General features: G+C 32.7%; 2 protein-coding genes across 2 annotated transcripts; both read left to right on the top strand.

Annotated features, from left to right (window-relative positions):
- Positions 1 to 13,124: 13,124 nt before the first annotated feature.
- Positions 13,125 to 15,073, top strand: LOC126749340 (uncharacterized). The gene is made up of 7 exons (XM_050459011.1): positions 13,125 to 13,594; positions 13,658 to 13,771; positions 13,937 to 14,029; positions 14,109 to 14,350; positions 14,450 to 14,609; positions 14,718 to 14,844; positions 15,040 to 15,073. Exons 1-7 carry the CDS (start codon positions 13,219 to 13,221, stop codon positions 15,071 to 15,073), a joined length of 1,146 nt encoding a protein of 381 aa, XP_050314968.1. The 5' UTR covers positions 13,125 to 13,218.
- A 14,611-nt stretch (positions 15,074 to 29,684) lies between these two features.
- LOC126749339 (uncharacterized) lies at positions 29,685 to 61,593 on the top strand. Its single transcript, XM_050459010.1, has 9 exons — positions 29,685 to 30,758; positions 30,815 to 31,435; positions 54,609 to 54,787; positions 55,967 to 56,200; positions 57,247 to 57,571; positions 58,265 to 58,405; positions 60,585 to 60,659; positions 60,726 to 60,872; positions 61,064 to 61,593. The coding sequence occupies exons 1-9, from the start codon at positions 29,819 to 29,821 to the stop codon at positions 61,591 to 61,593; spliced, it is 3,192 nt and encodes a 1,063-aa protein (XP_050314967.1). The 5' UTR covers positions 29,685 to 29,818.
- Positions 61,594 to 72,089: the final 10,496 nt, after the last annotated feature.

Below are 72,089 nucleotides of genomic sequence, written 5' to 3'. Positions count from 1 at the left end.
GTCGCCATTTTCGTTTTGTTGTTGCTTTGCCGTATGCCGGTGATTTCGTATTAGCGTTTTTTTTTTGGTGTTTTGTGTGTTTCGAGGACTTATTATAAACTTTATTAGTGTTATTTGTGTTCATATTTTGAAATCTGAGGGTAAGTAGTACATGGCACTGTGGAAACACAAGTGGAAAAAAATTTAGCACGCAATACAAATTCTGTTTTCTTACTTAAATGTAAAAAATATTAAAAATGTACATTTTTCATGGCAGTCTAGGTTTTTTGTTGTAAATTTTCAAGCAATGACTACGATTTTTATAACCTATTTAATTTTTAGTAAAATTGGGTGAGTTTCAGTATGATAATTAAAGCACGGATGAGATGAGCCCTCGTTCAATGGAAAATCAATGGTGGGGCGGGATTTTGTGCTGTATGGCGTCTTTGTTGCACTTATTTAAAACTACATAGAAGCAATAAAGATGGTGATGGTACTAATACTAATAATATGATAGGAGGAAAATAATTCCAGATTTTTCTTGGCGGTGTTTTGTTTTTAACCCCTATAAACTGTTTATCTATGGTTTTTATTCATTAACGGTTTGTGGCTTGTTTCTTCCGTTTTTTTCAGCTTTGAACGATTTTTCTGCTGTCGTACGTCGTATGGTTGCTTCTCCATTGAATTTTGAATTTGGTTTATATTAGATAAGTATAAGTATATTAGAATAATAATTGTGCTATTAAAGTTTGTAGAGGTAGTAGAGGTACCTATTAAGGGGTTGTATATTTTTGAGAATATTATAATATAGAGTAGAAAGTAGGTAATTTTTGTAGAAGTAGAGGTGCATACCTAACCTAGTTGTTTGATCCTTTTACTATTTTTTTTTAGAATGGCCAATAATCTCGCCGAAACCCCTGTGCATGATGTAATTTGTTCTTTACAAGAAACCCCATTTTCCCGCCTAAATGAAAATGATCGTAGGGAAATAATTTCTATTGGTCGCCCTACACCCCCCCTTTCAATTTTAAAACCTGACAAAAAGCAAGGCCAAGCATTCTCGCGATCCTTTAAGATCCAGTGGTTCGAAACCCATCAATGGTTATGTGGTAGTTATTTTAAACAAAGTTTGTTTTGTTGGCCTTGTATACTTTTAGGAGGTAATAGAAATAATGTTTGGGTGTCTCAGGGTTTTTGCGATTTAAAAAATCTGTCAGCTAGCACGAAAAAACATGAGTCGTCAAAGGAGCATATAAGTAGCTACCTTAGTCTAAAGCACTTGCAAAAAAATAGTAGCACTATACAGGATACATTAAAAATATAGTCTTCTTTGTTTTTAAAATCCTATAACGAGGATGTAAGAAAAAATAGAAATTTATTGAGCTATTTGATTGATGTCACTTGTCATCTTGCAAAACAAGATAATTCTTGTTTTAGAGGCCACAATGAAAAATCCGATTCTTTTAACACTGGCAATTTTCGTGAAACATTTAACTTGTTATTTTTCTGGTTTGTCTAAGACTATCCAAAACGATATAATAGGTTGTATCTCTGAACACCTTTTGGAGACAATACATAAAGAAATAAAAGAAGCATTATTTTTTTCTGTACAAGCTGATGACACTACTGACATTTTAGAAAATTCACAATGCGCTGTTTCGGTCAGATATGTAAACCAATCTAGTGACATTAAAGAGAGATTTTTGGGATTTTTTGATGTAAGTCAAGATAGAACGGCAGACGCGATGTACGAATTAATTGTTTCTGTTTTAAGTCCTTTCGATTATAAGAAAAAGTTAGTTGGTCAATGTTATGATGGCGCTAGCGTAATGGCTGGTTCGTAACTTCAATTCCCGGCTTCTTCCATCAATGTGCAAAGCGAACATTTATTTTGGACTCTATAGTTGGAAAAAGGATACCGACTGCTGTAGATACCAGATGGGCTTCACGTTCAAACATCGTTCATCTTTTAGATTCAAAATGGAATGACTCAAAAAAAGTTTTTCAAACAATTATTGACGATCAATCTTCATCATCCGAGTCAATTAACGGGGCAAAGGGATATCTTAGATTTATGAAAGGTTTAGAATTTTCTTTTTTAACCGATCCACTATTTAGTATTTTGCAAAAAAAGTCTTTAGATATAGCATATTGTCAAAAACAGGTATTTTTAACAAAAGAAAGTTCCTACAGTCCTTGCGGAATGAATTAACCTTCGAACAATTTTTTGAGGAAGCAAAAATTAGAATTTCAGGCGATATGATAGATAGCGTGGATAATCCTACACCATCAAAAAGAATAAAATTATCAAACACTATCAAAGGGGATGAAAAGTCCTCTTTGCGAATTTTATTTTATGAGATTATTGATAATATTTCGACGCAAATAGATGTTCGGTTTGCAGATCTATCGCAGTTAACTTATTTTGCATTGGTTGATTCTTCTAAGTTCCAAGAGTATAAGAAAAATTTTCTAACTTCTTTAGTTACCAACCTTTATAAAAATATTTTTGACAAACAGCAACTAATTAATGAGTTAAGTGTAATTTTTCACGATGAAGAACTAACAACATTAAATGTAGAGTCGATTTTAAAACATTTTATAGATAATGGTCTTAATATTTCCCCAAGCTTTTACACTTTTTACGCTTATTGCTACAATACCAATCACAAGTACATCAGTTGAAAGACATTTTTCATGCCTTAAACGCATAAAAACATATTCCCGAAATAAAATAGGTAATGAGCGCTTATCATCACTTGCTTTAATTTCTATCGAAAAGGAACTCTTTTGCTCTTTATAGGGATCTGATAATTTTACAGATTTAATAATAAGTAGGTTTGCACTTTTAAAGGACAGAAGAATAAATATATTTATAAATTATTTATAAAAATTAGTTGTTTTACAACTAAAATAAAAAACTAAAAAAAAAAACTAAAAAAATTTAAAAAAAACAAAAAAAAATTTTAAAAATGAAAAATTAAAAACAAAATCTATGGGTAGTGTATATATCTAATGATTTAGTGAAATTAAATGAAATTAAATGAAATTAATTAAATGAAATATGGATATAACACAAAAATTACGATCATAATTTAAATTTATACAACTTTGTAAAGGTGTGTTTCATTTTGTTTTTTTTGTTTCCGCATTTTTTTTTGTTGATTGAAATCTAAATTTTAAAAAAAATATTATTTTTAGGTAATTTTTTTTTAAAGATTTCGAAAACGTTATTTTTTTCTTAATTGTAGTAAATTATTAATGAAAAGTGGCCGTGGCACCACAATTTTTTTTTAAATCCCGAAAAGGCGGGGGGAGGGGGAGCTCGGGCTACTCGGTGTGCGCACTGTTATAATAATACGTCGCCTACCTTAAATTACAGGGCGCGAGCCGCCACTGCAAACACCGGACTAAATTTCTGTATAAAATAGGAAAACAGAACAAAAAAGCAAAAGATCTATATATAATAAAACAAGAACATAAGCAAACAGCACTTATTTTTTTTATATTAAAGTGTAAAAATATGGCAAAAAGGAACAAGTGCTTACTTTTACAACTATGAATAAAGATTATGGAATGATAGGTTTATACAGAGACAACCTTTAAGACAAGGTTGTCTCTGGTATATAGAGCTTCTACCCATCATTTCTTTTTCACAAAGCAACATAAATTTGGTACCTATATAGTTAAAGTAGCCGGTGGCCCTCATAGATATTGTATTTTAGCCACCCATCAAACGACCTGCTTATATGAATTTGTTAAGGGAAATTTACACAGGATGCAATGCATGCAATGATATCATGCCATCTTTGCATGCAGCCAAATAAAAATCAATTGCATGCCATGAATATTTTGTTGGCATTTACGCCAAATGCAAGGATTTAGGGATAAACACTCTTTATTACCAACAGCATTTAAACAGCTGATTTATTTACAACAATCCAAAAAATACACAATATATCCATAGAACATTGTTTGCAATATACCCAACCAGGCTAGCCCACCATGAACAATTGTTTTAACAGGTAAAAAGTACAGGTAAACACCATAAACTATTTTTTTTAGAGGTAAAAAAGGTTTGTAACAGGTGAAAAAACAAGTTTCATATTTATGGCATTTACCAGCAACTCCATAAATGTAAATGGAAATACTTTTGCTGCTGATAGTTAATGTCCATCCTTGCCAGAAAAAAAAATATTGCATGACATGGGATCATCAACATTGCATACTATGTAAACTCCTTTTTAAGAAACTCATTTTGCAAATAATTATATTTCCCAATGTTTTAATTAGTAATGTACATATTATGTGTTTTCCTGTAGATATTTTTTTGTTTACCTGGTTGTGGTCAACATACAAGTTCAGAGACAATAATTATTTACTACTGATCTTATTAATTATTATTAAAATCTTATTTGTGACTTTCTTTTATTTGAACATTTATTTTGTTGCCTTTATAAAAATGTAAGAAGATTGGAAGGATGATTCTGACCTTCCTTTTCTACAACCACTAACGAAATACATACACTTATTTTTACACAGGGCGTTCCACACGGCTCTGTTCTTGGGCTGTTACTTTTCTTATTATATGTGAAAGATCTCCCACAAATTTCAATAAAGAGCCATTTTGCAGAGTATTTTGCTATGTTTGCGAATGATACAATCATTTTATTATGGCATGATGTGAACCTGGCAAGACTAAGCCATATATTTAATAATCTGCTGAAGGTAAAGAATTGGTGTAATGCAAACGTACTTTGTTTTAACACATTGAAAAGTACATTTTATACGTTAAATGTCACATCAATAATCGTCAATAATGTATGTTTAGATTCTTTAACTCTACTTGCATCAGGTTTTAACAAGTTTTTGGGTTTAAACATTGATAGTGCCTTGCATTTGTAAAATGGTTTCTTCTAGCAGATGTTATGCCCTTAAAGTTATGCAACATAATTTAGGATTTGTTATGGCAAGAAATACTTAATACGCTTTTATTGAACCTCATCTTTGATATGGCATTCTATTTTGGGGAAGGTGCCCTCGCAGCACTTATTTAACACAGACTTCCTAATGCAAGAAAGAGCAATTCAATCTTTCTTGGTGCAGGAACTAGATTCTTGTCGGCCATTGTTTGTTATAGCATAGGCTTCCTTTATCCCTCTTTGAACCAGCAAAAAACCTTTTGTTTATGAATGATGGGAGAAACTGTTTAACTATTTGCCAACTCAGGTTAAGAAAATAAACTGCCCAAAAAGTTTTTTGGAGTACGGTGAAGGGAATATTACTTGGAATATTAGCACCTATAAGAATTTATACCTTGCAAGAGTTTTTAACTGAAATCTTTACATACTGTGTCAAGTTTATTTTTGAATATGTAACTTATATGGTTATATTTTATCTTATTCATGCAGTCATCTCATTCATCATTCATAGTGACAGTATTTTCATGAATATTATATTACTATGTGTACTGCATTTGTTCCCATTGGTGTTTATTTAACAAACCTAATTTATAAAGGCAGAAAAACAATCTTAGCAACTCTAAACTGTTTGAGAAAAGTGTTTCAAGTATGGACCGCATATGAACAAGGTTTTTTCAATGTCAAGTTGAAAATGCTAACAAAAAACCGAAGGGTAGAAGGTATACTCTGGAGGACAAAGTGTTGGCATTAGCTTTTTACAAGCACAGTGGTTCTGGATACAAATTTTTATCAAAACTATTTGCCATGCCCTCAAGAAAAACTATTATGAAGCTGCTTAATCGAATTCCAATTTACCCTGGGATGCACAAAGAGGTATTTGCAGTTTTAAAGGCTGAGGCAAAAAATTTCAAAAATCCGCAGGACAAATATTGTGTCTTGATGTTTAACGAAATTAGCATTCAGCCTAATCTTCAACCAGATTACACTGAAGGGCGAGTAATTGGTTTTGAGGACTTGGGTTTTCGACAGACAGAAGAAATAGCAAAGTGGCACCCATTTGCAATTTGAAAGTTAGAACTGTCATGTTTACTTCTCTTTTTTAAAGATTGGCCAAGGCCAAAGTTAATTGGAAAAAAAGCGGTTCAGAAGTTAAATAAACAAATTGTTATGTATTTATCTATTACTAAATCTCAGACACTGAATATATAGTCTTAAAATAAATTTACTGCTTTTAGGTATTTATGCTGCGAGGTATACGACGTAAATGGAAACAACCAGTTTACTATAATTTTGTTAAAAGCGCAACTAAAAAAACTGACTTGGTCAACATAATAAAACAAATTGTTCGCAAATGTCATAGCATTGGACTTGAAATAGTGGCAACAATATGTGACCAAGGAGCCAACAATAGATCTGCGATTAAAACATTGGTGGAAGACACCAAAGCCAAATATTTAAGGCAAGGAGCAGAATTTTTCGATGAACACTTTGAAGTGGATGATCGCAAAATAATTCCAGTTTATGATGTTCCACATCTTTTTAAATGCCTTAGAAATAATTTCTTGAAGTATGATGTAAGCTTTAACGAAGATGGGATAAACAAGTTTGCGAGGTGGGACCATATCTATAAGGCATATCAACTCGACCCTTGCCTGGGAAGCCTCAGGTTAATGCCCAAGATAACGGATGCACATGTCAATCCAAAGAAAATTCAGAAAATGAAAGTATCTAAATGTACCCAAGTCTTTAGCCACTCTGTTGCTGCTGCAATCAATGTTTTTGCCTTCTCAGGTATGCTTTCTGTAATTTTTATATCATCTATAGGTTGTTATATAAACATAGTTTTCATAAAAGATGCTTCAAAAAAGGGTTTTCAAAACTTTTACATTTCTTTTTGTTTGTTTTTCGTTTCTTAGTTACTTATTTACATTTGTTCGGAGTATTTTAGCAGACAACAAACTGTTTTCAGTCTTAATAATATGTTTGACTCTGAAAACCTTTTTACTAATATGATACATGATAAAGTTCTCTACTAAAAAGTAAATTTCATATTTTCAATTCCAGCAAGACTGTTAAAATTTCATAAAATTTAATAAACATAAAACTAAGATGGTGCACATTCATCAGTATCTCATATTGTTACAGGTTAAAATTGGCATTTGGTACTCTTTATTAAAAGCACTGATTACAGTTATATTTTCAAAATAGATATTTTACAAATATTAATGATTGGTACTAGTAATGCCCTCTCTGTAATAGCCTCTCAAGTAACCCATAGTTCTGTTCTCTAGCCATTTCAAATTACAGTGTTCTTTCTTTTTAATGACACATTTAGTCTTGTACATTTCAGCTTCATATTGTACTGGTTGTTAATAAAATTTTATTTATACTCTTATAAAACCCGGTTCTGGACTAAAGAAATATTTTAGAATTTAAATTATATCCCATATTGATTATTCCATACTTTATTTAATTGTTTTATAACGAATAATGATTAATTGGGCATGTACAATTATTGTGTATGTTGTACTGTCCATAGTACAATAACTGATTTTGGCTTGACCATACCAGATATGCTGGTTGATTTTACTCGGACTGACCTATCTAATTTTTGTCTCTTTTTATCATATGTAAATATTAGTATTCTTGCAAGATAGCAACAAGTTACTGGTCTAGGGAAAATCGAAATTGAGTGTCATAGTGACACATATTTTCATTGCCAACTTCCTTGGGCCATAAATTTAGTTATTTATTTTTTTTTATAAAAGGTTTTATGGTACTTATAAAAAAAGAGTTAAGTTATTTTCGATTGGCAATACACTTTGTGCGTGATTGCTTAAATACGGGTTTGACCTCTGCGGTCGTTCCTTTTCCAGACCGCCATCATGAAGTGAAGAGTGCTTTAGTTCTTTTTGAAATTCGTGTGAATTTTACCCATATGGGGATATAATTGACTAAATGTGGTGAGAGTAAATCAACTTTTTGGGCGTAATGCTATAATTTGTTGTTTTGTTGAATTTACTGGCCTTTATGGCGATTTAAAACCTAATAATTTTTCACGTGCCCTCGAACATCGGCAAAATGGCGGTCCTGATTGGCATTGGCAGGGGACAATTTAATTAACAAAGCTACATAACATGGATTTTGGACGGATTTTTTTTGTACGGACTTGATTTCTTTATGCCACATGGTACTTTTATTTTGGGGTTATGTACTCTACTGGCTCTAGTCTAGAGGAGATTTTAAACAACTGTGAGCTAACGTCTAACCTAGACCACTACCAGAGCTTGGCGTATTGTGAAGTGGAAGAGGTGAAGCTTGGAAGCCTGCAGTTTTTCTTTGACTGGGAATTGGATGTCTGGGAGAGTCTCGAATCTGAAGTAGTCTGCTGTGTGTGGAGCTAAGTGACACTACATAACATTTGTTTTTATTCACTTATTTTATTTTATTTTTATTATCACAACTTTTATCTTTTGAGTTGAGATACATACATATATGACTTTACAATCTGAGCGGGGTGAAGCCGAATTGTGGTGGTTAGGGGATGTAATTATTTTTCTCATTCAAAGGCTGGATATATTTATATTATTTCGATAATCCAAAGGCCACCAGGTTCGACTGTACTTTGTCTCAAAAGTTTACTTAAAATTTTATTGACATTATTTAATCTATGCTATTTTATTATTGAATATTACTGATAAGAGTACATATATATGTGACAAGTGACTCCTGTGAGGTAAGACGCAGCCGGCTTCGTAGTACTACGAGTATATATACTTGGGTTATATTATTTATTTTCAGACTACTCCTAAGATGTCAAATTTTCTCAGATTAGCTAGTAAATATTAGAGTAAACTAATAAAAGGGTAATTTTAAGTGGGGAAGCTTCAACAGTTAGGGTTGTCATTTTTTTTTTTGCTTAGGTCAATGTCCGTGGCGGGATATACCGGGCCATGTAAATTGTTAGTTTAATTCGAATTGAAGCTTCATTCTCCAAAAGGTTTGGGTGTAACAAATTTATTTTATTTTGACAACCACACTTAGATTGTGTATTTTTTTTTTAGATATATGTCATAGATATATTTCTTATAAGCATGGTCACGAATGACAGTGCACCATTCTGGAAAATTTAATTTTATGGCACGTTATCTGTTGACAACTTTGTTTTTCTTGTAATTAGAAAGTTAAATGTTGTGGTTCCTTATTACCAACTTAAATAATTATTCCTCTTAAAGATAAATAAAATAACATAACATAATTCTCTGTGATAATCAAGACTTAAATAAATTGTTATTTTCTGTTGTTATTTTGTTTTTCACTTGAGTTGAGTAGGTTAGAATATCATAGATAATTTGGAAACAATAGTGTATACCGACTTGACTTTGATTTTGTTTTCCAAGTTTCGTTTTGAACTTGCCTAAATAAATTTTGATAAATATTGGGCGTCCTTTGGGATTATATAAAATCCAAAACTTGGTGGCGCCATACTGATTTTGACATTTAGTTGGGTAACTCTTGGGTAGTTACTACCTAAGAAATTTTGGTTCATTTGGTTGAGAAAGAAGCTAGAACCCACATCGGCTTGAGCTAGCAGCATTGTGAAGGATTCCTTCTCTGGGCGTTTCAGGTAAGAGGGGTTAAGTTCCTCCGGGCATCAAACAACTTTTGGAGACCCTCTTAAGGCCATAAACCTTTCACTATTTTTAGTACTTCTTTTCTTTTGATTAACTTGGCATTCAATAGGTTCATCATTTCACTTTAGAAAAAAAAAGTTTAACAATATATTATCAGTTATAATAACATCTTTTTATTTTAGAGACAACTGTAAAGACAGAAGAAGGAGAAATTAGAATGGAAAAGTCGGCAAAAGACACGGCAGATCTGCTAAAATTCTTTGACAGTTTAAATGGCAGTTCATTCAATGCTGATCCAGGTAAAACTTTAAGAGTTGCCGTCGAGAAGGATTCACCCCATAATCCCTTTTGGCAAATAGCCTTAAAGAACCCTGATAGCATGAAATATTTGTTAAATATTTTTTTATATTTAACAAATATCATATGATTTTTAAATATTTGTTATCTAAAAAAAATATTCATTATATATTTGTTTTTATATATTTGTTCTGATTATTTTACTAATATTTGTTATACATTGAAAAAGTAATATTTATATGAAAATATAATATAAATATTCGATTATTGATTTATATCAAATATTCGAGAAAATATAAATTTGAAATGTTAAGTAAATATTTTAAAATGTCATTACCACGGAGTGTTTATTTCTATTATTAATTTATCGTTTTTTTAAATTTTTATTAGAAATGAATTATCGGTAGGTATACAAATCTGTTAGGCATACAGTTAATAATATTTCAAAAATAATTGATTGTTAATGATTTCGCCAAAAGCTGATCATATACAAATTGTATATAATCAGCTTGGTATCCTCGCACTTCGACAGATCAACGTTTTAATTTTATTTGCTGCGCCTATTTTTTTTTTTTTTTGTTCGGTCTATATCCATCCATTATGGACTACCCCTGCCAAGCCAAACCAAAATAGTATCAATCCGTATTCATCAATACGTGAAATTGGCTGCTTCGACATACGTTACCTTTGAAATTATACAGAAATACATTTAAGAAGGACAGAGACCACAAACAAAGGTATGTCGCGAATGCGTTCCTACATTCGTAACCAGCCAATGAGATGCGAGCGTGGAGCGTCCCCTGCTTCGTGCTGTTTTAGTTTAGTAGCCGACTAGCCGTGTTATTACATTATATTATATATTATCATATTATTAAAAATTACAATTTGTTTGAAGTGCGTAAGTGATAACTTTGTGATTTATTTGTATGTGGAGTAATTTAATTTGTGATTTTTATGTGAAACATTATTGTGACGGTAATTATTTTGGAATCCATTCAGGTACTTTATCTACTAAACAGTGAATTATTTATGTAACTAGAGGGGAGGGAAACTTTATTTTATTATTTATTATATCTGAGTTATCATCAGTTATGGCAGACAATAAAAAAAAACGTAACTCTTTATATTGTAAAAAATACCGCTATAGAAAAAAGCACTTGAATGATTTGCATCTGAAGTTAAATATTAGTATTAATAATTTCTCCATAAATCCACCTATTTCAGAATGTCAAAGTACTAATAATGATTCTAAATTTGCGACATTTGATGAGCCGATTGTTGAACCTAATATTAATATTGACCAACATATCAATGATCCAGAAAATTTTTGTCAGTTTTATTATGATTGTAGAATTACGGAATTAGGTGAATTAATGGCAGAAAATCAATCAAGAGGCCAATTAGATTCTAATATTGATTTATCTTTAAAAAGTGAAGACAAAGGGCAAATGTTATGAGTTTTCTTAAAAGGTTGGAGTGTCAAAAATAATGTAAATTTGGTGGAGTTAAGTAGTTTACTAAAGGGACTGAGTAATATTTTCCCAGAATTAAGTTTACCATTAGATGGTCGAACATTATTAGGAACCAATAAAAAAACTTTCAAAATTCTCCCTGAAAATGATTCTGAGTTTATTTATTTAGGAATCAAAAATACTTTAGATATGTATTTAAAAAAACCGGAGTTAAAAGAGCAGTTTTTAAAAGAGTCTATGATTCAATTGATTTTTAATATAGATGGTCTGCCAATATTTAAAAGTAGCAATCAGCAGCTCTGGCCTATATTATGTAGAGTCCATTTTAATAGTAATAAGGAAATTTATATATCTCCATTTCCAGTTGCTATATATTGTGGTGTTTCTAAACCAAATAATCTTGATAGATATTTGACAGATTTTATTTCAGAATTAAATGATCTTATTTTAAATGGTCTAGTTATAGACAATTTTAATGTCAAAGTAAAATTGTTTTGTATTTCTTGTGATGCACCAGCACGGTCATATATTAAATGTACTATAGGGCACAATGGACAGTTTGGTTGTGAAAGGTGTCATCAAAAAGGCACCTACTACAAAAATAGAATCATTTATTTGTTTTCTAATTCGAGACAACGCACACATGAAGATTTTGTTAATCGAGAGTGTTCCAAGCATCACTTATCTACAACAACTCCATTGTTAAAAGTGGTAGGAATCAACATGATTAAGAATTTTTCACTTGATTATATGCATTTATGCTGCTTAGGTGTTATGAGAAAAATGTTACTTTATTGGTTTGTAAAATGTGAATCAAGAAAGACAATTAAGTTACCAGTTAGGTTAAGACAAAAAATGTCCAGCAGGCTAAAATATTATGCACACTATATTCCTTCTGAGTTTAGTCGGAAGCCAAAATCCTTTAATGATCTGCATCGATTTAAAGCTACTGAATTCAGACTAATTTTACTATATTTAGGACCAATAATTTTCCAAAAAATATTGCACAAAGACATATATGACCATTTTTTGTTATATCATGTAGCTTTAAGAATATTATTATGTGAACGCTTTGTTGGGACCTCATTGATATTAACAGCCAAGGACCTATTAATTAGTTTTGTTGAAAATTTTTCTCGGATCTATGGGCCAGATGGCTGTATTTATAATGTGCATAATTTGGTACATTTGGCAGATGATGTATTAAATTTTAATTGTTCTTTAAATGAAATTAGTTGTTTCCCTTTTGAAAGTTTTTTGGGCAAACTTAAAAGGCTTTTAAGAAAACCAAATCAGGCTCTTGCTCAACTTTGTAAACGATTGTCAGAAAATGTAGATTTGTTTGTAAAGTATGAAAATATAAACCAAGACTTTGTTGTTAATGAAACATTCCATTATATTCAAACACCACTATTCAAGATAAATTATAATAATTCCAACAAAAATAACTGTTACCTCTTTTTAAAAGACGGACGTTTGTTAAAAGTGTGTAATTATGAAGTTGAAAAAAAAGTTTTAGTTGGTTACTTTTCTAGTTCTCTGAAAAATTTTTATACCTATCCGCTAAATTCTAAAAAAGTTGGTGTGGTTCAATTTAATAATTTTGATATGAATCATGTATGTTATATCAAGCTTACAGATGTTTTAAGTAAAGCTATGGTTTTTAATTGCAAAACTTTTTATGTAGCTTTTCAAATACTCCATTTATCTTTTTAAATAAAAAAATTATTAACTTTTATGTAACCTAATTAATTTTAATACAGTGTAAGTTTTGATTTAAATATTTATTAAACATAATTTTAGTATTAGACGATTTTATATCAGTAATTATCCAGCAAAAAAAAGCATCTGCCTAATCTACCATGGACCATTCTTGGGATATTGTTGTGTGGACACTGGAAAACACAATTGATTATGTCCCTTCATCCTGGGCAAATGATTACCCGAACTAAGTATAAATATCCACTGAGTAAAAATACACTTAAAATTAAAAAACTTATTGATGGTAACGTAACTCTTGAAGATGGTCAGTTTGAATGGCTTGATACTGTCTGCAAAGCACAATCTATTAGAGATTTACAAATGGCAAAAAAACTATGTGAAAGGGGAACCTACACCTCGAACTTTGAAATTACTGATCCAGAGTGCAGCTCTGAAGTAAAAAGGAAACGAAAAAAGGTTAAGCGACTATTTAATAATATAACAGATTCCTCATCTGATGAAAATGTTCTATTAGCTAGGGGGCAGAATTTAATTCGGAAAGTTTTTTCAAGTCATAAAGCTTTAAATTGTAAGTTATAAACGTAATGAAAAATTTATTGACTTTATTAAGTACTGTTTTCAAAACTTTTAGCACAAACTTCTAATATTCAAGATCTCTTGCATAAGAATAAAACACACTTTTCGGAGCCCTTACTAGAAAATGTGTGTGAAGCACAGTTTACCTCGTCAGCTAAACCTGTAAGAGGTGTGTATTAATTTCATAAATGGTTGTATAGAATGTTCCAACAAGAACTGAACAGAACCTTTTTTTGACTTAATAAACTTGTGTTCAGTCCTCATTGAAGCACTCTGTATATTTTTAAATTTTAATCTATGTCCAGGAAATACATTCATACCTCTTGATTTTTAGCTTTTACAAATGCAACATCAGCTCAACAAACACCAGAAACTAGTTCCACTCCAGTCTCAATGCATAGAAATTTATCAACTAAATTTTCCTCAGGTAAATATTATTACATAGTATCAAATTTAGTAAGAAAGTACATTACTTTTAAAGTGAATGTAAACTACTATTTTTCTAGATTTAACCCCACTACTGGAAGAAATTACTGAAATAAAATTTTATATGAGAGAAACTAGGACCATTTTATCAAGAATTGAACATTTTATGAACAATAACTGTAAGAGTAGCAATTCTGGTGATGACTTATATACAATAGGGGACAGTAGAAATAACTTCTTGGAAAAGTTTCCATGCCAGACAAAACAGCAATTGGAAGAAGTAGAGTCCATTATTACGGAACCTAAATTTATGAAGGAACTAGTAAGTACTATAAAGTATTAAAAAGTCATGAAAATTCAACATACTTAAAAATTGTGAGATACTTCTGTAGCAACAAAGATCCTATGATTTAATTTTCAGATAACATTTCTTTACCTGGCAGGAGGAAATAACCCACACAAAAGTGTCTATATGGCAATGCAAAAGGTTTTTGGGAAAGAATTAGCACTACTGTATAGTGGACAGGGAAAAAAGAAAAAGATTCCCTTTTGCAGCATGAAAACTTATCAGGCTGTTTTTGGTTAGTTCCGAAATTATAAATTAGTTAGTTAATTAGTTGTTTGGCAATTAAAAAAAAATATTTATGAAAGAAATACATAATTTAGTAAATGACATTATTTTTTTTCAGCTGCCATTAGAAAACGATACCCTGATGTGTCTGATGATTCAATAAAAAAATCAGTATCTTTGTTCTTAGCCACTGCTAAATCGCGTTTAATTAGCAAATGTAATGCTACGACGCCATCAGCTGAAGGGTAAGTGTAATTTTTATTTGTAGTTTAATAACAGCTTTATAGAGTTTATTTAGATAAAGTTAATAGTATAAAAAAAGTATTGAAAATAAATGGAATTTAAAAAAGCTAGCACTGAAATGTGTTATACAATATGCATTTCGGGTGTATAAGGTATTCAATAAGAGTTCATAATAATAAATTGTCTTTTTTTTTTAGGGAAGTAGATTCGGTAGACGCAGATGAAGCTTAAAAAGACACGATTAAATCCACATTTAAAATGTAAACTTTTTGTACTGACTATTAAATATACCTATAAATTATATCATTATTGGTTTTATTCTTAATGAATTTTCTTTAAAAAGCCAAGTTTTGAAAAGCAATCCTACAGATTTCGCTAAAATTACCAATAAATAGTTTTTTATACAGGGTGTCAATTTGAAAACTTCCCACCCCTATTATCTCGAAACGGGTGAGGTTTTTATAAAATCGCTAGGACACCTCGATTTTATTATCGAGGGGGAATAATTTTTATGCAGAAATCACTTCGCCTCTTTCAACCCCCTACCCCCCAGAACCTCCCTCTCAAAAACCTTAAATGGCAATAGGGGTTGAGTGATACCTCATTTGAAAGAACTTTTTATTCTCTACATTTTGGCACCTTATTTTTTAAATTTGAGTGCTGCGTTGCCAAGTTACGGTTATTTAAACATTGTTAAATTACTTATTATTAAACATTATTCCTGTAAGTGTTTTAATTACGTTAAAGCTATGATTTGCATTGAAACATGTTATTTAGGTTAATATTATTTTTACTAAACATTTGCATAGCCGTTACAATTATGGTCTTTACAAAAGCACGCCTAAAATTTATTTTATTAACACATCTACTTTAAGAGGTGTTCAAAGTGTTCTCCATTGTTCTCCAAACAAAAATAAAGTCTATTCTCAAATTCTTCCCGAACATTCTGAAATACCTCTTCTGGAATAGCCCTACTTGCCTCTGTAATTCTTCTTTTTAAATCTTCGATATCATCAGGCTGAGTTTTGTAAACAACCGATTTTAAGTGCCCTCATAAAAAAAATCTAACGGCGTTAAGTCTGGTGACCTAGCAGGCCATTCTATCGGTCCCCTTCTACCAATCCATTGGTTAGGGAATCTGTTATTCAACCACTCCCGCACTGGCCGAAAATAATGCGGCGTAGCTCCATCTTGCTGAAAATGTGGGGATTGTCCTCACTCCAGTATCGACAATTCTGTCTATTGACATGGCCGTTTAGGAAAAAGGTACATTCATCACTGAAGCAAATGTTGCTTACCAAAATTGCACGAGTGTTTATTAAGTTGGACATAATTTCGCAAAACTCTATTCTCCTATCAAAATCGTCCTCATGAAGTTTCTGTAAAATTTGCATCTTGTACGGATGATATTTATGTAACTGTAATGCTCATCGTACAGTTGCATGTGACATTTCAGTTAGACGTGCTACTGTACGGAGAGAATTGGTGGGTTCTGCAACGAATGTTCCCAAAATCTCTACTTGAGCATCTTCGTTTAAAACACGCCGACTTGCCCTTTTTTTGTTTCCAACTGAACCCGTTTCATTAAATTTAGCTACTACGTCCAAAATGTATCTGTGACTTACATTACAATTAGGATTTCTATTATTAAAAACTTCTGCCGTTCTTCTTGCGCATCTTCCTTGCTCGCCATAAATAAAAATCATTTCAATTCTTTGCCTAAGCGTGTATACCATAGTAACTAACAATAACACACAAATTATCGAAATAAATTTTAACTGATTTAAATACCTAGTGACATTGACTGGTAGGAAAGTTCACTAAATACTATTTTAAATTTCGGATCATATCATCGAACTGTATTGAGACGAATTCCATTGCAAACGAAAATAAACAAAAAAGAAAAAAAATTAAATGTTTATCTTTCATGACCAAAAGAATTTGTCGGATTGATAAACACTTTCAGTGAGAAATGCACCGGTTCGCTTTATGGTCAAACACGTTCCAATAGAAATCATAGCTTCAACGTATTTAAAACACTTACAGGAATAATGTTTAATAATAAGTAATTTAACAATGTTTAAATAACCCTAACTTGGCAACGCAGCACTCAAATTTAAAAAATAAGGTGCCAAAATGTAGAGAATAAAAAGTTCTTTCAAATGAGGTATCACTCAACCCCTATTGCCATTTAAGATTTTTGAGAGGGAGGTTCTGGGGGGTAGGGGGTTGAAAGAGGCGAAGTGATTTCTGCATAAAAATTGTTCCCCCTCGATAATAAAATCGACGTGTCCTAGCGATTTTATAAAAACCTAACCCGTTTCGAGATAATAGGGGTGGGAAGTTTTCAAATTGACAGCCTGTATATAAGGAATAAAAATATCAGTTATAGTAGCCTAAAATCGACTTGTTAATCTTACAAAGAATTTCCCAAATAATATAAATAGTTTATGGGATTAAAAAAATAGATTTTAGGTGGCGATCAGGATACCCAGATTATTGTTTAAAAATCTGTCTTTAAATATATATTTTTAATATTATATATTTTTGTAATAAAAAATATTACAAAAATATATGAATTATTTATAATAGAAATATTTAAAATAAATATTTGATCAATATTTAAAAAATATATTTATATAATATTAAAAAATCTGTCGCTCTAAATATTAAAAAAACATTTTTTAAAAATATTTAATGAATATTTTATGCTATCAGGGATGCATTTTTGGTAAGTAAGTAAAAAAGATCTATGTTAATAAAAATTAATTTATTTGTATTTGTTTATAATATAGAAGAATATTTACTGCATCTTTGCATCTTATAGTAGGTATCTGTCAATAACAGTAGGTAGTGTATATATCTAAGGATTTAGTGAAATTAAATGAAATATGAATATAACACAAAAATTACGATCATAATTTAAATTCATACAACTTCGTAAAGGTGTGTTTCATTTTGTTTTTTTTGTTTCCGCATTTTTTTTTTATTGATTGAAATCTAAATTAAAAAAAAAATATTATTTTTAGGTAACTTTTTTTTAAAGATTTCGAAAAATTTATTTTTTTCTTAATTTTAGTAAATTATTAATGAAAATTGGCCGTGGCACCACAATTTTTTTTAAATCCCGAAAAAGCGGGGGGAGGGGGAGCTCGGGCTACTCGGTGTGCGCACTGTTATAATAATATGCCGCCTACCTTAGATTACAGGGCGCGAGCCGCCACTGGTTTACACTACACTGGTTTACATTATACACTTATTAACATTCTATAGACAGGCTTAAACTGCAGATATACTAAAATAAAATTCAGTCTACACTATACAATTTGATCGACAATTAAAAACCCTTAGTAAACCGCAGACGTATTAGAATATACTGCGTCTGCAGTTTACTAGTCTTTTTATTGGTGGGAATAATCTTAAAAAAGCCGAATCGTTTGGCTATCCCTTATGGAGGGTCCTCATGGGCGCAATCACGGCGGAAAAGCGGAACGGCGCAACGTGAATGCAGTGATGTGATTGGTCGGCAGTCAGCCATATTGAATAAATGACAGTTCCGCTTCTTTTCGTTTCTGTTGCGCAAAAAGTTGGTTCTAGTTCAACTTTTGGCGTATTCCGTTGTTTATGTTTGGGTTGTGCACATGTTTTCTATTAATTTTTTCTATTTTCATAAATACTTTGTTTTTTTCGAGGTTTTTGCTAGTTTCATTTGTTGTTCTTACATTTAATATTAATTATGGAAGAGGTATGTAAAAAGGTTTAGCAATTTTGAGCAATAATTAGTATTATTATTAATTGTTATTTTAGCAATATAAATGTGGCCTTTGTTTTTACCTGATCAATTCTAACTGTGAAAACCTGTGGGAACATCAGTGTTTTCAACATTATGATGAAAGAAAACACCAGTTGGTGAGTGATAATCGTGTTCTTACTATAGGTAAGTAGGTGTTTTGAGCATAACTGCTTGTTTAAAATAATTTGTCATGTTGATTGAAATAAAATTAGTTTTTGATTTTTCTATTTGGAAAGTATCAATTATTAAACTAATACACCACTAATAGTTATATTTATTTTTAGTTGAGAAAGAACATGATGAACCACAGGAAAAAAATAAAGGGCCATGGGAAGAACTACTCATAAAGTACATTCAAGATAGACCTGCTTTATATAATATTAAACTTCCTGTAGCACAAAGAACAGCATTAAAAAAAAATCAATTGTGGTCGGAGATATTTACATTATTTAATGGGACCATAGGAGTTGAAGACCTAAAGTCAAAGTGGAAATACCTTAGGGATTGCTATTTAAAGGCAAAAAAGAAGTTAAGAAATATGTTCCCAGTGGGTCAGCAGCAACTGTTGTGGATGAGTCTGGATTTCGGTTTTAGAAATTGATGACATTTTTAGATGATACAATTGATAGGCAACCGTAAGTGTTATTACCGAGCACTTTATTGACCTTCTCAGAGGGAGTAAAATGATGATGATGAAGTAAAACATCATTCTATTCCCTCACCTTAATTTACTCCCCAAACAATTATTACTTTATTCCCCATATACTTACTTTACTACTTTTATTTTAGACCTGTAGACCCATTTTATTCTAAGGTAAATTATTTCAGTTTTAACTAAAAATAATTACTTAAAATTAACAATACTGAAAGTAATACTATAATTATTGAATACAACACTTTTTTTTAAATTTAAGTCATCTTTGGAAGTGATAAGGTAAAAAATTTTATATGCACCACGGGAAAAATAGGAAGTTATTCCCTCGGGTGAATTACTGCCCTCATTAAAGCTGGTGCAATAAACTTTACCATTGGGAATAAATGCCTATTTTACTCCCTTGGTGCTTAAATAACTATTATTATAATTTTTATTTTGTACCTCCCCTCCTTGCAATTTATTAATTAATGATGACTAAGTTTTAGTTTGTTAAATAGAGTGTAAAAAGCTTAGCAACTGTAGCAATCTTAATTTCAAAATCTTTGCATGTTTCGCAAATATTTACAACAAACCACCATCAACTTTTAACACCCTGTATCTATAAAACTAAGGCTTTTGGACCTTACTTTATATGAAATTTTAACCTTATTTTTGGTTATAAAATATGTCGTTAAAATATTGATATCTAACTTCGGGACAGCCTGTAATTTAAATGTTTTAAAACCAAAGTAATTTAATAATTTATCTATAGTTATATTATATTGCACATATTAATCTATTTAGCATGAATAAATGATTTAATTTTATATTTTATTAATTCTTATTTTTAGAACGGTTAGTTCAGTTCCCCTGTCTTTATTGTCACCACCCACACCAACATCGGCATCTACCTCCGAGCAAGAAGAAGATGTTTCTTCTATAAGTGCTTCAGGAAGCAAATCCCAATCTCAAACTCCCAATTCCAAAAGTAAGCTCAATAATATTATGTTATATCCTTTAAATTTCTGCTTAATTTGCTAAAATGCATCTAAATTTTATTTTTTTAATATTTTTAAGGAAGAAAAGTTGAAGATAAACCGTCAATTCAACAGGCCATTATTAATGCCCTAGAACCTCCAAGGCAATTAGATGGGGTCAATGGTTTTTTGGAGAGGTTGGGCTACAGTCTCCGCCGTTTCCCAGAAAGAGAACGAAGTAGGATAGAGATTGAGATATTACAATTAGTTTATTCAAGAGAAGTTGAATTAAATCTCATTTAAATTTATAAATAAAGTTATGCTTGAAAAAATATCTGTCTCATTTTTGGTTTATAATAAGTAATATAAAAAATCTCTATACTTTTTATAAAATTAATTTTAGGGCTAAAGTTATTAAGAACAAAATAAATAGTAAATAATGGATTGTTTTCTGAAAAATAATAGTTACCAATAAACCAAAACTATTCTCTACTATTCTTCTTGCCCTACTTAACCTATAATTAAAAACTTTTTTTCTTAAATCTAAATTTCCTCGCCGAGGATATGGGCGCATCATATAATTTGTTAATGGGAATGCCTCATCAGCTACTAATACATATGGGAAATTAATTTCATCAGGTGGTGACACATTGAAAACGTTTTGCTCAAATCCTTGACCCACATGGCTATCTTTAAAAACTCCACTATCACTTAATCTACCTGCAGGACCAATATCCACCATCAGAAATTTATAATCGGCATCTGCTATTGCCAGTAAATTAATGGAATGGGATCCTTTGTAATTATAGTACTGGGATCCAGATTTTGGTAAAGCCTGAAATAATCAGTAAAAATACAATATATAAAGTATGTTGATAATAAATGTTTTTATACCTGCATTACTACATGTTTTCCATCTATAGCTCCCAAGCAATTTTTAAAATTCCATTTTTGCTGTTGTTTGGGCCACTTTCTTCCAATTTTCAGCAGTTGGTTTAAGAAATACCTGGTCTTTTAATACATTCCAAATCGCCTCACATGTTTCAGAAATAATAGTAGAAACAGTTTGTTTTCCTGCGGAAACTATATGACATGCTGTCTCCAGAGGCTAAATATCTTAAAGTAATTTCTAAACGAATTTTCGGTTCTATTGGTTCTCGAATTACACATTGCTTTTGTATATCTTTTTGAATATGGGCAAGTAAAATGTCAAAAGTTTTTGGTGACATCCTCAAAAAATTAATGAATTTTTTTGGACCATTTCTTCTCATTTCATCAACTAGGTTATGACTAGTACCTTGAGATAGCCTTTGGTCTTCAGTAAATATATCCCTTACCCAGAATCTTTTATTCTGTTGCCTTAACAGAAGACTTTTATATAAATTAAACATTTTGATTATTTGGTGTCGATAATGATTTTTATAAAAAAAGGAGCAGTCTCTATACTTAATAACTAATACTCCAATAGTTTGCAAAACTAAATCACATTCTTTTTCCATAATAAATAGGTAATAATTCAAAACTAGCAAAAACCGAACTATTTATTTTTTATTTATTTATTGAGGATTGAGGTTAGAATTGGAATCATCTCTTCTTAGACAAGGAAAGAGAGACTCTCTTCTCCTTGTCTAAGATCTGTTATGTCAGTTTGCATTAGGACGATCCGCCGTATTTCGCGGAGATCCGCTTTTACGCTTTTCCGCCGTGATTGCGCCCACGAGGACCCTCCATTAACCTAAGAAATTTAGTTCGGTTAGACGGCATCGAGGGCCAACTTCTGTCATAATTGTCATAAAATTAGATTATCGATTTTCTTTCGTTCCTTGCACACACCTTCGCATCATCGATCGTCGCCATTAGTGATAAGCTTATCAGTGACTTATAGGTCACCGGTATACCGGCGACAGTGACTTATAAATCGCTGCTACTTTTAACAGTGATCTAAGTCGCTGTTCGGGTGTTTTACTTTATTCATTGTTTATAATCTGTTGTCCGCAGGCCGGCGCCGCACCGCGCTTTCGTCAACACTCTGATATCACCGAACAATAACAAGACTTGTTATTGTTCGGTGCTGATATTTTGCTAATATTGCTTATTTATTTTTCATTCTAATCTTAATTGCTTAACTGGAGAGTTTCCGAGAATCAGTAATCAGTAGTTGACTAGTTGAAGGTGAAGGTGAAAGACAATAGTTATTTATATATTAAACCGCGGCTCCTTAAGATTGTTTCATTGTTTGCTTTACGGCTTTTTTCTTTATTCTTTTCTTTTACCAATCTTGAACTTAGACTTGTATTGTGTATAGTAAATATAAATAATAAATAGGTATACATATACATATTAGGTATCATATTATTATTATTATTAGAACTTGAACTGTTTTTTTTATTGGAGATTTATTTAAAGTGTACGTGGTACGTGTGTAATGTATTGTGCGTTATATATTTAGTATCCGTGCTTGTGGTTGTGGTGTGGTAGTCCAAACCCCAGTTCCCAGTTTTTTAACACTTACCATGAAGATCACTTCTTATCAATATTCAACCATTACCATTATTTTCATTACTCTGCTGACAGTGTTGACATCGATTGGCAATGTTGGAACCATGGACAAAATGCCTTGTACAGAAAACGTAGACCAGATAGCCCTTGGACAGGCCAGAAACATATTAGATAATCATATACCGGCAGGGTATAGATTAACAGATCTATACCCTGTCACACAAACTGGCAGAAATCCGCATAGGTGGATTGGATTGTATGAACGTGCTGACCGAGTCTACCGGCAGGATTGTCATTTTTTAGTGGATGTGAGTGGATCATTTCGAGAGGTGTGTCCTGCCGGATGTGAAGTTTCCCAGGTACTTGTTTCAGATAGCCCGAATCGTCAATTTATACAAGTCCAATTTTTGGTAAATTGTCGGTGCGAAAAAAAGATATGCATCATCATGCAACTACACTGAGTACCAGCATGAGGACGGAATATGTTCCGAAGACTAGAATAATTGACTAATAAAATAACATTCCAAAGTGTAGAATATAATATAAGGCTAGATACTAGTAGATACTTAATAATATAAGGATAGGATAGGTGTTTAAGTTTCAAATTTTAAAATAACGCAGCAGGTATAATAAAAGTAATAATGTGTTTATTAAAAAATTCTTTAAATATGTAAAATAATAATATGCGTAGCATTTTCCTTTAGTAAATTTTATTTTTATAATAATAAAATATCAAATATAGATATACTTAGACTTAGATTAGATGTAGATGTAGATTTTTGGTATGTATAAACCTATATATTGTGCTTAAAAGTAGTAACTACCAATAATATTATAAAAATAGTTATTTGAATATATATAGTTATAATAATACCACCCTTTATTAATAACCTAAAACCTAAGCCAAAAACTAAATTTAAATTATAAGAAACACACAGAAATCAGACAAAATTTTTCGAAATTTGAAAAATTGCAAGACCTTCATTTGGATTTATTTTATGTCAATTTTTTTTACACATCTCTCGGTTTAATACTACAGTAAAAAAAAATAATTGAATAAAATCAATAAAACCACAAAAAAAAATTAATAATATATAAAATTCATTTTAAAAAAATTAAAGATCTTCATTGCAATTTAAAAAGATTAGCATGCTTGCCTTATTTGAATTAATGCGGTTTCGGCGTTCTGCAATTATTTGTCCAGCCTTGGAGAAAAGCCTTTCGCAAAGAACTGAAGTAGCGATGGCACAAAATGTATCTTGAAAAATTTCACTTAAGAGTGGATAGTAATATCTATTTTCACTCCACCATTCACACGGATTTTTCGATCGCGGCAGTAAATCACATTCTAAGTACCTTTGCACTTCAACTATTGCTTGAGAATTCGCTGTTGATTTAGGTTGTGCATTAGAGAAAACAGTTTTTTGAAAAGCTCCCCATATGGACAGTTCTTCATCAGATTCACTAATATTTACATTTAGTTCTGTTTCCTTCTCAGCGGTGGTCGCAGTTTTTTTAGCTGATTGCCTTCCTAAAAGTATTGATGTCACCATTCCTATTACTCTTTTTTTCAAATTAACTTTTAGAAACTCTTCAGAAAATGGTATCATTTTAAATCTTGGATCTAAAAATGTACACAATGCAAGTGTATTACTATGCTCAACGTTTTTAAATCTTTCTATGAGACTTGAGTTTAATTTCTCAACAACTACTTTTACATTTTCATTTAATTCTCTATATATTAAATTCTGGCATACTGCTTTTAGACCATTACTTAAAGGTATTACTAAAGAGCAGGTTGCATATTTTTCTCCACTAATAGTTTTTGTGACTTCTTCAAATGGCTTCAATACTTTACATAACTGATGACATATCTTCCACTCTTCTTGTGTTAAGATTGGTAGATTTTTATCTATCACTGCGATAGTACTTCTAATATATTCTTCCAACTCAGCAAAACTCTTTAACATATAAAAAGTGGAATTCCACCTTGTAGCAACATCTTGGATAAGCTTCAATGGTTCTTTTCCGGAATTTTTCTGAAGTGCTCTTAGTTTTTCATTCGAAAAAGCGCTTCTTTTAAAGTGACCCACAATGACTTTTATTTTTGAAATTAATGAAATTATTTCGGAGTTAACATTTAATCCATCTGTCACCACTAAATTTAATGAGTGTGCAAAGCACCCAAAAAATTTCCAGCCAAGTTCCTTTATGATGGCACTTTTAATGTTGGCTGCGTTATCAGAAACTGCTAGAATAATTTTGTTCTGAATATTTCAATCTATGGCGATTTCTCTTAAAGTCTCTGCTAAATTTAGGCTTGTATGTCGATCAGATAATGATTGACATGCAAGTAATATAGACTTAATTTTAAAATGTTCGTCGATAAAATGAGCAGTAACACCTATAAAGCTCTCCGTGTTTATAGATGTCCAACAATCTGTGGTGATACAGCCTTTTCTTGCGTTTGCTAACAAAGATCTACATTTTAAAAGAACTTCTTCGTATCTCGCTGGAATTAATGATTTTGAAATTGTATACCTGTTAGGAATGTCGTAAGAAGGGTTCAGTTCAACTCTTAAGTTCAATTCTTTACAAAATCATTAAACCCTTTATCTTGTACCATGCTAAAAGGTTGATAGTCTTGAGTAAACATTTTTTAATAATTTATCTGTTATTATTTTATTGGCCGAGACTCCCAATTTTCTTGGTATAAATGATAAAATTTTTTGTTGTTTTGGCTTCGAAATTGACGGCTGACGAGCTTGAACTTCTACGTCTACGCAAGTAATAAGGTTATCATTGGAAGTGGAAGTAGAAGGAATTGAAGGCTCATTAATTGCGCTGTTATTTCCATTGGCATCTACAGTTTTGTTGGAGGAGTAATTAGTTTGACTAGTCAGGTTAGCAACAGTGGGATGATTAGTTTTCATGTGCTTCCTCATGTTAGAATTTGTTGTTTTGTAAGAGATTTTTTTCTTACATATATTGCACTTGGCATAGTGATCAACATCAGGTGTAAAAAAGTTCCAAATATCAGTAGTTTTTTGACGTTTAGGAGGCGACATTTTCTTCTTCAATCCACTAACAAATAATAAAATAATGCGCCAACTCCAAACAAAACATATAAACTTAACTAATTAAAAAAACACAAAATTCGCAAAATGGCAAAACGTATACCGGTGACCTGCGAGTCCGGTGACCTGACCGGTGCTTCGGTGCGTGTGAATCTTGTGATTCTAAATTAAATCGAAACTAAACTAAAATCTAAAATCGTATGGTATAGACAGCGACGTATAAGTAAGCGATTTGCAATCATAAAATAAAATAAATAATAAATGAATATTAAATTACGATACCAGATAAAGATTATGCCAAGTCATCATTTGCTTGCTGCCGGGTAACCGGGTTAAATAAAAAGCAAGAATAGCAGCAAGATGCCGCGACGGCGACGATCAAATTTGCTTTTACGCTTTTACGACGATAATATTAAGCGACCAAATTCGCTGCTTTGTCGAGAATTAAGTCGCCGGTAGTAGAATAAAAACCACCCTAGTTTGGTACATCTACGTCACACGCAACAAAGAGAAAATATAGCGCGATGTTTGTTTAGTTGTGCTTAGCTGGATGCCACAGTAAACAGCTTCTCTAGTAGGGACACGCAAACGCAGCCGTCCAAATACATTTGTTGCAACGTAACAGTCGCTAGATGGCGCGGAAGCAACATCGAAACAGTTCGGAAATTACAGATTTCGTCTATGCTCTAAATGTTTGCGGCTTAATGAGGCCGTCACGAGATGGCACACTTGTATTGTGTAGTAAAATATTTTGGAATTCCCCCAATTCCCATTTCCATTGACATAAATGATAAACGTCATAAAAAATATCAAAATTATCAAATATTTCGATTCTCAGAAGTTTTAATAATTGCCTCACAGAGATAAAACTGTTTAATGTGCATAGATATACCTAAGTTTACTTCACATTTGAATTGTTCTTTTTCTTTTCTTTGTCTTGTTTACATAGTATAGTCGGAGTGCGGTGCGGATTGCCGATTGTTTGTGCGTTTTTAAGTTTAGAAGTTACCAGAAACAATTTACTTTTTTTGTTATTTTGACGTTTTTGTTTACTTGTTCTTGTTTTGTGCTTTCTTTTTGCTGAAGAAATGAACGGTACTCCCGAGAATCCTCCCAAGAGGATGAGAATGGAAAAACAGCAGAAACCCTGTTGTGTTCCAGGGTGCAAGGACTTTTTGAGTAAGAGGCATCGTTTCCCCAAAAACAACCTACCGGTTTTCAGAGCTTGGATTCGAGCTGTTAAACCAAAAAATTGGGATATATTGACTTTAGATCAGGTGTATAATAGATATTTAGTATGTGATGTTCATTTTGCCAAAAAAGATTGTATGCCGGGGTTTCAAAGAGGTCTTAAAGCCAATGCAGTTCCTATGCTTAATTTACCAGGTATGTATCTCACCTTTCAATCACTATATAAATAATTTTAGAATTTATTTAAGCCTAACTTATAACTACTTATATAATGATCTAATAATTATTGCTTTATAGTATCAAAATATTTTTTTTCTACTGCTACAAAATATCAGTAGCTTAATTTTTTGCGTTAATAGAGTTTCTTGGAATCAACTGATTTTACAAAATTAAACATGAATATAAAGGTATTAAAAGGGCCTTTTAAAAGAGGTTTTACTGAGGTATTTAAGTGACAACAGAATTTTTATTGTGAAGTATTGTGGTAGCCATCCTCGCTTACCCTACTGCTGGTGCCTTGGCTGACATGCATCAGGCTACATGGTATATACTTCCATAAAGAGTTTACCAAATTATCTGCAGGGAATTTGATGCAAAGTTGAGTTGACCTCATACTGCTTGTACCTCTTGCCTCCGTATCATTAGGCCAATATTTTTTTATGTGTTAAATTTAGGTATAGGGAATGCCATATTAAAAATATTTAAAATTTCCAGAAGAAAGCAAATATTGAGTTTTTGACAGATGGCATCTTTGTCATGTATGTGAAATATGTCAAATAAAGATTATGTATTAAAAAGTTAAGGTGGTTAAGGAAAACCTGTTTTGCTCTATCTTTATTAGAATTAGTTGTAGAGCCCCTTAAAGTCATAAAAAGTGCAATATTCAACGCTAGATTTTTGTGTAATAACAAAAAATGTTATAACATAGAGGGTTTTCTATGAAAGAGATAGGTATACATTTTTGTTTACCACTACTTTTTGAAACACCCCATATAGTTTACATTTTTGTCAGTACATTAGTATACATTTTTTAACTTCATTTTCACACATATCCCCACAAACACTTTTTTTGTGTACAGAGTCATATACAAGTTAGGGGGGAGGGGGGGGATAAATATAAAAATTGTGCCTGTAGGTATATAAAAAAAATGTGTACAGTTAATTTTTTTAATACCTGTAGATCCTGAGAAAATGTACCTAAACTCATTTTTTTTTATCTTCAACATTATCAATTTTATCTCATCAACTGTATAAATAGTTTTTTATATTTTTTTTTAATAATGTATGTATCTTTTTTCAGTGAGTGAAGGTAAAGAAGTAGGAGATGTTTTATATGTGCATGAATCAAACTCAATAGATTATAATTCATCAGATATGGACATAGACATAACTTTGCCAGACCCAATAACAATGATCAGTGTTGTAACTGATCAAGAAAACAATCACCCTATTAATGCTATTGAATTGTTTTCTCCTATTTGCAAACCCTCCACTTCTCAGAATGTTTCTAATCAAGCAGCACCTTGTGGTATGTAATAAGTAATAACCTAATGTATCCTTAATTTGATTGTTTAACATAAATTTCAAGTTTATTAAATATAATTTTTTAGCTGCAACGCAGAGCGCAACACCTGAAACCAAGCCCAAACCACAAATCAGCTACAAACAGATGCTAAACCAGTTAATTGAGACACCATTGTCACCTCCAAAATCACATGTCATTGTCACTTCTAAGATCAATGGAACTAAAAAAGCACGAAAATTAAAGACAGGTAAGTCATATTAAAGTGGGTTTCATCTATGTCAGGGAGGATCCAGACTCCAGGTTCGAATGGAGTTTTCGGAGATGCTCTTTCCATCCAGAATATTTTTTTAGGATGGTATCACTTCTGGTTTTACCGGTATTAAGACCTTTACTGGTTGATATTAAATCAAATATCCTGTATATTCTTATAATTTTATATAAGTCTTACAGAATTTAGCTCTGTAGCTAAATAGTATAGATTAAAAAAATAGCTAATATTATAGATAAAAAAAAATATAGTTGCACCTTTCGATCTTAACTTTCCTATTTTTTGAGATACATGTTAAATTATCCTGTCAAAACTTTTTAATTTTCAATATGTTTCACAAAATATAGGGTTTCAGAAGTTAAGACAGGAAGGTATGAGTAATTTTTTTCTATTTATGATAGAATTAGCTGTAAAGCCTCCCCAAAAGGCATAAAAGCCCAATTTTGAATACCCTGTACCTCAAAAACTATTCATTATGTTAAAATATTTTAGATGGAAGTAGGAGCATCCTCGAAAACCCCATTTGCACATAATTTTAAAAACACAGTGTCCCAAATATGAACCGTGCACACTCATTATGAAACACTTAAAAATAAGTACATGTTTGGGTATCTTGAAAACTAAATATTAATTTTTTTTTAAATTTTAAATATAAAAACTATTTTATGAATAAGTTTATTTATTAATTTATTATTAATTATTGTTTTAATTTTATATTTTTTTAAGCATACTTAAAAAATATATAATATTTAATTAAAAATAATAATAGTGACATTTTTCTGGTTTCAGCAAGAAAATCAATTTTGGGATTTTCAAATGCTACTAGAACCTCCCAACTGACACCACAGGCAAAGAAATTTTATGTAAAATTAAAAGAGTGGAGTGTTGATTTAACCAACAAGACTAGACAAATAGTTATAAGTCACGATTAGCAGAAGCAGAGAAATTAATAAAAAGTAATAGTTTTGATAACCTCCGAAAAGCTGTTAATGAGCCTACTTATCACTTTATAATGAGTCAAGTGCACAACCAAAACGTTAGGACACCGAAATTAAGACGCTTCAATACAGAAGAAAAGGTTTTGGCTTTATCAATTTATAAAAATAGCGGAAAATGTTATAGGCTTTTGAGTAAAATTTTTGCATTGCCTTCATCAAAAACCCTGAACAGGCTATTGCAGTCAATAAATTTAAAACCTGGCCTTAATGAAATTTTATTTCAGAGCCTTCAAAGACAAGTAGAAAAAATGAGTGATAAAGACAAAACCTGCGTACTTGTATTTGATGAAATGGAGATAGACTGCAATTTAACTTACAACCTCCATAAAGATGAAGTCATAGGATTTCAGGATAGTGGTATTCAACCAAAAGAGAAATATATTGCCGATCATGCCAATGTATTCCTACTTAAAGGGGTTTACCGCTTATGGAAGCAACCGGTATGCTTCACATTTTGTCAAGGGGCTACAAAAGCAATAATACTAAAACAATTAATAAAAAACATTATTGAAAAATGTTTTGACGTGGGCCTAAATGTAATTGGAACCATTTGTGATCAGGGATCAAATAATTCAAGAGCCATAAAACTGCTTTTGGAGGAAACAGAAGAGCAGTGTAAGAGAAAAAACATAAAAAACCACTTTTTCGGATTCAATGTCTGTGACAGGGAAGTGATTCCATTATATGATGTGCCCCATCTCTTCAAAGGGCTAAGAAACAACCTATTGGACAAGGATCTTCACTTTGAAAAAAATGGCATAAGAGGGTGTGGGAAATGGATCCATATCCAACAACTTTTTGCACTAGACAATACACAACCTTTAAAAAGGTTTTGTCCAAAATTAACCGAGCAGCATGTAGAGCCCCAAAAAATTAAAAAAATGAAGGTAAAAATGTGTACCCAAGTGTTCAGCCATAGCGTTGGTTCTCTTTTAACGAGAATTCCTGGATGGGGTAAGAAATAAAGTTTCTTTGTGTACAATTTTTTAATTAGGTAATATTTTTTCCAGATATTAAAGATAAAAATAAGCTTGGCCCTGAAGCGGAATCTACTGGTGAGCTGATCCTTTTTTTAGACAAGCTTTTTGATAGCCTTAACTGCTTAAGGTATTCAAAAATGGGTAATGCAGCAAAGCCTTTGAAGTGTCCTATGACCAGAAATTCTGGTCATAAAAGTTTTTGGTTGGAATCCCAAAAAATCATACAAAGTATGAAATTTTTTTCGCATGCTAAGCAAACCTTTGTAAATGTACCAACACTTAAAAATCTTAATTTTACATTAAAGGGATTTTTAAGATTGACTGACAAGCTTTTTGATAATGCAGGCTGCAAATTTGTGTTAACAGGGGCATTTAATCAAGATGCCCTTGAAAACTTTTTCAGCTACATTCGCGCACACGGTCTAAGAAATACCAATCCATCGCAAAATCAATTCATGGCATCTTTTAAAACTTTGATGGTGAATAATTTTACCGCAGTTCACTCTCCTGGAGCAAACTGCAAAAGAGATTGTTCTGAAGGTTTAGATAATCTTAGGAGTTTGCTTACAGGAGGGCGAATTACTGATGTTTTAGCTACAGAAACAAATGAAGAAGTAGTCATTCCAAAGCATGTTTTACTACAAAAAGCTAGTAAAATAGGTAGCTGCATTACGACTTATATGTGCGGTGTTTTAATTAAAATTGTTCAAAAAAACCGAGCAATAAAAAAATGTGAGAAGTGTATGACCAATTTAAAAATTCGGCATCTTTTACCAAATCATTATAATGATGAACTAATAACTGCTAAGCAATTTGAAAAGGGCAATTTAATAAGGCCAGGAGACTTAGTAATTTTTTTGATCAGATCATCTTTTGATTATTTAGGTTTCTTAACTCCGCTATTGGCGACATCAAAAAATATTGGAAAAATTTTAAAAGACATTTTAAGCACGAACTTACTATTTCGCAGTATTAATTGTCCTGATCAACTTGGGACAAGAGTTGTTGAATGTAATTGTAAGGTGTTTCCTATTTTGGTGGTGCCGAAGCGTCAATAAAATTCTAAAGGGACAGGACCTTAAATTTGCTTCATATTTACAAACATGCACAAACAAAAATTTAATTGACAGTGTAAAAGTACAAGCTTATGAAAAATGGAAAAAGAGACATAAAAAGCATACTTAACCTTTCTTTCACTTGTGTTATATTCTTATAAAATTATATGTATGGTGTATATACATAACAAACTTCAAGAAGTGAATCTGCATGAAATAATGATATTGTTTGGGCAACATACATTTACCCATAAAGTGTAAGACAACACAACCGCCTGTGTTGTCTTACACTTTATGGGTCCATGGGTATCTCAAAAAAATAAGGCCCTAAACATTCTTTATATTCTAACAAAAATGTTTTTTTTTTTATATAACCACATCATAAGCTCTCAGGCAGTTGAAGTGCCCCTTGCTGTATATTTTCATGCAGATTGTCACCCCCTGAAGTAATAATTAAAATATGTAAACTTAAGTGAAAATATGCATTTCCCTAAGTCATAGAATAATAATTATATTGTATTCAAATATGATGGAATTATATCAAAAACTGACAAATAATTTAAACTTTTAAATTACACAAAATTTAAAAAAATTGTCCTAATTTCAAGAATATAGATCATAATTTACATTGGCTTTACTTCCTTTAAAACCTTATTTATTTACTTGATAAGTAAGGAAATATAATGTGCCTAAAGAAATAATTATTCTATGACATTTAATTAGATTCTCATTTCATCTTCTAACTCTTGAATCCTTATTAGATGCAGTTACATGAGTTTTAAATGTTTGTCCGAAGTATACAAAACTGTACAGTTTTTTTAAAAATATATTGATCCTCTCTTTAACTTCTCCCCGTAGTTTAATATAAAAATTTAATAGTTTGAAATACCTTTTTAAAAAAAAAAACTTTCTTCATACATCAGTGTGTTTCTGAAAGTCTGAGGGTGGTCCTACTTTCTCATTTTAAATTGGTAGCCTCTTTTTTAATTAAATATTTGCCTTTTCCTGGAAATTTGAAAATTTTTTTAAAATAAAAAATTTTCAAATATATCTAAATTTGACTTTAAAAAATTGGCGTAAGAATGTTATTGTTTTCTTTTTGTTTAAGAAATATAAAATAACATTCATATTAATTATTTCCTTAAATAACATATTAGTTTGTAAATAAAGCATATTAATAAGTTACTAATGTAATATGTATATTAATCTTCTAATCACATACTTTTACGTAGTTTTTTCAAAAATGCAATAAAAGAATGCAGTACTAATTAAAAAAAAAGAAAATAATACCACATCTAGGCTTTTAAAAAAAACAGTGTAGGCAAAAGAATAGTTCTTCGAAAAACATTTAAAAGCATTACGTTTTTTTATTAAAAACTCTTTTCTATGGAGTGAAAAGTTAACAAGAGAAGGGGAGTCAATATATAAAAAATCTGTATATATCTATGATCTATACCAGGATCTATACAAATAATACTAACCTCATTGTCATATAACTATAAATAATTCTTATGTTCTTGAGTAACTATAAATAAGGTGTATTGAAAGCTTCAAAGTTTATAGGGCATATTAGATATACTAAAAAAGTTTAAATAAAAAGTTTAAAACTTTTAGGATATAATAAGTATATGTTTATTTATCCTTCGTTAGCTTTAATCATAGTAGTGACTATATGAATGAATATGAATATAATGTATATATTATTTTATTTGCAATACCTAAATAAATTTATCAGAACTTTGATCCAGAATTGTATTAAATATGTCACAAAAATATATTAGTATTTATTAAAAAAATATATTTTTATTTTAAAAAGCAGGACTGATCTATAGGGAGGTACTCATACTATAATAATAGCAGATTTTACTCTCAAAGATAATGAGTCTTAAATCTCGTATTTTTTTTTAAATATAGCCTAATCTTTTGTTTTAAAATATATTTTTTTTAGAATTCAAGATTATTCCTAATTTAACTAAATAATAGAATTTTGATCCTGGAATCTTTACTATAATTATTTAAAAATATTGATTGGGGCATATTTTTAAAAAGGAAATTTACGACCATAAGCAATTCATATGTTTAAGGGTAGTATCTGTTTATAATATATACAGTGACTTTATACAAGATAGTGGCGACAATGGGGCGAAAATGCGATCGGCCACCATATTGCAGCAAATTTGAAATTGAATATTTTAATACAAGGGACAAAAGATCTTATAGGAATCTATTGTTTTTATTTAAATTTTAGGTTTTTAAAGTATTGTAACTTGATTCCCATAAGATTTTCTCGTCCCTTGTATTAAAATTTAAATTTCCAACTTTAAATTTGCTGCAATATGGCGGCCGATCGCATTTTCGTTCCATTGTCGCCACTGTCTTGTATAAACTCACTGTAATAATAAACAAGCATTTTTAATGATCTCGTGGTGAAAGCGCCGAAATTTTAACGAAAAGTTGAAACATAACGGCCGCTAGATGGCGACACTGGGCTCGACAAAACTTTATTCGGGTTTAGCAGGGAGGTGTCCCTACTAGAGAAGCTGTTTACTGTGCGTAAACAGGCGCACAAAATGCACCGTACGGGTGCTAATGAAAAGCGTAAACGCAATGTTTTAACTATTGAACAAAAAATGGAAATTTTGAAACAGTCTGAAAATAACATAAGTGTTGCTATTTTGGCTAAAACATATAATATTGGAAAACAAACGGTTCGTGACATTGTGAAGAGAAAATCCCAGTTACAGAGCTTTGTAGCAAAAGCGGATAGTGCAAAAGCTATTTCTGACAGGAAATCTCTAAAAGGGTCTACGTTTCGAGAACTTGATGATGCTATGACCAAGTGGTTCTTGCAGAAAAGATCAGTGGGGGTTCCGATATCAGGACCTATGTGTACTAGGCAAGCTGAAAAGTTTCACAAGCAGTTGAAAATTAAAGGCAACTTCTCGGCATCTTCTCGTTGGCTTTACAGATTTAAAAAACGTCATGGAATACGAGAATTAGCTGTGGAGAAATTAAGTGCTAATGATGTAGCTATGGTAGAATTTTGCTATGATTTGGAAAATCTCATAATAGAGCATGACCTAAAACCTGAGCAGGTGTACAACGGAGATGAAACTGGACTCTATTGGAAAGCAATGCCGAGAAGGACACTTGTTGTAGCCTCAGAAACTAGTGCACCAGGTTAGCGTTACATACATATTTTTTTACGTATAAAATATTTCTCAAAGTAGTATTTTTTTTTAGGTTTCAAAGTAAGCAAAGACCTTTTAACAGTTTTATGCTGTGCTAATATGCCTCAGGAACCCATAAGCTTAGGTTAGCCGTCATTGGAAAATCCAAAAATCCTAGAGCTTTTAAAAATATTAAAAGATTGCCTGTGGATTATTATAATCAAAAGGCAGCTTGGATGGATCGAGTAATTTTTAAAAAGTGGTTTTTCGAAAAATGTATACCTCAAGTTAGAGCTTATCTCTAAGAAAATAATCTTCCACCAAAGGCTGTACTGTTACTGGATAATGCGCCATCGCATCCTGATGTAGAGCAACTAAAGTCAACAGATGGGAACATATTCGTAGCATATTTTCCTCCGAATGTAACATCTATTGCCCAGCCAATGGACCAAGGTGTTATAAAGACCATGAAGAGACTTTACAGAAAAGACCTCATGCTGCAACTGTTGGGAGAAGATGACATTGTAGGATTTTGGAAACGTCTAAATTTGAAAGAAGCAATTTATGCTGTAGCTCGTGCTTGGAGTGATGTGAAAGTGGATCACATTAAAAAATCATTTTATAAAATAATGACTTTAGAACATGAAGACGGTTCTGAAGATGAAAATCACTTAAATGAAGGTGAGCTGTCCGTCGGAAATATAGCAACTATTGCCTCACAAATCAAAGGTTTAGAAAAAATAGACAATAAAGAAATACAAGAATGGATAGAATGTGATCACCAAGAAACAGGGTATCAGATCATAGATGATTATCTACATAACAAGAGCTCTGCAGAAAGTTCTGACAAAAGTAGTGATGAGAATGAGAGTTCTGATAAAAATGATTGCGTCATTATGACATTCATGTACTTCAGCTTAGAAAAATGAAGGAAATTATAGGGTGTAGAAGTTACGAGGCCCAAAAACAAACAAAAATTAGTGATTTTTTTAAGTGATTTTTTTATATATGTACATACATATGTATGTACATATATACATATAATATGTAATATAATATGTATAACCTACATAATATTTATATTTTTATAATGTATGTATACGTTTATACATAGCAAATACATTATGTCTAAATAGGTAATAAAACATTTTTTTTTGTTGCATTATGTTTTATCACGTTGTTTCTTTTCGTCTGGCACATGTATTTGTTTAAATAAATTATGTATTAAAAAAATAAAAATGAGTCTTTGCATTATCCGTGTTTTCGATTATCCGGCGAAGGCTCGGTCCCGGCTGGCCCGGATAATCGAGGTTCTACTGTACTCAGTTCCCAATTTCAAATCAAATCCATGATGGTGGTTATATAAACAATTTTGCTAAATTGAATTTAAAATCTGTGACCATTTCTACATAATAATTCCAAAAAAAAAACTATAAATTACGGCGAACCGATAAATCAGTACCTGAAAAAACCAAGCCAAAAAGGAGGTACCTGAAATTCTGAGTCTCTCCGACTGGCAGCAGGGCCCACCTGGTCTGAATGGGGCTCCGTTGTTGGCAGCTATACGTTTGGGCCAAAACGGCAGCAGCAGATCAACCAGTTAGGAGGCCTCCAGAATGTCTAGCAGGTAGTGAAAGGCAATCGGTATATAGGAACAGGAAGTAATAAGGTACAGGAAGGCCTAAAAATGGGGACCACACATGAGGTTCGGCATGGCTGTCAGTTTTATGGCATTTTTGTGTGGGTAAGTAAGTTAAATTTTATAAAATTGCTTTGGATGCATTGATGTTCTTTTTAATTAAACCGAAAAGCGTGCAAATAAGAAATTAATTAAATGAAAAAAATAGGAAAATGACTTTCCTGGAAGAAATGCGACATGTGGTAACTTAGCGAAGATGGAATACGGGTGTGAAGTTAGCAGCCAAAAGTTTCAACAGCCAATTTGATTTTGCGTGAAGTTAGCAGCTATTTTTTGGCAGCCAAAATTTTATGTACAAACCTACTGCCTGAGGTAAAATACAATGTATTTTTATCTTTTAAGGATTGGCGGTATTTTAACCCCAACCACGTCGCACCCGTTTGGCGGGTATCTTAATGCATAAATGCATTTTAATTAATAATGCATCTACTAAATTATCAGGAATAGATCGAGTTGTACAATAATATTAGGCACACATACTCCCTAATTAATAACAAATTTTCACATACGATCTATTACCCCTTACCGCCCGTCAGAGGGGTGGTTCATCCTTATGAATTTATAAATAATATTTTTTTTCTAGTAGGCAGAAATCGAGTTGTATAATTATATTAATTCATAGACTTTCTTTAACATAACGAATTTTTAATCACCATCTTCTGCACATCCATGAGCAGGCTAGTTTATTTATTATGAACCGAGCTATTTTTTATGCAAATTTATCTAGATATAAACATCTAGTTATAGTAGAACCACAGATCTAAGAAATTGATTATAAATGGTAATCCCTAAACCCATATTTTACAACCTACGACTTATTGTAAAATGTGAAATTCGATCCCTCCGTGGCCGACGTGGTGAGTTCTGGTACGGACCTAGAAAACTTAGAAACGGGTCTGTCCCTGTCACCATTTTGTCCAAGCCTGAACTTATCAGTACTTCCTGAATATTAATGACTCTTTTAGATGTATGGCTATACTATGGGCGCCAGACCTGTGATATACAAAAAATATAAATGTTAAAAAATGCAATAAATGAAATTTGTATAGTAACCTAAATTGTCTTTATACAATCTTTTTAACCACCGTTTGCCCAGACGGCTCCGTGTCTCGTCTATGAGACAGGTAGGGATGCATATTTTCCCCGGATAACAATGATACGATACAACCAGATGTTGACCAGCAGAAAACAGTTGTTCATAAACGTTGTTTATGTTAGTCCTTCTTTTAAGACATCGGAAAAATTGACAGTGCTAAAATTATACATAAATCAAGAATACTGCTATTTGGTGAGGACTGTGTGCATTTCTGGATGCAGAATCAGCGCGTTTCTGCTGCAAACTTTATACCTGGTGATGGTAGTTATATGTGCAAAACCTCAAGTAAGTGCAAATTATTTATTAGTTTGTGGCTCTAACTTTCTTTTAGCTATAACTAGTTTAGTAAGAAATTTTTATTCTTTATCATTACATAATTTTTTCATAAAGTGCATTTTCTATGTTTCGACTGTAAAATAACTAGAATCATTTTACTGTTATATAAGAAAATGTGGTTTATTTAGTATTTTGAAGTACACACCTATCCATTAAACATCCATTAAATGACAAACATTTTTCTGCAGATGTTGCAGGATTAATTACGCTTTAGACGGGATCTGGAGAATCCTAACTTTTATTCATTTGGTTAAAATATTTAAAAATGACTTTATTCTAAATTTTTCTTTCAAAACTGAGACACCCACCATAATTACAATTGCCTTCGACTCTTAATGGAATTCGCCAATATTTTTCATTAAACCACTATCAATATTATCACCATTTTAATTCTTTGTTATTGTTTACAATATGCTGTGCATGGAGAAGATTTCACGGCAATTGAATTGGTCAACCGGTTTACTAAAGCGGACGCCAGTGGCGCCGCGTGTCGAATTATTACGATTTGGCCCGTAATTGTACTTTCCACTAGGCACTCTATGGTTTGCTTATTAGTGACCTATGTATGGGTTTTGGTTGGGCCCATAGCGGCTAAACCCATAAAGTAACGAGTGAAGTTCCTCAATCTCCGGTCTTGCGCCCAGACGTCTTTTGGACTACTACTTAAGCAGTTCCGCGACGCATCTGGGGGTCTTTTCCAGCTCCTGCGTCCGTCAAGAGTGAACCGTGCTGCCCGCTGTGACGGAGAGAGGTTTGAAATAAATCTATTATCATCTCTCTCCGCCAGCACCTTTTTTGTTAAAATAACATCTAAAACTAAAATGCATTAGTGTTTCTTCAGTTTCAACGAAATATTTTTAAAGCAGGATGGGTTTTAGTAGTTTGATGCCTCTCGAAACTTCGTAAGTAGTTTTCACCGTTGGTGACATTTTATTTGGTGTTCCGTGTTTCCATTGCGAAATCTCTCTTAGGGCTCCTTAAATATGACAGTGTAAACCGCCAGCCGTGACCCAGCGGTGATGAGGATTTCGCCCTGAAGCCTGAAAAATAATTTCGCCGCCCTTAGCCCGTCAACACACATCATGCCGTAAGCCCTATGTAGTGAAAAATTGCCCATCGCGGGCTCTCGCCCCCGAAAGAAGAACACCATGGAACTTGACCCGTAAGCACATTCTTTTAATCTTAACCATATTCTTCTTTTGATCTTTTTTTTGTATGATTTAACATGAATTTATTATCACTTTCTCATTTTAATATTTAAAACTTAAGTACTTATATTTATGGTATAATTATCTAAATTAAAAACAATTCAATGTTACGCCTTATTATGTAATGTTTCCGAAGTGATCACTGACGAATTCAGGTATCTACCTTTGGGTTAGAAACTTGTATATATATATCTTTTATTTATTTTTGTTTACCTTTTTAAGACCATCTTGTATATTTACTTATATTTACTTACCATGTAGATTTAACTCCTTGTTTCTGATAAATTAAGCTATTGAGTATGAAGACTTTAATAAACACCCTATTTAAATTAAATTAAGGTGTTTTACTACTGAGTGAGTGAGTGTGAGGCAACTGACCATACAGAGAACCTATCAGGCCGGCTTCGTGGGTTCTCTGTATGGTCAGTTGCCTCACACTCACTCACTCAGTAGTAAAACACCTTAATTTAATTTAAATAGGGTGTTTATTAAAGTCTTCATACTCAATAGCTTAATTTATCAGAAACAAGGAGTTAAATCTACATGGTAAGTAAATATAAGTAAATATACAAGATGGTCTTAAAAAGGTAAACAAAAATAAATAAAAGATATATATATACAAGTTTCTAACCCAAAGGTAGATACCTGAATTCGTCAGTGATCACTTCGGAAACATTACATAATAAGGCGTAACATTGAATTGTTTTTAATTTAGATAATTATACCATAAATATAAGTACTTAAGTTTTAAATATTAAAATGAGAAAGTGATAATAAATTCATGTTAAATCATACAAAAAAAAGATCAAAAGAAGAATATGGTTAAGATTAAAAGAATGTGCTTACGGGTCAAGTTCCATGGTGTTCTTCTTTCGGGGGCGAGAGCCCGCGATGGGCAATTTTTCACTACATAGGGCTTACGGCATGATGTGTGTTGACGGGCTAAGGGCGGCGAAATTATTTTTCAGGCTTCAGGGCGAAATCCTCATCACCGCTGGGTCACGGCTGGCGGTTTACACTGTCATATTTAAGGAGCCCTAAGAGAGATTTCGCAATGGAAACACGGAACACCAAATAAAATGTCACCAACGGTGAAAACTACTTACGAAGTTTCGAGAGGCATCAAACTACTAAAACCCATCCTGCTTTAAAAATATTTCGTTGAAACTGAAGAAACACTAATGCATTTTAGTTTTAGATGTTATTTTAACAAAAAAGGTGCTGGCGGAGAGAGATGATAATAGATTTATTTCAAACCTCTCTCCGTCACAGCGGGCAGCACGGTTCACTCTTGACGGACGCAGGAGCTGGAAAAGACCCCCAGATGCGTCGCGGAACTGCTTAAGTAGTAGTCCAAAAGACGTCTGGGCGCAAGACCGGAGATTGAGGAACTTCACTCGTTACTTTATGGGTTTAGCCGCTATGGGCCCAACCAAAACCCATACATAGGTCACTAATAAGCAAACCATAGAGTGCCTAGTGGAAAGTACAATTACGGGCCAAATCGTAATAATTCGACACGCGGCGCCACTGGCGTCCGCTTTAGTAAACCGGTTGACCAATTCAATTGCCGTGAAATCTTCTCCATGCACAGCATATTGTAAACAATAACAAAGAATTAAAATGGTGATAATATTGATAGTGGTTTAATGAAAAATATTGGCGAATTCCATTAAGAGTCGAAGGCAATTGTAATTATGGTGGGTGTCTCAGTTTTGAAAGAAAAATTTAGAATAAAGTCATTTTTAAATATTTTAACCAAATGAATAAAAGTTAGGATTCTCCAGATCCCGTCTAAAGCGTAATTAATCCTGCAACAACTCCCCCTCTTCCCCCAAGAGAATTACCAGAAAAGTAATTCTCATGCGAAGAGAAGTAAGCATCCAACTGGGAAGGGAAGTAAAGAATGTGCGAACAATCTAATTATTTGAAAATGCTATTCAAGCATTAAAATAAGTCAGAAAAATTAAAACTTCAAATTGATTGACTCATGAAATAATAATACTATAATAACCAACGAAATACCAAATAACACAAAATTTCTAGTAATTTCTGATAGAATTCCTAATCGGAAATCTAAAATGCTTCAAGTGGTAGGCCTTCACCACAAGAAACTTCACTAGCAAGAGAAAAACAAACAAGGTAGCTACTATCCAATAACCGCAAAAACATCAAAATACCCAGTCCGCACAGCTTTGAGGAAAGAAACTGGAGAAAAAGAAATTATATTTGAATTGAAAAATCAAAAGAACTAATAAGTAAAACACAAAAAAAAAACATACGTCCCGACCAGTAAGCAAAATCGATAAAGTCTAATCGGAATCGGAATCAACGAGTAGCTCTTCTTTTGGGATCTTTTTCAAATCTTTAACGTGCCAAGCACCCTTAAACTTGCGCTTTTCGTCAATCAGTTCATAGACTACCGGAGATAACTTCTTCTTTATTGTAAAGGGGCCCAAAAATTTTGGTGCGAGTTTGGCGGTAAAGTTTTTACTAGCATCAGAAAGATCGTAATTTTTGCGATAAACTCGCTCACCGATCGCAAAACTAATTGGTCTTCGTCGAAGATTATAACGATTCTTTGATCTTTGATGCGCCGCCTTCAGTCTTTCCTCAACGTCCCTACATACTTTACTTAATTCACGTGAACGTGCCATAAAGTCGCCAACCGTGATACTGGGAACATCCCTATTATTGTGTTGGTCGCCCGAGGGCATATATTCTCTGGAAAAATTCATAAAATAGGGAGTGAGCCCGGTGGCTTCATGCACCGAAGATCTTATGGCAGAACCAACCTTAGGTAGAAGTCGATCCCAATTCTTATGATTATCCTCAATATAACAACTTAACATGGTTTTAAGGACTTGATTCACACGCTCCACGGGGTTGGCCTGGGGATGATAAGCCGGAGTATATCGGATATTGACCTTATACTGCTCACACAGTTTGGAAAAAAGTTCACCTCGAAATTGAGCACCATTATCGCAAATAAGAAATTGGGGAACACCAAAAATGAGAAAAACTTGTTCCTCTATAAGACGACAAATCATAGGGGCCTTAGCTGAGCAAAGAGGGAAGAACAAAGGAAATTTAGTGAAGGTATCCAAGACGACCAATACGTATTTGTAACCCTGAGTAGAACGAGGCAAGGGCCCAAAAAGATCGACGCTAATCGTGTTCCATGGCTTCAAAACTTGAGTTTGTTGTCCCATTAATCCGTGTCGCTCCCGGAGGGGCTTTTGCGAAATACATTTGGCGCAATGCCTAACATATCGGAGGACATCAGCTCTCATTTTTGGCCAATAATAACGACGCTTTAATCGTTCGTATGTCTTCATGACACCACCATGACCAGCCAAAGGATGATCATGATTTTCTTCCAAAATCATACGTCTTCGATCCTTGGGTACTACTTCCTTCCAGAAATCTTCATCATCTCGAAGAGACGGGTAAGAACATTTCACATACTTGTAAATTAAATTTCCTTCAATTCGCCATTGGGGATAATTAATAGGATTCTCTACGACCTGATTGAAAACTCTTCGATACCACTTATCTGCAACTTCTGGTTCCTGGTATACACTCAATTTAGCAATCTCTGGCACAGCTCTACTGAGAACATCCGGCACAACATGATCTTGGCCCTTTCTATGAATAACCTCAAAATCGAATTGTTGCAACCGCAAAACCCATCTGGCAAGCCGTCCTGTTGGTTCCTTCAGACTATGAATCCATTTCAGACTATGATGATCTGTTATCACTTTAAAGGAGTATCCCTCTAAGTAGGGTCGTAATTTCTCGCAAGCATAAATAATGGCCAACAGTTCTCTCTCTGTGGTGGAAAAATTCCTCTCTGCTTTAGACAGAGATCGAGATATGTAACAGATAACATGTTCACCATCATCAAACTCTTGAGATAATACAGCACCGATCCCATACGCTGAGGCATCAGTCTGAACCAAAAAGGGTTTCGAGAAATCAGGACAAGTAAGTACAGGAGCGGAAACTAACGAATTTTTGATGTTCTGAAACGAATTTTGACATTCTGGGGTCCAGTTCCACTTTTTGTGTTTACAAAGAAGAGCGGTAAGGGGAGAAATAACGGTTGAGAACTGAGGAATAAAACGCCTGTACCAGGACGCCATACCGATGACACGTCGGACTTCTGTGGTGTTCTTTGGAGTCGGAATGTTCAATACGGCTGTCACCTTATCCGGGTCGACATGAAGTCCATCTTTATCGACAACATATCCTAAATACTTAAGTTCGGATCGACAGAATTTACACTTATCCTGAGAGAGTGTTATACCGGCTCTATGAAATCTCTGGAAAATCTCTTCCAAAACCTCTAAATGTTGCTGAAAAGTCTCAGAAATACAGATTACGTCATCTAAATAAACAAAGACATGTGGCTCCAAATCAGCTCCCAATAAAGTATCTACCAATCGCTGCCAAGTTGCAGGGGCATTCGTCAACCCAAATGGCATTCTCTTAAATCGATAAAGTCCCCGACCAGGGACAGAAAAACTAGTTTTATCACGTGAATGTTCATCAACCTCGATTTGCCAATATGCAGAGTTAACATCTAACGAAGTAAGATACTTTGCATTTCTTAATTTGTCCAAAATACTATCAATAAAAGGGATCGGATAAGCATCCTTAGCCGTAACAGAATTTAGTTTTCGATAGTCCACGCAAAATCTCCATTTACCATTACCTTTCGGTACTACTAAGGCAGGGAAAGACCAGGCAGATTGTGATGGCTCGATAATATCGAGTTGCAGCATGTTATCAACCTCCTCATCGATAATCTTTAGAGTGGCGGGTGAGTATCTATAAGGGCGCAAACGAATGGGTTGGGCATTACCAGTATTAATCTGATGCTTCACTAAATCTGTTCGACCAAGCTTACCACCCATTAAAGAAAAGTATTTTGAAGTCAATTTATCCAAGGCGGATCGCTGTTCTGGGGTTAAAGTTTCCTGAGGAATAATGGCTTCAGTGATACAGATGTCCTGAGACGGCACACCAAAATACCAACAACTATTTTGCAAATCAGGAACGACACCAACAGTTTTCCAAAAATCGGTACCCAATATCAATGGACAACTCAATTTCTCCACTACCAAAACACTGCAAACCGCTACCTTATCATACAAAACAATAGGTAAGTTAATTGCGCCAATCACTTTACTAGAACTATGATTTCCAAAATTGCACTGAGAAAAAGGTGATGATAACAATTGTATGTCTGAACGTTGTAATATATTCCATATGCTTAAACCAATAGCAGTAACATTTGCTCCAGAATCCAATAAGCCAATAAATTTCATACCAAATATCGAGACTTCGAGATGAGGACGATCATCACCCTTGCACTGTGCGAAGGCGTAATCTAGAATAGGGTAGCTGGGGTTACTAGTCGAGACCTTAGGAATCGAACTGATCTCTCGACTAACTAACAGTTCGCCCTTGGGTTTCCCGACCTACTACAATTTGGACATGAACGGGTAGTCACATTTTCCCGACCGCAACGGAAACAGTGTCGACGAAAGGGTTGTGGACAAGTACTACTCAAATGGCCAGTACTACGACAATTCCAACAAACCACCGGACCACGAGAATTCTGAAGGTGCGGTGAAGAATTCATTGTATGTACACGAGGGTTTCTTGGTCGCTGATACATCAACTCAGGCTCGGCGACATTATTAGGGTTTACTGGAGGAGGTTGCATGCGTTGAGTTCGCAATTGGATGTTCTCAATCTCTTGTGCTGCAAGTTCCAGCTCTGTGATGTTGGTGAAATTGTGAAGTGCAAGTTGATTTTGCAATGAGGGGAGCAAATTTCGGCGTATAATGCGAAGTTGCATTTCCTCGGATGGAGGTTCACGTAACTTTCGAAACAAGTTTCGCATTTGTGCAATAAAGATTACCGACTTCTCCACTGGACCTTGTGTCCTATTCCTTATATCACACCAAATATCCTCCTCATATTCTGACGATAAATAGGCAGACCTAAGTTTACATTTCAATTCTTCCCATGACCTGATATCACTGCGTATAGATCTATACCAAGACAAGGCTGTGTCCGAAAATAAAATTACTGCACAATGCAGCAGCTGATTCCAAGATATTCCACAAGCAAAACCCAACTCCTCTACACGCTCAATAAAATTGGTAACACTACCAGAACCATCAAAATGTAACTGCCATTTTGAAATTGTTGAAAAGCTCTTAGCCAGATCATCGGAACCTAACGGAATCGTGACAACATTAGCATTAGCAGAAGTAAACACGGGTACATTCCGCTTCAAGGTGGAATTAGATTGTGGAGGAAAGGAATAGTTCCTCGATGGGGAATAATAAGAACACGTTATTGGGTTAACTGGATCCTGTGAAATAACGTTCGTAGAAGGAATGGTGTGAAGTGACTGAACTAAATGTGTCGAAGTGTGGTCAGAAAAAGTTGGTGCTGTTCGAGTAAACGGAATTGAAGCAGGCCGAAACGAACAAGAGGGACCTGGATTTACAGATACCGTCGAAGGAATCACATTGGATGAAAGATGCTGTGAGACTTCTGTCTGAGCTTGAGAAACAGGAAGAGGATGATCCAGAAGGGAATCCTCTCCAGGGGAAGCCTCAATAGTAACCGGCACCTGCAAAATTTCCTCTACACTCATTGTCAAGGTTCTCTTAGCCATTTCTAACCTATCAATAATAGAATTTAGCTGAGTAGACAAACTCATTACTTCTTCAGAAAAATCAGGATGAAATTCTAATAACTTCTTGAAACGACCCTGGATATGTAAGGCCTTAGACCGCAACCTACTATACTCTTTATTAATATTCAATTCACTAAGACCTGAGATAGCACTTTCCAACAAATTACACTTTCCTGTACAAATATCAACTTCGTTATCAGGGTCCAATTCTATTACCTCAAACATCGGCAAGCTATTAAGTTTCTCTAATTTCAAATATAACCTTAAACGTTGACGCTTTTCAATAAGAGTACCAGCCGTGATAGCACCTCGAGATGATAGCTCATACTCAAGCTCGTCCAGCTCCAATTTATTTATATCCATTTTCCCCAAAAATATCTCCGCCAATAATACAAACAAAAAAAATAAAAAAAAATAATAAATTTTTTCTTTTCTTTCCCTTTTTTTTTTTTTTAATTATAGTCCCCTGTATGTATTGTGTATTGTGATGTAACTTGAGCAACTAAGCCGCTAACAAGGTACGGTGCACACAGTGCAACCCACCCCGTTCCAAAAAAAATTAAAAGAAAATCTGAAGTCCCGGGTTTGTACTGCCCCTAACCTACGTTAAAATCCCAATGACAGTATAAACGCTTTACTGAGTTGCAACACTAATCACTGTTAGTAAAACACCTCAGTAAGATTCCCCCCCAACCTAGAATAATTATACCTAATAATATATCTATAATAACAATATCTAATATAAAATACCTATCTAAATTTTATTTCTATAAGCTCTAAATATCTTTATACCTAAATCACTCTTAAAAAAATCTCCAAATTCAGAAAAACAATTCGAAAACAATTTATATTTTCACAGTATTACAGTAAGCATGACCCAGCAGTGCCGATTTTCCCCTAGCCCAGCAAAAGAATTTCGCCCAAAAAATTTAATTCGCCTCAAAGATTTACTATAAGTAATTTATTTAATTAGCCCTGTCTAGCTGAAACATTACATTAAAAGAAAATCTTAACAAGTTATAATCCTAATTACAAAATGAAATGTAAGTAGATAAGTAATCTTCAAACTTTCAAACACCCTATAATATATTAAATCTGCCAAAAGGAAATTAAATTAAAAAAAAAAAAAAACTTTCAAAAGAAAAGTACTATATAAAAAAAAATGAAAATCCAATCTCCCCCTCCTTCCTTAATTTCCATAAATTTTTTTAAAAATATTTTTGTTGAGCCTTAGTATGGGTATGTTCTAATGGAAGACACCCCATACTGGTAAAAGAGCACTAAGTGGAATTTTACCACTACCAGCTAACTGTACAAAGTTAGTCTACCCATTGACTGAGTTGGACAACTCCAATGTTTCGCGCCACTGAGTCATCCAACTTCCGCCAAACGCCCACTTTGTAGAGCGGGTTTTTTTTTTTTTTTTTTTTTTTTTAAGCATCTAGTATATAAAATTAAGAAAAAAAAAGTATATGGAAAGCAAAAGGAAAAGAAAAAAAAAACTCCCTATAATATAAGACAAGTTACTTGGAACCACTAATTGTTTCACCCTGTAGTAACAAAATAAAAAAAAAAATTTACTTCAAGTATCTTTTATACTACTTGTGTACACCACCCTGTATAATTCTATAATAAAATTAAATTAATTTAAAAAAAAAAATTCAGGGATTAAAGTCCACCCTGTATACCAACAAAATTCAATGAAGATTTATTAAATTGATTAAACATTTATCCTATCCGTAAAACAAAATCCTATTTAAAAAAATTATTTAAAACCCCCACGTTGGGGAAAATGCATCCATCATTTTCCAGCTACCTTTTTAATAAAATTGAAATTAGTTACATGAATAGTTATTTTTGATTCATATTATATACATATATTATATACATTTTTTTGAAATACATGTTAAACATTTTACAAAATGCATAATTTTTTCATAAATATCAGTAAACAATAAAATTAGGACCTCACGGGATGGGAATACCGTGGGTTGGGTCATATGAGCCGACAATTATGTGTAATTTAAAATTTTAAAGTATGTTTTTTTTATTATAGATATTTGACAAATTTTCTGCAATCTTTTTAACCAGAAAATGAAAAGGATATTTTTAAGAAATGGAGAAAATATAGTGGGAAAATGGCATTTAAATGTTGTTTTCGATGGACACAACATTAATAGCGCTAAAAACATAGAAGAAATTAATAAAAAATTTAGCTTTATTACTAGTAGTAGATACTTAATGTATTTATTTATGTGAAATTAATTGGTGCACAAGAAATTAATTTAGCCGCCAAGTTACCCTGATTTACAAATCACCAAAAATGCGGAATAAAATTTCCAAGCGTGTGGCATTTCAAAAGTATTATATGATAAAGAACCAGGGTTTAATTTTACCAATGAAATAAAACGTGATATTTTGAACGAAATTTCTTTGAAATTAATTAATACTAAATATGGTTATAAGTCAATTATACTTAAAATAATCTTTAAAAATAAAATATTTGGCTAAAAATAAAGGCTTTGAGGAGCCCTTCAGTGTAGAGCAGTGCATGGTCTCTGGGGTGCCCACTGCTGAAGACTGAGCCAATCTTGAGGACCCAACTCACCAAATAGCAGATGTCAGATCTGTCCTGCGAGTGATTAGATTCATCGCATACAAACTAGGAGCACAGCACACACTGTCCGGTCTCGATCTTTTAGTGGGCACTGTCATTTCTATCGCAAAAAGAGGGACTGTGATTTTAGAGTTCATTCAGAAAATCAATCTCGGGATGGAAACAGATATTGGGCAGACGGCAAAACTGACACCAGAAATGGTGTCAAGATTCTACCAGCATTTTGGGAAACACATAAATGATGAGAACATTCAAACTAAAATATTTTTCACTAATGGCAATTTTTCCTTAAGGAAAATATTGTCTCAGCTTCAGAAATTAGCTAGTGAAAATAAAATCGAAAAAGTGAAGTTAAAGGTAAATGACGAAATATTTAAAACGTATACGATAAATGATTTTAAATTAATTGGACAAGATTTCCTAGAAAGTGTAACTATATATTTATACAGGGAACCAGAAAAAATTACTAGCAATGAAGAAAAACATAAATTAATTCAGCAATATCACGATGATCCATTAACAGGAGGACATTGCGGCCAAAAGAGACTTTTGAAAAAACTTAGGTCAAAGTACCGATGGAAAAATATGTCGCGAGACATTGCAGCATATGTTATGAAATGCAAAAAATGCCAAGTTAACAAAAGTAAAATTAAGCACGTTATATACGCATGGTGATTACGCCAACTCCGCAACAACCATTTGATATTGTTTCTAATAGATACAATTGGCCCATTTTTGAGGACGGAAAATAATAATGCTTACGCTGTCACTATGCAATGTGAACTTACGAAGTATGTAGTCCTTGTACCAATCCAAAACAAAGAAGCTCTTACAGTCGCAAAAGCAATTGTCGAAAACGTTAATATTTGGCCCAATGAAGGAAATAAGAAGTGATATGGGAACCGAATATCGAAATGAAGTTTTGAAAGAGCTGTCGAGTATCCTAAAAATCGAGCATACATTTTCAACAGCATACCACCACGAGAGTATGGGTGGATGCGAAAGAAATCATCGTGTACTAAACGAATACCTTAGATCTTACATTAATGACGCGTTTACAGATTGGGATAAATGGATTAAATTTTATGCATTCTGTTACAATACAACTCCGGGGGTTTACCACGATTACACTCCTTTTGAACTAGTATTTGGTAGGTGATCTTCCCGACGAACTTACACATAAAATTGACCCTTGGTATAATATTGACGCGTATTATCAGGAAGTTAGGCATAGATTACAGATTTCACATCAAAGGGCTAGACATTTTATGATGAAAGCAAAACGAAACCGTAAAGCTAGGTATGATATGCACTCTCAAAATCTCAATGTACAACCCGGGAGACTTGGTTATATTCAAAAATGAAAATAGAACCAAACTTGATCCTTGGTTTCAAGGTCCTTTCGAGGTAATTAAAGCGGAAGACGTAAATTGTGTCATTAGAAATGATAAAGGAAAAGAATTCACTGTACATAAAAATCGGATTGAAAAATTTAATATTGCGCAATAAACAAATAAATAAACCTACATTTTTATGCATACGTATGTACTTTCAAGTTATAAGTTTTAGCATATAGGTATTAAATTGTATATACATTCTTTTTATTATGGGTTATATTTTATTATGGATTATTTTTAGTTATATTTTCATTAAGGTTATCCAGGCCTGTTTCTTTTGAATAGAATTCATCCTTGAGATAAATTCTATTCTTTCGAAAAGGGGAAGATGTGGTGCAATGTGGTGCAATATGAAAAATGCTTACCTTTAAATTATTTATATAACTATAAACTTATTTGAACCTATTAGGAACCCCATTATTGTTACCTATTTAATTATTGCAAACGTTGCTGTATATGATTTGGTTGATTTGAACGTAATAAAAGTCAGTCGTATAGTAACAAGCAACTTGATTATTTCCAACCCCTTCGGAAATACGATAGTATATTTTACATATGGTTATAAGTCAATTATACTTAAAATAATCTTTAAAAATAAAATGTTCAAAAAATTTTATTTTGAAAATTTGTCATTATCAACAGGCATAGAACATAATGTATGCATTAAAAAAGTTTGTCGAGAAACTTTGCAACATTATTTAAAAGAGAAAAATGTATTAGTCATGAAAGCAAGTTTAGAAGAATTGAAACACATATGTGATCAATTTCAAATGAAACAAAACAATAAAAACCATAATAAATTCATCAATATTCGTTCTATGTGGAAGAGACTAAAAAAGACTGGAAAATTAACAAATATAGGTGAAACTAACTTAATTAATGATAATTCTTTCAAATTAGATCATCCATCTTTTGATTTAGAAGTTTCAAATACTCGTTCAAATATTAACTCATTATTAGAGGTTGGGGCTAAGACAATTAGAGAGGATGATAATTATTTTTTGCAAAATGTACCCAATAGTACACCATGCTCTAGCAGTGAAAATAATTCTAACACACAAGAATATGTAAGTACTACCCATTACCATGACATAGCACCTGATCTATCTTTGAAAGAAAAGACCAATAAATTGCACATAACACCCAGTAATTTTGACATACCAAGGAAATATTAAATCTTTCAAGCCCCCATGTCTCTAACCCTTTATTACCACCGAATTCAAAAAACATTTTTCCATCTACATTTAAACACACAATCAAAGACTGCATTTTTTAGAAGGCACATTTGCCATAGAGAAAAATATTTTTAAAATTATTTATAAAAGAGGAAAACTTGTTTCTAAATTCTATCCCTACTATTTGAAAAATCGTTTAATTAAACATGTTAACAATGTTTGCACAATAGTTTTTAAATACACAAAATATTTAAAAAAATATAATAAAATTAATATTTTTGGACTTTGCAAATAAAATAAATCTCAATGCAAAAAATTCAAAATTGTAATAAGTTTATTCACTCAAAATGTTGATGTATATAGCTCGAACAACTTAAAATGCTAAAAAAAGAATGCTCGAACCAGAATCTTCCATACATTTATTTTGATGCTACGGGAAGCATAGTTAAGAAAGTCACCCCCGAAAGCAAAAGAGTTTATTTCTATACAGCGGTAATAAACATAACCTCTTCTAAAAGAATTTTTCCCATATTTTCTATGGTGTCCTCAGCACGATTCAAATGCGATATTTAAATTACTACACGATTTTAGATATTTTTGTATCATAAATTTTGGCCTTCTTTTTCAGTTATTGTTACCGATTTTTCTTTTGCCACTTTACATGCTATTTCAAAAGCATTCAATCGTTGTACTCTCTTAGAGTACATAGCAAAGTGCTATAGTATTATTACAGGCATGTCAAAATCATCAGATGACATGATCATTTTACATTTATGCTGCGCCCACTGGATGAAGATGGTTTCTAAGGATGTGGACAATTTTTGTTACAATGACGATCAACAAAATTTTTTTAAAGATTTGGTGGCTGCAGCAGTTCTAATCACCGATATAGCCCAATTAGATATTTATGTAAAAAATTTTGCTATTATTACAACATCTGAATATTTAAATCCTCATGTCTTAAAAGCTGTAATGAAACTCTCTAGCAACAACAATAACTGTTTGGAAGATTCTATTTCCGAGTCACTTGGGTTTCCGGAAAACTCAGAAACAGCGGAAGATCAAGGTATATACAAGGCGAGCCCATTTTACAAGAGGTATTTTAACACCCTAGAAACTATTAATCCACTCAAAATTGATTCCGGAGATGACAATCTATTTTTTAATAAAGATATTTTTAATTTATTTATTAAGAAATATATACCTCTTATTCCGTTATGGACCGCAATTATGATTAGAAAAAGTGTAAGCATAAACAATTCTATATACACAATATTTTACACTTGATAACGGTTGGAGATACTTACCAACCGAAACGTCGTGTTACATTAAATAAATAAGACAATGCAAGTCCGACAAGATGTTTTCATTTCCACTTACATCTTATAATAAACCGTTTTTTTTTTCATTAGTGCAAAGATATTTATAGTGTAGGATAAATTAGTTTTAGGTTCGTAGTTATTTAATTTATACGTATAATATTATTTTTCTTTCGAAATCCATTTCAATAAACAATGATCTCATTCAGGCTCCGTGAACGCTCCTTATCGATGTGTTATGATTAGGTGGCAGTTTTTACTTTAACGGTGACATCGGCGATGACGAAAGGGGACATCAGTGGACAGTCTTCTTGAAGGTTCCGAAATGAGATACGGGAAAGAGACGCGTTTTCGGGAAAATCTTAAAAGACGTAGGGCGTGTCCCTAATATTAACACGGCAAGACGTATAAAAGACGTAAAGACGGGTTAAGGTCAGGATCAGTAAGACGTGGCTGCATCCTTTTCCTTTTCTATTATAAGACGTGAGACGAGTTATAAGTGTTTTAAAGCCGCTCGACATAGGGATGTGAACGCGATTTACCATATCAGTTAACAGTTAAGTCTACTCCAAACTCTTTTGTGCAATAGTTTTCTTAATTATTTTATTAAATACTTTGAAAATCCCGCACCGGACTTTTCATTACCATCAACAAACCCTAGACAACATAGAAAACCCTACATTTTTGGGGGCTCGCCCGGGATACAAAACGTAAAAGGGTTACGTGGAGTGAATTTGGTGAGCGTGAGCTTAAGATGTTAAGACGAGTTTTTTTTACGACGAGATTAATGTGAATAATTATTAGTGAGTGATGGATTGACGGATTTAGCTTTTACGAAGGTACTGTACTAGATTTTAAGTTAAACAATTGCCCCATTGTTGAATGCTGGAGAGCTGTTTGCCCGCCAAGCATTTTTGTCCTGTTGACGAGGGAGTGTCACTCACGACAGTTTTGAGAGTTTGAGGCGACGACGGGCAGTACCAAAGATCCCCAAGCAGATGGCGCAATCTTGTTGATTCCAGGCGACAATCGTAGATGGCAGTTTCCATTTATGTTTCGTGCATGATTGCCAATCTAAGCAGAGCAGCAGTTTGATGATGGAGATGGCGTGATTTTCGAGTCGTTGGCAACATGGGATGTATTGCAGGTACTTTTTTCCAGTGTTCAGTGAATGGTGTCTGTTCGAATTTCGTGGCAAGGTGGGATGCATGAATCATTTTAATTTCTTGCGACGCGATTGTTTACTTTTAGTTAAATCGGAGGATTTCTTTTCAAAACAAAACATTTGTATAGACAGTATTTTGTTTTTGATGTTTATACACAAATAAATGAAATGCGTTTTTATTTTGTGTTATGATAAAATCAGATTTAATTGCTTAAATGCTTATGTTTAGAAGTTGGTATTGATTTATTTTTAATTTTATTAGGTTATAAGATTATAAATGCAGTTTCGGTTAATTATTAAGGGATTATAAACACTGATGAGTGATTTGGTTTTATTTAATTTTTTTTTTAAAGTTATTTTATTTAAGCGAGTTATTTTACCAATTTATTTTATTTACGTTAAGTGAAGTTTTTTTACATATTTTTCTTATTATTTAAAGGGTATTTATTTTGTTTATATTTTCATAGCGTTATTTTATGTCGATATTAGGTATAGCATATTTTTACTCACGCTTAAAAGGAAAGTAAGAGGATAGAGCTTTACGCAAGTCGTTTTCTATTTTATTTATTTTTTTTTCTTCATTTCGTTTTTTTTAATTTTTTTTATTTAAGAAAAAAAAATGGCGACTTTAAGTATTGAGAAAATTTGCCAAAATATAAGTAATGCTAAATTGAAGACGATTCAAGCTTTATACATCATAGCATTCAGTAAGGAGGGTCAAGCGCGAGTTGCCAGAAAGAGTGTTCGTAAATTTACCGGATTTAATTTAGAAGAAACTTCTAAAGAATTTAGTGAAAAAGTGGATAGTGTAATGAATAGTGTGCCGTTTAATAACATTATAGGTGTGTGTCATATTTTAAATTTAGATTATGCAGGAAGTCAAGACGCAATAGTGAGACGCGTGTGTGTATTTTTAAATAATTTATCATGTAAAAATGACGAGGACGAGCTTGAAAAAGACGAAGACGATGAGGAAGACGAGTCAGAAGAGGACGAGGACGATGAAGACGAAAACCTTGAAGACGATAATGAGCCACTGGCAGAGGTTAGAAATCGCCTCCAAAGGACTTCACTTCAGCCAAAGAAAAATTGTGGATCATTTTCCTTAACTTTTCGTGACGTGGAAGATAGCATTAAACCTTTTAATGGCAAGGACGATTACCCTATTGAGAAATGGATTTCAGATTTCGAAGAAATTGCTAAAATTACCAACTGGAATGACTTACAGAAGTTAATATTTGCAAAAAAGTCATTGACTGGGTTAGCTAAGTTATTCGTACAATCCGAAAAAGGAATCAAGTCTTGGAAGACGTTAAAGAAGAAATTAACAGCTGAATTTGAAGTAAAAGTTAGCAGTGTTCAAATTCATAAATTATTGATGGCGAGGAAAAAAGGATTCTCGGAATCGATACAAGAGTATACATTAGTTATGAGAGAAATAGGAAGTCGAGCATATTTAGAAGCTGAAATAGTGATTCAATACATTATAGATGGGATTCAAGATGACTCAGCCAACAAAATTGTTTTGTACGGTGCAAAAAATTTTTCCGAATTCAAAGAGAAGATAAAGTTATACGAACAAATAAAATCTAAAAGACAAATACATGAAGATAAGCCGAGATATCAGGACAAGAATAAATACGGAAGAAATGATTATAGGAAACATGTATGTCAAGAAGTAAAGAAGGAAGATAGGGCTGATAAGAATAGTAGCCCTCGTTGTTTTAATTGTGGAGATAAAGGGCACAAGTCTAAAGATTGCCCGAGCAAAATGAAAGCAGTAAAATGTTTTAAATGCAATGATTATGGACATTTAGCATCTCAGTGTCCTGGCAAAGACACTAGGAAAATGGCGCATCAAAATGTTAGTATTATCGATATTTTACCAAAGAACTGGATAACAGTGAATTTTGAAAAAGTTAGTATAAACTCATTGCTTGATACTGGAAGTGATATAAGTGCAATCAGAGAAGATACATATCACAAATACTTTGAAAATAATGTGTTATCCCATGATACAATTACTGTGAAGGGACTAGGTGAACATAAAATGAAGACTTTAGGATCAATTCAGAAGAAAGTTAAAATTAATGAAGATCATTTTAAAATTTTATTTCACATTTTACCAAAGGAAGTTACTAGTTTTCAGGTAATTATAGGAAATAATCTACTCAAGCAAGCTGAGGTTTTTATAGGAGAAGACGGAATAACGGTTTTCCGAAAGGAAAAAGATAACTTTTTAATGAAGATCACTGTTGATAAAGACGAAGACCTAACAACTGATATAGAGGTAACTCATATTGAAATTCCAGAATATAAGGAACAAGTGACCAATTTGATTAAAAATTACAAGCCGGAAAAGACCCAGAGGACTGACATAAAAATGAAGATCATACTGAAGAATGATGAACCTATTTATCAAAGGCCAAGGCGATTAGCTGTAACGGAACAATTAGAGGTAGACAGACAAATTGAGAAATGGTTAAAGGATGGCATAATAAGGGAAAGTACATCCGATTTTGCAAGTCCTATAGTATTAGTTAGTAAAAAAGATGGAACTACCAGGATTTGTTGTGACTTTCGTAAGATCAATAAAAATATTATAAAAGACAGATTTCCGCTGCCTCTAATAGAAGATGTTTTGGACAAGTTGGAAAACGCAAAAATCTTCACTACGATAGATTTGAAGAATGGCTTTTTTCATGTTGACGTTGAAGAAGAAAGTATTAAGTATACCTCTTTCGTTACACCTTCTGGGCAATATGAGTTTCTAAAGTGTCCATTTGGACTATGTAATAGCCCAGCGGTGTTTCAACGTTTTATAAGCCATATTTTTCGACCGTTAACTTCAAAGAATGTTGTCATATATTACATGGATGATCTTATTATACCTAGTGAGACATATAAAGAAGGGATAGAGAGATTAAAACAAGTTTTAGAGTTAGCGTGAATACATGGGTTAGAAATTAAGAAGAAAAAATGTCAGTTCCTAAAGAGAAGAGTTCAATTTTTAGGATACACTAATAAAGACGGGAAAATACAGCCATCTGAAGAAAAGACTGAGGCTATTAAATATTTTAGTGAACCAACTACCACTAAGCAGTTACAGTCATATCTAGGATTAACGGGATATTTCCGAAAGTTTATTCCTTCATACGCCAAAATAGCAAAGCCGTTAAGCGATATGCTAAAAAAAACGTACTTTTCAAGTTTGAAGACAAAGAGAGACAAGCTTTTTTACAGTCAAAAGATTTACTTACGAGATATCCTGTTCTACAAATTTATCAAAGAGGACTTCCAATAGAGCTTCACACGGATGCGAGCAAACATGGCTATGGAGCTTGTTTATTACAAAAATCGAATATTGACTCCAAGTTGCATCCTGTGTACTTCCTTAGTAAAAAGACAACACCGGCAGAAGAAAAATATACATCTTACGAACTGGAAGTTTTAGCTATTATCAACGCTGTTAAAAGATTTAGAGTATACTTGTTGGGTTCAAAGTTCAAAATCATAACAGACTGTTCAGCTTTTCAAAAGGCAATGGAGAAAAAAGACCTTACGACCAGAGTAGCGAGGTGGGCTCTTTTGCTAGAAGAATACGACTATGAGATAGAGCATAGAAGCGGAAGTCGTTTGCCTCATGTAGATGCTCTAAGTCGATATCCACAAGTGTTTACAATGTCTGTAGAAGACGGGATCACACAAAGATTGAAGTTGGCACAAGAACAAGATGAGCAAATTGTATCTATTAAAAAGCTTTTAGAACTGAAAGAAGACCATGAAGGTTATTTTTTGAAGCATGGATTATTGTATAAATACGAGAATGGTGAAGAACTGTTAGTAGCGCCAAAGAGGATGCAAAACGAGATAATAAGAAAAGTTCACGAGGATGGACACTTTGCTGTGAAGAAGACAGAAGAAGTACTGAAAAAAGAATTTTTTATACCTAGGTTAAAGGAAAAAATTCAAATTGTTATTTCTAATTGCATTGCTTGTATATTAGGTAATAGAAAAGAAGGGAAGAAAGAAGGACTATATCATCCTATACCTAAGCAAGAAGGTCCTTTACATATCTATCATCTCGATCATGTAGGGCCAATTGCTTCTACAAACAAGAAATATCAATACATTCTTGCTATAATTGACGACTTTACCAAATTTACATGGCTGTACCCCACGAAGTCGACTACAGCTAAGGAGACAGTAAATTGTTTAATGAAATTGCAAAAGACGTTTGGCAATCCAAAAAGAGTCATTACAGATAAAGGTACCGCTTTTACAGCACATGAATTTAATGAATACTGCAAAGAGGAAGGTATAGAACACGTGACCATTACAACCGGCGTCGCTAGGGGTAATGGACAAGTGGAAATAATTCACAGAACCGTTTTACCAGTTATAACTAAGCTTAGTCTAAATGATCCAACAAAGTGGTATAAATATGTCGACAGAGTTCAACGAGCCCTTAATTCAACGTATCAACGAAGTGTTGACTCAACACCTTTTGAAATTCTCATAGGAATAAAAATGAGGAAAAAAGAAGATATCATGATTAGAGATCTAATAGAACAAGAAGCGAAACAGCAATTTGCAGAAAGCAGGGAAGAACTACGCCAACAGTGTAAGGAACAAATAGAGTACAAGAAGAAAATAGAAAAGGGTATAACCTAAGAAGGAAAGAAGCTAAGCTTTATAAAGAAGGTGATCTGATAGCTATCAAAAGAACGCAGTTTGGATCTGGATTAAAAGTGCATAAGAAGTTTCTTGGGCCGTATGAAGTTATAAAGGTGAAAGATAATGAGAGGTACGATGTCGTAAAAGTAGGAATTCATGATGGACCCATCCGAACTTCAACATGTGCAGAGTTTATGAAAGCGTGGGTTTCGTATGAAGATGAGTCCGAGTCGGACTCATAGTCAGACTGGCCGAGTGTAGGATAAATTAGTTTTAGGTTCGTAGTTATTTAATTTATACGTATAATATTATTTTTATTTCGAAATCCATTTCAATAAACAATAATCTCATTCAGGCTCCGTGAACGCTCCTTATCGATGTGTTATGATTAGGTGGCAGTTTTTACTTTAACGGTGACATCGGCGATGACGAAAGGGGACATCAGTGGACAGTCTTCTTGAAGGTTCCGAAATGAGATACGGGAAAGAGACGCGTTTTCGGGAAAATCTTAAAAGACGTAGGGCGTGTACCTAACATTAAGACGGAAAGACGTATAATAATAATAATCTCTTTTTTGCTGTGATCTTGTCACCTTTTGCCAAATATTTTAGTAATATAATGTAATAATGTAAACACTATTTTTATACCTGTTATTGCTTGAAGTAGTTCTTAAATTATATGCTAAATATGTAATAGATTAAAAATATATCGACCATGCTGAAGAAGAGTGTTACAACTCAAAATTTAAAATTTTTAATTTTTCTATATAAATAGCTTTTAAAAACAATATATTTTTATGGGAAAAAATGTTATATCTCTGACCTTAATACCACCAGAAATCTGGCAACATGTAACGCGCAGATTTCGGCATATTTCTTACAGTCTGCGGGAAAGAGCGCGACAACTTAGTATGTCGCAGATTTTCCACGTGGTATCATTAACGCGACTCGTAAAAAGTGTTACATTTCAGTTTGAAACGTTTTGTGCATAAGGGTTTTTTTTTCAAAACAGTTACAGTTTAAAATATAACGCTTTTGTTAAAAGGTAAGTGATATATTTCTTTAAATTTTTCTTAAGTGCTGTTTTATTTATGAATGTAACTTTTTTATTTAGAAGCATGGGTCAGAACTCTGATTTATTTTATGAAGAATAATGTTACATTTAGACTTAAAACGGTTTTATGAAGAAAGTAATGTAAAGGTTATGTTTTATTTTGATATAAAACCACATTGAGTTGTTTTTTTTTTATATTTATATTATTATCACATTTTTGCAACGTCTGCAAGATACAAGAGTAAAATCAAAATTAAGTTTTCAAAAAAATCTTATCATAACAAAAGTGTTATCTTGCGGGATTTAGAGATAGAATAAAATTAAAAGGAAATAAGCATAGTAGAGCGCCTGTTATACATGTTTCTTCGCGTAATAAAAAGAAAAGAGGTCTGATTTGAAGTTTGAGGATTAATAATTTTAAGTTGATTATAAGAGGGCTATAATAAAATGTTTGACAGTAAATACGTATGAGGTTTGACAATAATCAAATATCACCGCCATATACCGGGATCGTGAAAAATGGAACATGAATGATTTTAAAAAAATACAATTTATTTATTTTACAATAAATTTGTATGTTAATCGTGCATAAAGTTTTGTATGCATTTAGGGCATAACTGGTTTTTATGAGCCTATGGCTCTTTTATAGCTCTCCAAATAGAGCCTCGGATCATAAAAATCTTTTCATGCCCTTAATACATAAATAACTATTATACATAATACAGAATTTAATTTATACACATTATTATAATTTCGTACATAATATAATTGAAAAATCCTTTTAGCTACGACCTCAAACATGGAATATGGTAGAAGTGCACGTATTTTGCGCATGGTAATTGATAATAATGTTTTGAAAAATGAGGTTATTGTCACGAAAACTGAAGCAACTATAAATTTGCCTAACAATCAATCCCCTAATAAAGAAAATATTATTCCAATAAATGAAGCAATTTCTAATGACACAATAACTATGGAAGTTCTGGATAGTTCATTCTCTTATAATATTGAGTCTTATGATGAGACAGCTATTCCTAATCAGGCTATAGTATACAAGGTAAACTAAGTAAATTATAGCCTGAAATGTTATTAATAAACTTATTACTTTTAAGGCCATCAAGAGTCAAGCCTAAAAGATAATGGCACAACGATTTACAATGAGAATGAAAACGAAAAAATGCCCCTAGGTACTTACAACATTGAGAATTTTGTTAGGGTAGTAAAAAGTGTTATACTGTATTTAATTTTTTTAGAGCAACTACTCCCATTACCCCCTCCCGCTTCAAGTAGTTCTTCATCATCTTCTAGCTCCTCTTCCTCAGATACCTCAGATTCGTCGTCATCTGAAGATGAAAATGAGCAGCCACAAAATAGTTTAACGGTTTCCGAAATACGTAAAGGTAAATAATTGTTATTTAGTACTCCATTATTGTACCCGCCATCAGTATTACATTCTGGTCACCTGTCGAAAACCAGCTTTCCACCTATCAAACAATATAAACAACATTGTTTGACAGGAAAAAAGCTGGTTTTTCATAGTTAACCAGAATCTAATACTGATGGAGAGTACAATATTTTGTTTATTTTTAAGATGAACCCGATCAAGACCTACAAAGTGACCCTTACGATACTGATGATAGTGTTCAAGACCCTCTATTTGAAAGATCAACCTTGTCAAGTTCTTCAGAAGAATCAGAGGTGGACGAAAGCAATCTCCAGCCCAGTAAAAAAAGAAAAGTTATTAACCGAAGTGAAAATAATAATAAAACTTGTAAAAAAAATAAAAGAAGACCGGACATGTGGCAAAAAAATCAGGCAAAAATTCTAAGAAATAGAGGAGAATCTTATGCTTATACTCAAGTACGAAAACTCGGAAATGAAACAATAAAAATAAGAAAAGAACAACCAAAGAAAACAATTCTTCCTCCATGTGATGAAAAGTGTAGAATAAAATGCTATGATAAAATATCTTTCGAACAACGTGAAAAAATTTTTTCTGAATTTTACAATCTTGGTGACATAACAAAACAAAGGGAATACATAGCATCAAATATGACCACAATTACTCCCAAATACAAGTACAGTAATGTTGCTAATCCGAGAAACCCTATTATGCTATAATGCCTATTTCTTCATAATATTGGGAAAAAATATAAGGGTATGCAAAAATTTTTTTATGGCGACTTTGTCTATAAACAATAGAACCATTCAAACCGTGCTGAAAAAACAGAAAGTTTGTGAAACAGGAAAAGTCATTGATATCGATAGAAGGGGAAGGCATGGCAACCACAAACATGTGAGTGATGAAATCAAAAATAAAATAAGGTCACACATTGATTCAATTCCAAGAATTGAAGCTCACTACTGTAGGGCTAATACTTCACGCGAATTTATAGAAGGGGGCAAAACATTATCAGACCTTCATAGAGACTACATTGAATTGTGTAAAGCAGAGAAAATAGACTTCGGCAATTACCAATTATATAGTAAAATTTTTAATGAGGAGTATAACTTGTCTTTCCATGTACCCAAAAAGGATCAATGTGAGGTGTGTTTGGAATATGAAACCGGAACCGAACAACAGAAAGCTAACTTAGAACAAAAATACCAGGAACATGTACGTGAAAAGGTGCTTAGTCGCGAAGAAAAAGAAAAGGACAAGCAAAATACTGATACTAATACAAAGGTTGTAGTTTATGATCTTCAAAAAGTTTTGCCCTGCCCAACCGGCCATGCAAATTCATTTTATCATGTCTCCAAATTAAACGTGTTTAATTTTACTCTTTTTGATATTAAGGCCACAGAAGGTGTATGCTACATGTGGCATGAAGGAGAAGGTTTGCGTGGGGCAAATGAAATTGGCACTTGCATCCTTAAATACGTTGAGAACATAACAAACAAAAGTAAAGACTTGGATATAGTTTTCTATTCCGATAATTGCTGCGGGCAAAACAAAAACAAGTTTATTCTAGCCCTGTATATTTATATGCTTAGTAAATTAAAAATAAAATCTATTACTCATAAGTTTTTTATAAAAGGGCACAGTCAGAATGAAGGAGACAGCGTACATGCAAGGATAGAATCTGAAGTGACAAAATATAAAAAGTCTAATTCAATTTTTGTCCCAGACCAATATGCAGTTATGATTAGACAAGCAAAAAAAAAGGGAAAAAGCTATGAGCTTAACGAATTAGGTTTTAGAGACATATTTGATTTAAAAAATTTAGCATCCAAACTTTATATAAATATTCCAAAAAATGTAAAATTTTCCAATTTGCAAGTCATGAAATTACAAAAAATAAATCCAACCACTTTGTTTTATAAATATTCCTATGGCGAAGAAAGCTTTATGGAAGCAGAAATAATAAACCATAGAAAAAACATTCAGTTTCAAAACATTTTGTTAAATCCTGCTTTTATAAAAAAACCAGGGATTTCAGAAGCAAAGAAAAAAGGCTTGGTGGAATTAATTGAGAAAAAAAAATGTGTTCCTAATTATTATTTAGATTTCTTTAAAAACCTTTAAATAATTTTTTGCCTATTATAATCATTATACCTAGTACCTATGTTACTTATCATCAAAAATATTTTTTCTTAGAAACTGTTAAAGATAGGTAATTTTACTATTAAGAAAATTACGGGTTATTATTTAATAGAAAAACTACGGGTTCTATTTTTTAAGCTAGTAAAAATTTAAAAACTTTAGGATATTGTTTTATTTTTTAAAAAGAGCGTTACATGTTAGTTTCAAAGCCATTTGCCAGTAAAACTGAACAAAATATTTAAATGCTTGCCCTAAAATCTTTAAAAATAAACCAAATTTCTATTAAGATGTAAACAATCGTTTACTTAAATATAAATAAATGCCATGATATATTGCGTTATGCACAGATATATTGTTGCTAAACGAAATTTAAAATTAAAATATGATCAAGACAGTTACAAGTACTTTTAACCTAAAAAGTAAAAAACATTTAAAATATTCAGCAAGTTGCCATTAAAGATAATTAGTAGCTACTAATAATAAAAAAATACCTAGACTGAAATATTAATGTGTGTCAAAGTTATGACGTATAACGTTACATCACAAACTTTAAACGGCTCTCCTGAAAAACTACCTTTTTTGAGTTATAACACTCTTCTTCAGCATGGTCGATATGTAAATTTAAATGTAAACTTCATTTCCATTTTATAGACTTAAATAGGATTGAAAATACCAATACTAATATTGAATAGATTTAAAAGATTAATAAAAATTACTTAAAATGTGATAAAACAGTAAAACAGAAATATCTGCCTACAATTTTTTTGCCCTTTAAAAAATATAATTTACTATGTTTTCTTTAACATTTCAAATTAAACATATTGCAAAATTATAAGACCATTATACTTGTCTATTTATATTAGACATTAAAATCTTTAATGACATTGACCAACCAGTCAAAAATTAGTATTTATTGTATCTTATTGGATTATTATTTTAGCACAACATAACTTGGACATTTGTTAGCAGCTTATAGTATGTTCGGGCTTTTGGTACTTTAGCATTTTTAGCTGTTTTAGTACTTTTGGTTAATAATTAAGTTAAGTTGCTATTAATGTCAAGTGGTACTGTAGCTAAAACTGTTTGTGCATTTTTTAATATTAGTTCTTATTCCACTAACTCGTTTGAGCAAAATAAGTGCACCCCATTAAAACAAACTCGTCGCCGGTTTGTCACGGGCGACTAATCAGCGGACGCCGTTTCGCGCATTGCCTTTTATGGTCATACGGGTCGTTCGAGAGGGAGACCGAAGCGGATCGATGGAGGTGGGGCCAGCGGCCAGACAGACGAAAACGAAGAACGAACACCAGCAGTCATTGCGGCACAAATTTTTCCTTTTTTTTTTCTTCTTTTTCTTTCGCTGTTAATACGATAACAATAAAATTGTACGATTTTACAATTAAATGTGAAATACTCAAAATCTTCACTGTAGTGTTATTTGGAGTTATCCATTCGCTACGCAATACAAGAAACATGGTCCTTCGATACGAATACAATCCAGTGAGTTTTTGGAGCTATTGAGACGAATTTGACAATCCGATACAATCTTGTGCTGTTGCCGCTGTTGCTGGAGAAGTTGGACGTGACTTTTGACTAAACATTTTAACAATAATTAAGGTTAGTCCGTTCCATTTTTAAACACAATTAATACAATAAATTTGATTTACAAGTGACATTTTACAAATTCTATTAGAATTATTTTTACAATTTTTACATTACAGTAAAACATTTTACTTACTATACGATTTTAATAATTCTAATTTAGACAACATCATTTATTTATTTTTTATTATTGTGTCACGACAATTTACAACATTTTATTACTGGTGTTTTGATTTTACGATTACTACTCAAATGTACACTATCATTTACAATTCCAGCTGTTTGCATTCGCTAGTTTTTTTACGATTTTTTTTTTGCTGATGAGTATTATAATTTCTTTGGATTAACGATTTGATTTCTTATTACACTGTGTTGGTTTCACTATTTTACTGGTACTATTGATGGATTTTTCAAAGTTGACAATAGTTTTACAACTTATTTTTGAAGTTAGATTTATTTTGACAATTTAAAATTTTTCTTGGGTACTAGTGGTTTGGTGTTTTGGTAAGTTACGTGTGTTTGACTAAAGATGGGTATATTTTTTGTAACATTTTATAATTTATTGATTTATTTTGACACTTGTTGAAGCGCTACCTACAATTAAGTTTGTTGTTTAGCGATTTACTTGATTTTTATCAAATTTAGTTTTAAAGCCATTTTACGTTTATCTTAAATATAAAAATGGACGAACAGGCTAAAACAGCAATGCTTAATGAAGAAAAGAAAAAAAGGAAAATCCTTAAACAGACTTTTACGCGTTTTGAAACGTATTTCAGTTCTTTAGATTTAACTAGCATTAATTTAAATTTAGAGGATTTGCGCAGGAGATTTGCTAGGGTTGAGCAGTCACTGGACCAATACAATGAAATTCAACAAAATATTGAACTTTTAGACGATGATTTGGATACAAATTATCCATTAATTTACGAGCCTGAAAGAAGTGCGTTTGAAAAACAATATTTTAAAGTTGTATCGGCTGTAGAAACATTTTTACAGTCTAAAACGCCTTTACCCAATAGTGACCAGCTTAATCCTAGCCAAAATTTTAATATTGCGCAGTCTTCGGATGATGATTTACCGGCATTGACCATTCCTACATTCGATGGATCTTTAGACCAATGGCTTTATTTTCGCGATACATTCACGTCAATTGTGCATGAGAAAAACATTTCAAACGTAAGAAAATTTCATTTTTTGCGCCTAGCACTAAAGGGTGAGGCCGCTGATATTTTAAAGTCATTGCAAATTTCTGACGATAACTACAATGTTGCCTGGTCCTTACTGGAGGAGAGGTATGAAAATAGACAACTTCTTGTCAACTTTCATTTAAGACATTTGTTTAATTTGCCATCGGTACACAAAGAATCTTATAATGGTTTACAACAACTTTTAGATGGATTGCAAAAGCACTTACGTGCTTTACAAGTGCTCGGTCGACCTACAGATCATTGGGATGATCTTTTAGTTTATCTTGTTACTAATAAATTTGACAACTCCACAAGGCGAGCCTGGGAGGCGCGTAGCACATCCACCGAAATTCCCACTCTTTTTGATTTGACTACATTTTTAAAAGAAAAGTGTCGTATTTTACAATCACTAGATTCAAACACTAAAGAATTTTTTTTAAGCCAAAATCAAAGCAATAAACCTATTTTTGCAAATAAAAATAAAATTTCCACTAAAGTTCATTTTTCACAAAACCAAAAATGTCCTATGTGTCAAAACAACCACCTAATTTACAATTGTGAAACTTTTTTAAAACTAAGTGCCTATGAGCGACTTAATAATGCCAAACGTATGCGTTTGTGCATAAACTGTTTAGGTCTAAACCACATTACAAAGGATTGTAGATCCTCGGGATGTCGGAAGTGCAATGGTCGACATCACACCTTTTTACATTTTCAAAATACTACACAACCACATTTAAACACAAATAATTCCAACACAAACATTCTTACTGCTAACGTTGCACCTGTTGACATCATCTCTAATGAAAGTCAAGTTTTACAAGTAAATAGTCACAACGCAACATCTACACCACACACAAGCCTTGTTGTTAATTTTAATGACAAAAAACAAATTTTATTGTCTACTGCGACAGTCAAAATAGCTGATAAACTTAATAATTTTCACGAATGTAGAGTTCTGCTTGACAACGGGAGTCAAAGCAATTTTATTAGCCAGAGACTGTGCAATATTTTGCAATTAAAAACAAATAAAATAAACATGTCAGTGTTTGGTATAGGGCAATCCAATTGCAAAATAAGTCACAGTGTTTCGGTAAAAATACAATCTCTTTTTAATGACTTTGAGAGTAATTTTACTTGTCTTGTTGCCCCTGAAATAACGGGAAATTTACCATCTGCCACTTTCGATCCAACATTTCTTAATATTCCTGCTCACCTTAACATTTCTGACAAACAATTTTACTTATCCACCCCAATTGATTTACTTATTGGAGCTGATCTGTTCTGGGATCTTTTGTGCATTGGCCAAATTAAACTTGGCAGGCATGCACCAATCCTTCAAAAGACCAAACTTGGCTGGATTATTTCAGGGCCTATAGAAATTCCTCAAAAACAACTATCTTTTCTAAACACTATCCCTTTGAGTGAACAAGATTCAACAAATTGTTTCCTTTCTACTAATGAGATTGACCAACAGTTAACAAAATTTTGGGATCTTGAAGAATATCCTAAAACAAAATTTCTCACAGATGATGAATTTTATTGTGAGCAGCATTTCAAAGACACCAGTTTTCGAAACTTGGACGGTAGTTTTACTGTTTCTATGCCTCTTAAAAAACCGATATCTTGTCTAGGAAACTCGAGAGATAAGGCCACTCAACAATTTTTATCTTTAGAGCGAAAACTTCAAAAATCGCCTGCTTTAAAATCACAATATAATGACTTTATACAAGAGTACATCGATTTAAATCATATGTCTCTTACCGACTCACGAGATAATTCCGGGTTTTTCCTTCCTCACCACTGTGTTTTAAAGGAAAATTCCTCAACTACCAAACTCAGGGTTGTTTTTAATGGTAGTGCCCTTAGTTCTTCAGGCCTATCCGTTAATGATTTGATGCTGCCTGGACCCACAATACAAGATTCTTTATTTAATATCTTGTTACGTTTTCGCACATACAACGTTGTTTTAGGAGCAGACATTGCTAAAATGTATCGCTGCGTTTATTTACAAGAAGATCAGCGATGTTTACAAAAAATATTATGGCGTTTTGATACAAACGATGAAATTCAAACCTATACACTTAACACAGTTACTTATGGGTTAGTTTCTTCTTCATTTTTAGCCATACGAGCTTTACATGAAGTGGCTTATCAAAATATGGAGGCTCATCCAAGAACCTCTTCAATAATCTTGAAAGATTTCTATGTGGATGATCTTCTGAGTGGAGGGGATTCCATCGAAGAAGTGGCTGCCATAAAAAACGAACTTTCAGACCTTTTACAAAAATATGGTTTTTATCTCCGAAAATGGAAGTCGAATATAAAGGAATTGACTTACAACAATAATGATATATCTAATATTGTTCAACTAGGTTCGGATGAACAACAAAAAACATTGGGTTTAGTCTGGAATTCAAATGATGATACGCTTGAATATACTATAAAGCCCTTGGAAAATTTCAGAAATGTTAATAAAAGAAATATTTTAAGTTCAATTTCGCAGATTTTCGACCCTTTGGGTCTATTGTCTCCAATTACAATCATTGCGAAGATTATTATACAAAAGCTTTGGATATTGAAGCTTTCTTGGGATGAATCAATTCCTATTGATTTACACACTCTTTGGTCCAAATATAGGTCGCAATTACCAATTTTAAACAACTTACACATTCCAAGGCATGTACTAGTAGCAAATCCCGTATCAGTTCAAATCCATGGGTTTTCTGACGCATCTGAGTCAGCCTATGGTGCTTCTGTTTATATACGATGTACTGATTCATTAGGTAATTGTGTGTCTAATCTATTTTGTTCCAAAACACGAGTCGCACCAATAAAAACTGTGTCTATACCCCGACTTGAACTTTCTGGATGTCTTTTACTTGCAGAGTTAATTAACAAGGTAAAGGATTTTACAAATATTCATTTTACTAATACCTGCTGTTGGTGTGATTCTACCATTGCACTTTCATGGATCAACACATCACCCCATGAGTTAAAAGTGTTCGTGGCAAATAGAGTGTCACAAATTCAAAGCCTTACTAACGTGATCGACTGGAGATATATCAACACATGCGACAATCCCGCAGACCTACTTTCCAGAGGTATGAAACCTAACGATCTTTTAAAATCAGAAAAATGGTTTCATGGTCCTAGTTGGCTAATATTACCCGAGGATCAATGGCCCGAATATCCAGTTGAGATCAAGAAAATGTCCTTACCTGAATTAAAAACACCTAAAATTAATTGTTTTATTGGATTCGCAACAAACTATTCAAATTTTATTCTTTCATTTTCTGATTTATCACGTCTCCAGCGCATCACAGCTTATATCCTAAGATTTATAAACAATTGCAGGAAACTAAAACATTCTCGTGTCCTTGATAATAGTTTAACTAAAAAGGAACTCGACGAATCTTTAAATTTTTTGATCATGATGATACAAATCGAAAGCTTTCCTGATGAATACTCTAGACTCTCAGACTCAAAGCAAGTCTCAAAACGATCTAAACTTTTAAGTTTAAACCCATTTCTTGATAAAGAATCCCGAGTTATTCGAGTTGGCGGACGTTTAAACAACTCGAATTTCGATTTCGTTAAAAAGCACCCCGCAGTTTTGCCATCAAATCACCATTTTACAATTCTTGTTGCTCGTCATGAACACCTACGTTTACTTCATTGTGGCCAGCAACAACTGTTATCCTGTTTACGGGAGCGTTTTTGGCCTTTAAATGGCCGTAAGCTTGTAAAAAGGGTTATACATGACTGTCTCAAATGTTTTATTATTAATTCTAAAATGGAAAGGCATCAAATGGGGAATTTACCTGTGCAACGTATAACTCCCACTCGTCCATTTTACGTATGTGGTGCCGATTACGCAGGTCCTTTTCTTTTGCGTGATAGAAGAGGACGAAAATATAACGAAATTAAAGCCTATATTTCATTGTTTGTCTGCTTTTCTACGAAAGCAATCCATCTTGAAGTTGTTTCAGATCTCACGTCTGAATGTTTTTTGGCTTCTCTAAGACGTTTTGCTTCGCGACGCGGCAAACCCTATGAAATTCATTCAGATAATGGCAGCACTTATGTTGGTGCAAAAAATGAACTTTACCGATTTTTTGACGAAAATAATACTCGAATTCATGACAGCCTTTTGAATGACGGAATTCAATGGCGGTTTATCACTCCACGAGCTCCACATCAAGGCGGACTGTGGGAAGCTGGGGTAAAGTCTGTTAAGAGACATCTAAAACGAGTCATAGGAAATGCTTCACTTGTTTTTGAGGATTTTTATACCGTATTGTGCCAAATTGAGGCATGCCTAAACTCCAGGCCACTATGTTCCCTGTCTCAAGATCCTTGCGATGCAACAGCTCTTACACCCGCACATTTTATAATCGGAGACACACTTACTGCAATACCTGATCATGACTTCTCTGATTGTAACGAAAACAGACTTTTACGTTATCAAAGGCTTCAGCGGATGCTACAGCACTTTTGGACTAGATGGGCAAAGGAATACGTCTCCACCCTTCAAGAACGTGTAAAATGGAAGGAAAATTGTCAGCAAATGATTAAGGTTGGCGCACTTGTCATCTGCAAAGAAGATGGTCTACCACCACTTAAATGGAGGCTAGGACGAATAATTGAAGTTCACCCTGGGAGCGATGGTATTATCCGATCGGTTACGTTCAAGACTTCATCAGGTGTCCTTAAGAGACCAGTAGTGAAACTGTGCGTGTTGCCAATAGACTAAAATAAACATTTCTTTTTAAATTTGGCTGAATTGAGTAGGTCAATGTTGATTCAACGTTAGTATTGAGAGTTTACCATTTTATTTTTTATCTTTGTTGAAACCTTCCCTGGATGGTTTCAAGGAGGCCGTTTATGTTTGTGCATTTTTTAATATTAGTTCTTATTCCACTAACTCGTTTGAGCAAAATAAGTGCACCCCATTAAAACAAACTCGTCGCCGGTTTGTCACGGGCGACTAATCAGCGGACGCCGTTTCGCGCATTGCCTTTTATGGTCATACGGGTCGTTCGAGAGGGAGACCGAAGCGGATCGATGGAGGTGGGGCCAGCGGCCAGACAGACGAAAACGAAGAACGAACACCAGCAGTCATTGCGGCACAAATTTTTCCTTTTTTTTTTCTTCTTTTTCTTTCGCTGTTAATACGATAACAATAAAATTGTACGATTTTACAATTAAATGTGAAATACTCAAAATCTTCACTGTAGTGTTATTTGGAGTTATCCATTCGCTACGCAATACAAGAAACAAAAACTGTAAGACAATCATAGTTTATCATTATAAAAGAAAAGTATGATAACTTCAATTATGATGTGAAAACTATTAAGTTGGTCATATATTATTTAAACGTAATGATTATTACCCTTTTAAAAATTTAAATAAGATTGAAAATGCCAAACTGATACTTTATTCATTTATAAGATATTAATAATAAATTAAGTAAGTGTAAGTCAGGTCAATGCTTAACTTCTAAATAGGCCTATTTTTCGGGCTCAAAAATTGACTAGGCTTAAAAAACTTTATCTTTTGGTAGTTTAAGACTTCTTTTAAATATGTTAACGTTGGATTTTTTCAAGTTCCCTTTTGGTTAACTATTCTGAAATTAAATTATGTTTATTTTTATTTACGTTACTATTAATAAATAAATAAATTCTTAGTTATTATTATATTATATTTTTGAGCAGTTATTTTGGTAATTGATCCACCAAAACAGTATAAAAATAAATTAGTATTTAATGTAACTGATTGGATTAATGTTTTAGCACAACATAACTTGGACATTTCTTAGCAGCTTAGTGTTTTTGAGCTTTTGGTACTTTAGCATTTTTAGCTGTTTTAGTACTTTTGTTTAAGCCTTTTTGTTAACTTAAGTTGCTATTAATGTCAAGTGGTACTGTAGCTAAAGCTATAAGACAATCATAGTTTATTATCGAAACAAATTTCTCGTTTTCAATAAATCATTGTAACAAATACCAAACTGCTATTTTATTTTAATATACCCTTGAAACAGGCATAGATTTTGAAATAATCGAGTTATTTTACATCACATAAAATGATTATATAAAAATATGGCAATTAATTGTCTATACATTCCAATAATTTTATTTACATTTTTTAACTCATTTTCCGATTAGTATTTTAATCTTTTAGGGTTAACATTATTGGGATTTAAAATATAAAGTTATTCATATTTAAAAATGTATTTTTTTTATGTAGTTCTGTTTAAAGTCTAACTATTTGATTGTCCAAAA

Source organism: Anthonomus grandis, chromosome 24, assembly GCF_022605725.1.
Source record: "Anthonomus grandis grandis chromosome 24, icAntGran1.3, whole genome shotgun sequence".
In the NCBI taxonomy this organism is placed as follows: domain Eukaryota; kingdom Metazoa; phylum Arthropoda; class Insecta; order Coleoptera; family Curculionidae; genus Anthonomus; species Anthonomus grandis.
Note: the sequence above shows the minus strand (reverse complement) of the source record. Positions and strands in the feature narration are given on the sequence as shown.

Coding starts and splice junctions, on each gene's coding strand:
- LOC126749340 (XM_050459011.1), top strand. CDS start 13,219: ATGTCCCTTCATCCTGGGCAAATGATTACCCGAACTAAGTATAAATAT. Junction 13,595..13,657: donor AAGTCATAAAGCTTTAAATT/GTAAGTTATAAA, acceptor CAAAACTTTTAG/CACAAACTTCTAATATTCAA. Junction 13,772..13,936: donor GTCAGCTAAACCTGTAAGAG/GTGTGTATTAAT, acceptor CTTGATTTTTAG/CTTTTACAAATGCAACATCA.
- LOC126749339 (XM_050459010.1), top strand. CDS start 29,819: ATGAGTCAAGTGCACAACCAAAACGTTAGGACACCGAAATTAAGACGC. Junction 56,201..57,246: donor CTGTAACGGAACAATTAGAG/GTAGACAGACAA, acceptor TTGGGTTCAAAG/TTCAAAATCATAACAGACTG. Junction 57,572..58,264: donor ATTGTATAAATACGAGAATG/GTGAAGAACTGT, acceptor AAATTCTCATAG/GAATAAAAATGAGGAAAAAA.